Genomic DNA, 71,730 nt, shown 5'->3' with positions numbered 1-71,730 from the left:
TGCTTTCAATTTAACCAATCAAATGTGATTTGCTTTGAGTGTGTGTTTACAAATGAGCACATGAATGAGGAGGTGATGTAGCACATTGTAACCCTACTGTGGACAACACATGTTGTTCAACACACAATCCGTACACACACAAACAATTTGGCAAATTAACTTTTAAGACCAAAGTGGCTTCAGTGTTTCACAGGCTCTGAACAGCTTATCTGAGCTTAGCTTTAGCGTACACAGTATGCTGGCATTTATTTAGGCTAGTTTTCAAAAGGCAACTTTGGGGTTGTGTGTTCTCTAAGCTGTGTCAACAGCTGACAAAAGGGGGGAGATTACACGCAGACTGACGCTCAAAGCTGTTATTTATAGGAAGTAGTGGAACAGAAGAGACTGGCTCGGACCTGCTCGTTTATCTTTAATTCAGGTGGGCGATGAAAGACCATCAGCTAACCCGACCTGAAGCTTGGCATGAACTGTCACCCTCACATCATTCATCACCAGGTGTCTGTTTCAGTATCCATTCCAGCCGTAGATGGACACACGCTGAGACACAGACACACAGACACACAGGCACGCACCCACACACACAGGCATGCATGCACGCACGCACGCACGCACACACGCACACACGCACACAGCAGACGGGATCAATGAAGCTTGGTGTCTGTGAGGCGTATCACCACGACACTCACAGACACTCTCTCTCTCTCACTCTCAGACATTCACACAGAGTGGTTTTCACGTAAGTAAGGACAGCCAGACAGCCGTTTGAATATTACATGGGGCTGGAAGGCAACACTTTCAGGGAGGTTCTATAGGTTATTTGACTCAAGAGGAGTGTTTAGTTGGGCAAGAAAGCAATTGCCAGTGTCCTGGAGCATACAGTTTATTAACTCATAAACTGAAGCAAAAGTGTAATTTCTTGCAAATTGAAATGAAATAAAAATAAATGGTTGATTATTAAGTACGTAGCATTGAGCATACAAAGACAAACGCAATCACTACCACATTTCATAATTGTCCTTAACAACGATTTGCAGCTTCAGATGGAGGACAGGAAGTGACATAAGGAACATCTCGCAGCTGCACTCGTGTTCGTGTGAGTCGGGAAGAACCAGAGGTTGGAGAAAGATACCGGAAATAAATTCAAAAAATAGGAATAAGGTCGTATTGTTAAAGAAATAATGATTCATCACATGATGATAGCGATTCAGTGTGTAGTGAATTAACTGGTTGTGCAGACCTCGTTGTACACCACAGAGCAAAGCGATCACTTGTATGTGTGCAGCTAGGTTCATACACGACGCTAAGGATGAGCAAAACAACTTTACTAACTTTATTTTCCATAATATATAGCATCGTATCAATAAACCATGAGGCTTGAAACACCAGCAATCTCCTAGAACCACAAAACTAAAGATAAATGTATTTCCAGTGAACACTTCTTGCCTTCCTTTTCATGGTAGCACCACCGGTGTGAATCATCAACATGTTTTCCAAGTCTATGACCAGTCACCATTACGCACCCTTCCCTTTTACTTGGTCAATATGGTTTACATGACCTGGATTTGACCTGCTTCACATGGCCCTTTCAGAGCAGAACCCCCCCATGACTGAACCGAGTGGCCCTCTGTCGCCTGTCCTGAGACAAACCGAAGGACCTGTCTGCTGTGTCTGCGCACGGCGGCCGATCGCCGAGCTAAGGGACTGATTAGTAATTAAACAGAAGCAAAGACGACACCCTGACTCTTCTTCCTGCACACAGACAGACGCACACACACACACACACACACACACACGCACACACACGCACAGACACGCACACACACCGACTCCCAGGTGGTCCGTTTCCTAGTACATAAATGAAATGATTGGCCTCGTAGACACACACACACACACAGATGGAAAGTGTCATTGGAGTGACCGAGGCGTAAGGTACCTTGCTCCGTAGGGCACTCACCCACCTCCTTGGCTCCTTTCCTTCCCTTGACGGAGCAGATGGAGAGGCAGAGGCGTGCTGCACGGGGGATGTCCGGGATGTACATGTCGTAGGTCAGCCACTCGCTCCATCTGAGGGAGAGAGAGAGAGAGAGAGCGAGAATGAGAGAGAGAGAGAGAGAGGGAGACAGAGAGAGAGAGAGAGAGAGAGAGAGAGACAGAGACAGAGACAGAGACAGAGACAGAGACAGAGACAGACAGAGAGAGAGAGAGAGAGAGAGACAGAGACAGAGAGAGAGAGAGGGAGGGAGAGAGAGAGGGAGAGAGAGGAATCTCAGGCAAACTTTTTATTAGCCATTGTGTCATATGGCCGAATGTAATCATTAATAAATAATGCTGAAGGTACAGGCTGGCTGGCCTTGGCAAGTGATTTGTTGCTTCAAAACCAGGGACGAGAAAAATGAATGTTTTTTCCAAGGCCACATACAGAGCGGCCTTATATAAACTCAAGCCTTGCTTCTCTCGGTACTATTAATAACCTCTGTTCATGTCATTTTCTGACGTTTTCAGATGGAGGACAGGCTTGTGCAAGAATCATAGTCAGGTTTCCTTTAGAGAATCGTGCATACATTAGATCATTAAAAAAAACAAAGCCATTCAAAGTTTGGTAACAAAATGGGCTTATTGCTGAAGGGATTGATAGTGATGAAATCATGTTGCGTAGTGAGTATCAATGCCAGCGATAAGCCATATTCCTTTCTCTACTGAGAGGAGTCAAACCAATCAAGGGGGTGATTAGACCACAAGGGGTTGCAGTAAGTAAATGGTTTTGACATCCCTGTTAAGTTAGCATTTTCCGAATCGGAGACTATGGGTGGCAGGCACAATGATAGGGAGCAAACCCAACATGGTGTCTGGAGGAGAGAGGCATTGCCATTGACAGACTGGAGCCGTCCTGCATGGCACTGGTGGAGGGAGGTACCTGGGGTTGGAGCACGGGACTCTCTGTGTGTTGACGTTGTCACACATCTGCTCTCCTCCGTGGTAGATCCCGGTTCTCACGTAGATCTAGTGGACAAATCAAAGAAATGGTCAATGGTGAATGGACTGCATTTCTACAGCGCTTCACTAACCAGTGGCAACTCAAAGCGTTTTACAATTTGGCCTCACATTCACCCATTCATGCACACATTCACACACCGACGGCGGAGTCAGCCACGCAGGGCGACAGCCTTGAGACATTTAAATATATTTTGTTGTGTTGTTTGTTGATGTCCTCTGTAATTCTAATCTATTGAAGCATGGTAGCACAACCAATTTCCAACTCCACTTTTGTATTATTGAATGTCATACTTGGTTGTGTAGCATCTTATCCTAGCTATCTCTGTGATTGTTAGTGCTCGGCACTTGATTCTACGAACATCCTTACTGTACCGACAGGGATATATTGTTGATTCTCATTCTTCTGTCAAATGGACCTATTGTGAGTCGCTTTGGATAAAAGCGTCTGCTAAACGCCCTCTATGTAAATGTAAATGCCCTCTCCTTGTTGTGCCGAGGTCACTGTCAGAAGAGGCCAACACTATCGCCCCAGTCCTGGCAGACTGTGGTTGACCGTGGCCCCCTCCCACCTTGTCGATGTCCCGTATGTTGACGTTGACGTAGGTGGCGCACAGCACCCTGATCCGCAGGGTGCCGTTGATGGTCCACAGCGACTTGGCGGCCAGCTCGCCGTTCATGTAGGCGGTCGCCGTGGAGATGCGGCGGGAGTAGGACGGCATGACAAAGGCGTCCGCGGGCAACTGGCTGTACAGGCTGTCCTTGGCCATGAGCATCAGGTTAGGCATCCGACCAAGCATGATGCAACTGCGGATGTACTGGAAGGAGCGAGGGGAAGGGGGGAGGGGGGGGAAGGAAGGAAGGGAGGAAGGAAGGGAGGACGGGAGAAAGACAGAAAGAGGAGGACGGGGTATGGAGGACGATGAGGTAGACAGTGTGTGTCTCACATGTCCGCGTGGATGAGAGTCATCTAATCCACGGGAACTCTTTGGGCCTCGTCCAATGAGGTCATTTAGCTGCCACGGCACAGGGACCCCGTCGCTGTGGCCCGGAGCTTTCTCTCTCTTCCAGTGAAACACTTCAACTGCGAGGCTACCCAGTCCCACGTCTCTCAGCAAGTGTGTGTGTGTGTGTGTGTGTGTGTGTGTGTGTGTGTGTGTGTGTGTGTGTGTGTGTGCAAACTGTTTATGTTTGTGAGTGATTGAGTGAAGGAGTGTGTGGTTGTGTACAATGTGTGTGTATAAGTGTGTGTGTGGTTGTTACAATGTGTGTGAATGTATGTGTGTATGTATGTACTGCGTGTGTGTGCGTGTCTGTGCGTGTGCACTGTGTGTAAATGTGTGTGCAATGTATGTAAATGTGTGTGTGTGTGTCTGTGTGCGCGTGTGTGCGTGTGCACTGGTTGTAAATGTCTGTGTGTGTGTGCACTGTATGTAAATGTGGTGTGTGTGTGTGTGTGTGTGTTTGTGTGTGTGTGTGTGTGTGTGTGTGTGTGTGCACTGTATGTAAATGGTTGTGCGTGCATGTGTGTGCGTGTACCTTGTACTGGCTGATGGGGTACTTCTCCAGCAGGTACTCGTCACAGCCACAGACCTTCAGGATGTACTTGCCCTGGTACTCCTGGACACACATCTTCAGCTGCTCGGGGGACAGCCGCATGCTGCGCGTCTTCTTACGGATGGCCTCCGCGATCACCTGGAGACGGACAACGCTCGCTTTACTGCGCTCACAACTACAGGCCGCGCAAACGCTCTGTACGACACAGCACAGAACAAGGAAACTGATTCAAAACCATTAACACCTTGAAACACATCAGCGCCATACAGTGGAAAAGAAAAAGGAGAATACAATAATACACTATAAATCAAACATAATTGATCAATACGGTAATACCAGCAAGGCAGTGTAGACGAAATGCCAAGTACAAGATATAAATGTGTCTTATAAAATGCTAATTAAAAGCTCAATTGAAGAGATGGCGCTTATATTAGTTTACTGAGCTTGCTATGCTGATTGGTCAAGGTAATTGGTCAGCCCGTAGCAGGAGGCCTCAGTCTTACTGCGGGCGTACAGGCTGTCAGCGAATCAGGGAGGCAGGCGAGTCCCAGCCCATTCAATCGTAGAAAGAACTGGAGTGGAGGCTCTCTCCTCTTAGTTTTGGCCAAAGTATAACAACAGCGTTTGTGTGAGTTGGAGCCTCTCTATAAACCTCTTGGGGAGGACAGACCTGTTCGGGCACACAGTCATGGTTGATCTTCAGCGTGTACTTCTGCTTGTCGTTGTTGGGGGAAACGATCACCCAGATCACCACGATGATCTGACCTGGAGGGGGTGGGGGGGCCAGGAGACAACAGGAACACCACCACACAGACCCATAATCATGTTCATTTTCCCTGGAGCAAACTGAAATCAAAGGTTCACGTATTATTGGCAATAGCTGTTGCATGACGAGCTAGTTAAAGAAAGGGAGTTGGCACTGCTTTCAAAACTCAGTACCAAGAGCCAAAGCATACTCTGGCGATACTCAAAGCTGTCTCTGGCCCTGCTGGTCTGGCGTTAGACCCCACCAGGGGCCCTTAAGGGGGGCTACCTTTGTCCAGCTTGCTGTGGATGTGTTTGGGCAGCTCCTGTCCGGACTCCACGCTGGGCGGGTAGACGTACAGCGCCCGGCTGTGCGGCCCGCTGACGTCCCGCAGCTCCACCGAGTCCTTGCACACGCTGAGGATGTTCCTCCGGAAGTCCTGCACCTCGGGGTCCTTCACCAGGTCGAACTCACACACCGGCATCCCGATGGCGAAACCTAACCAGCCCACCGCACCCGGCGCACAAAGGAACGGAGCAGGCGTTAAACAAAACGTCTCCATGACGCCGCCGCTCACTCCGACTGAACCACAGAACCTCAGGCTGAGCGTACCGATCTCCCGGTTCAGGATCTTCTCCTCGCGGTTCCCCACGGGCTCGATGACCTTGAGGAAGGGCTGGAAGAGCCGGAGGTCACAGAGCCTGCGCGTCTCATCGTAGAACTCCTCCCTCTCGGCCTCCTGTCGCCGGGGAAACAGGAGAGATGGCACGGCGATAATCACAACAGCACTGCTCAGCGTCTCACAGGCTTCGTCCAGACGTACGTCTGCTGTGATTTTTCTTCAGCTCGCCCCCTGCGTGTGTGGCCTTCCCTCCTCCCTCCTCACCTGTGTGACGCTGACGAAGATGTAGGAGGTCTGCTCCTGCAGGAGGTGGTGGAGGGGGTACTTCCGGGCCTCCCTGAACAGCTCGTGTTTGATGGTGATGAGGGTGGCCTCACGCAGGCACTCCAGGGTCAGGAGCATGCCGTTGGGCAGCAGGCAGTCCACCAGGATCCTGCAGAGACACGGCAGTCTGCACACTCACAGTAACCACTAGTGGGACAAGGAGATCAATACCAGGAATACAGGTCGGATCGTTTTCGTACTTCTCAGGATCAAAAAAAACATTGAATACTGCTGCAGTGCAGACAGACAGTCGCTAAAGTCGTCGGGCATCGGCAGAATTTCCTGTCTTTGGTTAATAAAGTACCTATCTTATCTTAGATCTCACTTTCACTTTTCAGTTAAATAAAATATTTTTTTAAAAGGAATATGCATTTCTCTCGTTTATTAGCATCATAAGTATGAGTAATTTGCATTAACACGGTTAATCTGTCACAGAATTTCTAACCGATATCCTGTTCAGCCGAGTCAGCAAGCAGGCATCCTAATTACTTATTTATAGCGATGACGCATATTCATCACCATGTTAATTCAATGGTTGTTCTTACGTGATTACTGCATTGCTAATCACCGTCAGTGTTTTACTCCTCACAAGAGCTTTTCAACTATTCTTCGGCCTGACATTTAGACTTGAGCTCAGACAGAAGAAACGGTACTGTGGAGACCGCCAATCAACATCGGCATGTTTAAAGCAATGCCTTCAACATGCGGTGAATCAGCTCAAACTGCGTTGACGCAGCAGCACATGAGGAGACGGGACGGTTGACCACATGAGACGATCGGCCGGGGGGGGGGGGGGGTACCTACCTGGGGGGCATAAGGTGGATGCCCCAGAGCTCCCCAGAGGACGGCCTGGGAGGCATGTTCCCCGGCTCTGCCCCAGCTCACTCCCTCAGCACCCACCGGCTCCAACCGGGACACCCACCGGCTCCAACCGGGACACCGACCGGCTCCAACCGGGACACCCACCGGCTCCAACCGGGACACCCACCGGCTCCAACCGGGACACCCACCGGCTCCAACCGGGACACCCACCGGCTCCAACCGGGACACCGACCAGCTCCAACCGGGACACCCACCGGCTCCAACCGGGACACCCACCGGCTCCAACCCGGGACACCCTGCCCTGGGAGACAATAGGGGATGTTATGAGCCCTACAGCTCAAACTATTTCACAGAAGGGGGCACAGGTAGGAGACTAAACTAGTGAAGATGTGTCTTCTCCCTGTGCCCTGGTCCATAAAGAGGCTGACCCTTGTCGGTGTGAGTATGTTGGTGTAAGGCAGTGGTATTCACTATTTTTTTCAGGAGAGCCGCACTGACAGGACGACATCAACAGGAGAGCCATTTTTACCTCAAAGTATCAAAAGCTATAAATCCAGTCATAAATAAGTATGCCTGCTTAATAATATGTCCTCCCTGAAGCAGTGTTTCCCACAGAATTTTGTGAAACTGTGGAGGGAACCCGGTCCTTAGCGGGGTCCGGGGGCATGCTCCCCCGGAAGAAAATTTGGTACCTTTTAACCTGGAATGCATCAATCTGGTGCACTTTGAGAGGAAAATTAAGACTTGTGTGACTGTGTGCTATTTTCTGGAATAATGTGGAGACACTGGGTAACATAACATGGAAGCTATTGAAGAATAAGTTTATAAGAATAAGTCTATCCAAAGAGCACATTCTCTCTTGTTATGCAGGAAAACCGCCAATCTGGCAACCCCGCTGTCAGCGTAGAGCCGAGCAAGTTTAAAAATATTTTCTAGACAAGGCTATATTTCCACCTTTTAATGCCGCTGTTGATTTATTTTTTAAATAATTGTTTGTATTGTTTTTTTTAAATATCTGTATTCACTGCATGATCATATCACTGTATATTTTTACCGCCATGCGAGCCGCAAATAGAGGCTTGGCGAGTCGCATGTGGCTTGCGAGCCGCGCAATGAGTAATGCTGGTGTAGGGGGTGTCTTTACCAAGCCCCTGTGATGTGTTGGCTGGGGCTCGCCTTTACCATGTTAGACCAGGGCCTTTGGACAGACAGAGGTACAGACAGACGGTCTGTCTCACTCGTATCGCTCACTCTCTCTCCCTCCATGCTCTCTCACTGCTCTCTCCAAGCCTGTACCTGTTCTTGTTAGACCAGGGCCTTCGGACAGACAGAGGTACAGACAGACTGTCTGTCTGTCCCACTCGTATCTCTCACTCTCTCTCCCTCCATGCTCTCTCGCTGCTCTCTCCCAGCCTGTACCTGACACCCCGTGCCTCACACTCCGGTGTCCTCCGCTGCCTATCGATGCCCCACGATGAAACAAAGTCCATCAGAGGAAGACGTCACGAGCTGAACCAAACGGGAGGACACAGAAGCCACCAAGACGGAGCAGAGCATTAAACATTCATCCGCTGACACCGACCGGCACAGCGTGTGGTGGATGGAGGTGGAACCTACCGGAGCACATTCTCTCTCTCGCTGAGCAGTATTGTCCTATTCCCAGTTCAGGGCAACTGGCGGACGACTAGACCGCATCTCTAATCAACGTACTATTACACTGCCTTCCCGGTCTTGGCAGAATATACCCCCCTCATTAGCATTCACAATAGTTCCTAGAAGCAGACTTCATGGTCCAGAGCAATGCACAGGGCTGAGCTTATTGGCCAGAGACCTCCTGGTGTTGATCAGCAGCAGATGACTTAACCTCCTCTCAGGATATCAGAGTTCCAGGGACTCTGGGACCACAAGTGGAAAAATGAAATCCCCCCAACACTGATGACTCCTTTGTTTATATTGCTATATAGTTCTATACTCTTTTTGCATTATGACATGTCTCATCTGACTGCCTTGGCACTAGACTTGACCTGTTAATTGAACTGTACTTTTGGCATGTACAGAGGGTTAACAACACTCAGCTAATCACTCAAGTGTTAAGACGCACAATAACTTCAATGACAAATTAATGTATTAATGCATTTAAACCTTAATTTGGTTTAAATACAATAATACCGCCAAACAGACTAAAAACACATGCCAATCTCACAAACATTGCTGGTTGTCTGTAGTTAACCTTATGATAACTATTGTAAACAAGTCACATAGTCCTACTGTGAGTTAATGAAATTGGTAATTGTGTGTGTCTTATTGACTAAGTACTGTAAATGAGCTAGAATTACAGTCATTATTTAAAGACATCAAATGATTGGTTTGCATGATTGCAGATTTTCAGGTCTCTGTGTGACGACAAATGTGGCAAAGAAAGTGCTCAGAAGACTGTTGTGGCGTCATCAGCGACCCTGATCAGCCAGCCACAAAGGGACAGAGGAAGCTTCCTCACAACACAGGATGTGAGGAAGTGGAAAACACTGGCCTGGACACGTGCGCTTTGAATGTAGAAAAAGCACGGCTGAATAATACTAAGAGAGGCCAACAGTAATAAGAGCTCAACCACAGGGTTTGTTTATGCAATTTGTGGTGCCATTAGGGAGTATAAAAGGTTGTTTACTTCATCCGTTACACAAATGAAAAGCCAAGCAATGTATAGGCTAAATCTATCCCCTCTCAATGGGGAAACTGTACACTGATGATAACAATAGGATGCGTACCTCAGAGAAGGGCTCTCCTACTCTGTAGATGTGGCAGTCCCACCCTTCATGTTTCAGTCCATGTGCTGTAAATGAGAATGCGTTATTAGGGAGAGAATTCCACTATTTCAATCTAAACAACATTTAGTATTTGGTCTTCCAGTGTGTAATCCACCACTGGGGAGAGAACCGGTGAGATATATAGTCCAAAGATTGATCCCTTACTGTTCCGAAGCTTTGAAACCTCATCAAGAAGAACGTAAAGAAATCGATGCCCACACATGAAGAAATGTTTTGGCATAATAGGTCAGTCAGCTGTATCACAGCTGTCTGACCAGTCTCAAATCAGAAGAACACACACTCTAGCCCTGACGTTTTTCACCATGCGCATCTACAGCAGGTATTACTGCAGCAGCCCATTCAACACTGCTACATTTTTATATCCAAGAAATCTAAATAAATTAATGCAATATCATGTTCGAGCACCATTGAAGTTAACGTAAGTTGCCGAATTTATATGATTTTGAATGATTTATATAATTTGTCAAAAATAAATCCATTAACAGTAATAGGCTTACAGTAAAAACTGTTTACATGCTGGTATGATTGCATAAATACCAAGTTCACAACATACAATTGCTAAGAAAACAAATGACAGTGTTTATTAAATACTTGGTTTGTCGTGCGTGCATTAGCCTTTTACCGTAATACCAGCAATAAACGCGACCGTGTAAACGCGGCAGCATTCACCGCACTGGTTTGCTTTTAATACCAGTAAAACCAGACTGCAGAACCAGTCTGCACAGTTAAGCAAAGAGTTGACAACTAGTTATCAGCCAGCTTGTTTATGAAACGTCCAAACGTTAGATTGTAAACGTAGTCATGGTTCAAAACAGCAGACAGAGCGCATACGTAATGAAGAACCATTGGTCGTATCCTAGCAAAGAGAACTTGACAAAGTATACTTTGTAAAAAGGTTAGTTATGACTAACCTTTTGAAGCCAGGCTTCACTGGTGAGGAGATGAGGATCTATAGGAGCTGTTCGGGTCTTAACGCCCGGCGGCCAGAGCCGTGGTGTGGGAGCGACTCTCTCCGTACCAGACAGTGGATGACGGAACCAGGGTTCCGCATCGACCACTGCTCATCCCGAGAGAACGAACCCGATCTATAAGACTGCACATGTGTCCGCTATGATGATAAGATGTTTTGATTCGCAATGCTGCGAGAAAAATGTCTTCACGCGATAGAGCCACGCTTTCTTGGCACGGAGCAGATGATGGGGATGTGTGTATTTGTGTGTGTGTGTGTGTGTGTGTGTGTGTGTGTGTGTGTGTGTGTATGCGTGCGTGCATGTGTCTTTTATGTGGGCTTAAATCAATTGTTTAAGTGTGTGTGTGTGTGTGTGTGTGTGTGTGTGTGTGTGTGTGTGTGTGTGTGTGTGTGCGTGTGTGTGTGTGTGCTCATCACCATCCATTTTGATTATGCTTTGATGTGTACCTATTACAATTGAATCTAACTTAGTGACCCATCACCCATATCGCAGCAAACGGTTGCGATACGCTTTACCAGTAAAGTTATTGATTTAATAATGAGTAAGGAAGAAGTTTAAGGAGGATTTCCTCCCTACACTAGATTATATTTCCAATGTTTTGAAGTTAAGTTTAGTTAGATTCGTTTAAATGCATTGTGTTTTATGACCCACGATTACTTAGTTACTTTAAGAAGCCCTCCGCCCTCCAGATGTGTGGTATGTTTCTAAATGTGCGGACTATTCAACTCATTAAGCCTGACGTATAACATTCAAGAACAAGTGTCATAATTGCCACCCATGCAAATGCAACCGTGCGATCGGAAGCGGACTGTACCAACCCGAATAAGGGAGTCCCGAAAATAACATCTATCCATTTATCCACCAGTGCTCCATTATTTTAGCGAAAGCTGTTTCGTAAAGCCCTTATTCCCCAACGATATAACGTCGTGGGTTCTAGTAATAAGAGAGAGAACATCGACATTACTGTACGTTATCACTCTTCCTCTCTGCACTTGAGAACACCCCTCTGATACGGAGCGATCAGACAACGTAGGATGCTGATGGTTCGGACCTGCTGGCTGCTGCCGCTCCGTTTGGGCGAGAAGTTAAGCACGGGGATGATGGCGCTGCACATGAAGAACAGAGAGGCATCCTACTACCAAAGTGCACCATTCTGCAGACATTTCAGCTTCGCTGACACGGGCCATTACCTCGCTCGCTTCCCAGGTAAGGAGGGCTTTTGTTTCCTGTAAGGAGCCACAGTCTTTGAACAATCATATTCGCTAATGTGGGTAAAAAAAAAGGCATCAGAATGAAAATCTATCCGCTAAAACGCACTGTTTAAACCGGCTTTATTGTATTTGCTGTCCTCTTTCTTAGTGTGCTGTGGTGATGAGCCCCTGGCCACTCTCATAAGTATATTCCTGGCACCTCCAGGGATAGAAATCAAGATCTTGTCGCACAATTGTCAGCATCTTCTCGGAAGAGATCGGCTGTAGATGGGCGCAGGAGTCCCCAGGATGCTTAGGGTTTGGCTGGATTTTGAACTGATCGGTAGTTTAGATACTAATTCAGAAAAAAAAAACCCCATATCCTGATAAATGCGCTTTTCTCTGTTCTTTCTTGGTCTATACGCTATTTGGTCAACTTTGCACTATTGCGTTTCCTCTAGTCTGTCTTCCCAGCTGATGGTGACATATGCTGATGTGACACTGTGTGGGTGTGTGTGTTCATGACGCCTCAAACATGAGCCATGCTTTCAGGCTTTTAGCGTGATAACACAACAAATTATATCAATATGGATTTGACAGATTATAACAGTTTGCCCCGTGTGGCACACATTTCAGTATGGTCAATTATATGTTGTCCAACAATACACGCGGGCCATTGACAAATGTGCTAAAGTGCCTGCCTAATGCCCTAAATGCAAATGTAAATGCCAAGTTGTTTGCAGGATAAATGATATTTCAGTAGACTAACAGTGAAAGAACTTGGTCTGTCCATTTGTTTTCAGGCAAATATATTCAGCAATATTTTAAGGGCATAAGCAATGTCTTCATGGACCACAATATTATTTAGCTCAAGAGTATGAAACTTTCTCAGAGCCAGCAAGATCCAACATTTTACACCCATTTCAGGTGTCCCTGCTCATATGCGGGGCAAAAGTGTGATGTTCAGAAACGATGTACCCAGGCCGTTGAACGTATATATATTCTCCCGGCGCCCAGTGGTGCAGATGGAATCGGTACGGGATTCATGTAAGGCTTCACATCACTTCATAATTGATGTGGCCCCGCACAACTCGGGAAACGGTGAAGAAAATGAACACTTGGCCTATTTATAACTGGAGTCTCTGTAGAGGAGATGACCGACTCCAGGATGGAAGCTTTGTCTCAATGCGTTGGACCAACAGCAGTGGTGATGGTGGGCACTAAAAATAGACAAAGATTAAACATAAACAAAAGCGACAGGATTTTATGAATTGGTAGTTTGAAGGGGAGAATTGTCACGAGTATCTAGAGAAACACACAACACACGTGTATTTATTTGACAGGATATTCTGGCATTTGCCGTCCTTCTTTAGCGACTCATGCTGTATACATGTGGAAGGCAAGGGATAGTGTGTGTGTGTGTGTGTGTGTGTGTGTGTGTGTGTGCGTGTGTGTGTGCATTGCTTTGTTGATGTAATATCGAGTGAGGATAATTTCAGCTGTTGGTGAGGAGTTATTATAGTGAGTTATTACATATGATATAAATGATGTTACATCACAATGTCCTTTAATAAGGGTGCATACATTAGTGGCTCATTAGTGTTTTCTGTTGCAGAAAAAAAAGAAAAAACACTCGCCCACCCCCCACCCCCTATTTATCACCGTCCTCCACACACACACACACACACACACACACACACACACACACACACACGCGCACACACACATACACACACACACACTCAAGCACTCACGCACACGCACACACACACACACTCACGCACACACACACACACACACAGACACACACACACTCACGCACACACACACACACACACACACACAAACACACACACACACACACACACACACGCACACACAAGGTAAAAGCACTAATGACTGTTGGGACGAGCAGAGTGTCTAACACGTTCCTCCACACAGGTAGACACCAGGTATAGATAGATACAGTCACATAGACACCAGGTATAGAGAGATACAGTCACCTAGAGAGCAGGTATAGATCACTCCAGAACATTCGCTCTTCTGTGTGGATCCAGACTGACCTGCCCCCTGTGCCCGGGGGCGCCTCGCTGCCGTACGGGACAGAGATTCTCAGCCCCTCACACCCCTCGGGGGAAAAGCCCAGCCTGGGATTAGCTGCTGGACGGAACAGCATCGCACATGAAGTAGCTCACATAATTGGCCCTTAGCGTCCATCGTGTGAGAGGCTCCGGGGTCCACCGGGAGAGAGCCTTCCTCACTGAAGAGAGGTTTGGGTTTTGTTTATGTTTTTCGGTAAATTGCATCAGTTGTGTTTTGTCGCTCTCTCGATGCCCCTGAGAAATTGCTCCCAGAATATTGGAGGCCAGACCGTATTAAAATGGTTATTAAGAATTGACTCTATTCTAGTCATCTAAAGCCAGTAGAGAACAGTGGAGTTTTCTAGATAGAAGTCATTCGTGAGCATGGGACTACAGGACAGGTGAACTGCAGACGTTAGGGTGTGACCATAGACTATATTAAGAGAACAGCCTCAGCACCTTGAGGCTTAGTCGAAGCACTCTAAGGCTAAGTCTGTACCCCCTTTCCAGTGGATATGGTAACATCGTTCTCATGTCATTGTTTCAGCGGTATCGTGTTCTATTTTCCATTATCTTGAACAGAACTCATTTTAGAACAGAACCAATTTCCCCCATGAGTAATACACTGAATCTCAGTCTGGGGCCGAGCGGTTTAACTTTTGTGTTGCGTCTGTTTCCTACCGCTGCGTCAGCCGGCCATCAATCAGCTTCTGTTGGTGCTAATGGTGGGATGTTGAAGACAGGCTATAACCCTGAGTAGGGTCGCTTACGTAGGCACGTGCGCGGTACTTGGCACGACGCACTAGACATGACGGAGTGGGCGAAGTGTCTATTTTTAACTTTCATTTTCAATTCAAATATCACGCATACCTTTCGAGTCCTTGAATCCCAGGCAATAGAAAGTACTATATCAAGTAGCTAGGGTGTACCATCAGAGCTATACTGGTCCACTCCTGAAGCTAGAAGTCACCTTCTGGCTCGCCCCGCAGTCTTCCGCCCAGCATACCTTTCTCCTGAGAGGTCATGAGGTCAGGGGACAGACAAACGGACAGACTGTGTGGCTGAGGGCTACACAAGACATGACACGTGGAGACAGACAGCCAGACAGAGAGGCTTTGCATAGAGATGGATGGACAGATCGAAAGCTTAGCAGTCGGAAAAACAAACATTAAGGGGTGTTATTTCGGGTTCATGAATCATCGCTGTCGGGTGTCCAATAAAGCGCCTGATAGAAGCTTCCAGCACAGTGAGCTTTGACACAGCTGCTGGCATAGCAATAGCTAATGATGTTCGGGGAATAAATGTGGTTGCACACACTCAAGAGACACACGAACATACCACACACAAAAACACAGACACACAAACACACACAAACAGCAAAACTCATTTTCATGGAAGCATAATTATTCACTGACAACTCTCCCTCAAAATGTCCTTAATAATCCATATTTGCTGTTTCATACATACACCGTACACACACACATAAAAGCACCAACACACACACACACACACAAACACACATACACACAAATGGACGCAAACGCACAAACAAACGTACGACAACAACACTGTTAATGTACAATCTGCCCAGCCAAGCCATTCCACTTCAGGCTCTGATCGTACATGAATAGACGCATAAATAGACGATGAATAGACCCGACCCTTATCCTCACAGCCAACGTTGTGTGTGTGTGTGTGTGTAGAAACATCAGAGTGGTTGTATGTGTGTGTGTATGTGTTTGTGCGATGCGTGTGTTTGTGTGTGTAGTCCACCGTATGCATGGCTGCAGCAGAAGCCTCTCCTGATGCCCGTTGGAGGCTGAAGCTCTTGTGTTCCTCGGGATGGCTCTAGCCCCTCGTCCTCTCTCCGTTGTGCGCCCCTCCGGCCCTGGGCTCTCAGCCGACGCCAGCCCCACTCTCTGATCTCATCACGCACTGTTCGCTCTCTATGTCCATTTCTGTGGGTTCTCGCATTAATGTCGTTATCTATGATTCATTCTGTATCCCTTATGTTTGTCCATTATCTTCTCTTCGTTTTTTTACATTGCATTCACACATTTTAATATACTGTGAAGTACTGGCACTGGGTCCCTTTATAATTTATACTGTTTGCCCTGTTTGTTCTGTTAGTCCTTACTTTAGCTGTCCTTACTTTTATCTATTTTTAGCACGGCTTTGTATTTTCATTGTATTGTATTTTATCCTGTGTCTTCCAATGCTGCTGGGCTGTGACAAACAAATCTCTTCTCCGGGAGATTAATAAATATCTATCCATCTATCCATCCATCTATCCATCCATCCATCCATCCATCCATCCATCCATCCATCCATCCATCCATCCATCCATCCATCCATCCATCCATCCATCCATCTATCTATATCGATCTATAATTTCGGAGAAATAAAAATGTATCCATAATTATGGTAATGATGGATTGGGAAGTCTACTATAATAATGCAGCTACAGTGTAAAGGACAAATCCGGTGTAAAATGGATCTGGGATATGTTTAGTATGATAACGAGTTGGAATGTTTGTTTGGGAGCAAAAAAGCGTGCATAGACACATTCTTAAGTTGGCTGTTTTTAGCCGATTCTTCCAAAAGGCTATAAAATTGGAACGATGGGGGCATTTGTTATGGTAAAAACTGAATCGCTATTTTAAACCACTTAAAAGGCTAGAAGTAGCCCGACACTAGTATAATAAGGGTCTTAACAGATAAAACAAGGCATTGATAACTTTGTAAGTGTACAGATTTATTAAAAAGGACATTTAATACACACAATACCATCAGTAGTTCACCCGTCGACGCCATCTTGTTTTTAAGACCCGATAAGTAGATTGGCGAACACAGAGATTGCCTGTTGCTAACGGATGTCAATCTATCTATCGAGTCTTAAAAACAAGATGGCGTCGACGGGTGATCTACTGATGTTATTGTGTGTAGAAAATGTCCTTTCTAATAAACGATCTGTACACTTACAAAGTTATCAATGCTACGTTAATAGTGATTCAGTTTTTTACCATAACGCATGCCCCTATCGTTCCAAGTTCATAGCGTTTTGATAGAATCGGCTAAAAACGGCCAACTGAAGAATGCGTCTACATGCGGTCTTTGTGCTCCGAAACGAAACATTCCAACTCGTTGTCATACCGAGCATATCCCAGATCCATTTTGCGCCGGATTTTTCCTTTAAGTTAAGTTCAAGTCTCTTCGGGATGACGGGTGCTTTCTTTGTGTTGCGGGGGAGCCTCCACTGAGCAGCCTGCCCTCTCTCCCCTGAGTCCCCGCAGGCCCAGAGGGCATCATGAAGCCCCCCCTCGCTCTCTTCAGCGCCCCCCAACAGCCCTTCCACCACATGGAGGCCCTGCACCAGCTGGGGCCCCCGCCCATGGCCCCCGTTCCGGCCCTGGGAGCCCCGACGCTGATGACCAGTCAGACGCTGGGCCCCCCGCCGATGGCCTCGGTGCACACTCTGAGGCCCCCGCTCATCACCCGGGTGCACAACATGGGCCCCCCTCCCATGGGGCCCCCGCCGATGGCCCACGCCCTGGTGCACCCCCCCATGGACCACATGCACGTGTTGAGGACTCCACCGCTCGACCTCTCACAGACTATGGGCCCCCCCCCAGGGAGTCCTGCACACGCACTCGGGCCCCCGCCTCTAGGGGCCCCCAGGGGCGGCCGGTTCACGCTTCCCCCGGGCGCCATGTCCTCCCCCCCGCCCCCGGCCCCGGACCCTTCCCAGCTGCCCCCCCGGCTCCACGGACCGCCGCCCTGCCTGCACCCCCTCCCGGCGCTGGTCCCCTGCCCCCCCCCCCCGGGCCCCCTGCCGGGGCCCCCGCCGGGGCATGCGGCACCCACCAGCGAACACCTCCCGGAGGAGGGCTCTCCGCTGGGCATGGACGACCCCGACGGGGGCCTGGAGGAGTTGTGCAAACCGCTGTACTGTAAGCTCTGCAACGTGACGCTCAACTCGGCACAGCAGGCCCACGCCCACTACCAGGTCGGTTAAAGGTCTCCTATTATACTCCCTTTCTGCTCTTCATTTCTTATTAATGACTCCTACAGAGCGACCTCACACGAATCACAGCACAAAAAACAATGTCGATTTTTCGGGAAACTCTTCCTCTCATCCGGGGCGCTTTCAGCGTTCTCTGTCGACACTCGGCTTCGTCCTCCTCCGGCCCCTCGCCCCCCTCCTGCCAACCCCGCTCCGTTGTGATTGGTTACCTTCCGGAAGAGCGTGTTGCAGCGTGACCATACGTGGAAAATCCGGATTGTTCTACGTAGATAAATCCTGGAAATTTAAACAAGTGAAAGGCGACCGGCGTCCCTAGTGTTTAGCGCTCTGCACAGCCACCGCAGACGTTCAGCAGGGAATACTCTAAATGCATGCACGTCATTATTTGACACTTTAGTATGGTTAAACATGACTATAAATCATTATAACAACGTTTTTAGGTCATAAAAGTCGAAAAAGCATAATAGGTGCTCTTTAAGTTAAGTTAAGTTAAGCGATGGTTTCAGACTGTTACTAAGGGCAGACATTACCATGTCGGAAAAGTTAGCGTTCTGGAATTGCTAAACTGGTATTTTTTGTTTTCATGAAATGATGATAAATGTTGGGTTTATTTATCAAGCGTATAAATTTTGCATTCAAGTACAGTATATATTTAATTGACAAGAACAATACAGTGGTGTACCCTCTTACTAACCCTAGTCAGTACTAACCTTAGTCATTAAGTGGGTCACTAACCCTAGTTACTAACCCTAACCCTAAACCTCCTCCCACAAATGTCTCTACTCACATCCAGGGAAAGAATCACAGCAAGAAGTTGAGGAACTTCTACGCAGGCAGCCAGCAGCCGCCTGGGGCCCGGGTCCTCGAGGTGCTGGAGCCGGGGGGCCCCGCCCCCCTCGGCTCGGGGCCCGGCGACGGAGACGCGGGCCGACAGGTGAGGTCGACCCCTCACACATGCATGTGTTCTGGGAGGTGACGCACCCACCAGGGCCGCGACTGATGAGTGTGCACGTGTGTGATTTGGTGTCCCCTGTCGGGGTCAAATGAACGAGATGGATCAGATAAAATAACACGTGTCATCCAGTACCTCCATGTATTAACATTTTGGTCCTGGAGTAATGTAGATATTTTATCATTGAGGTTATTGTTCTTAGCAGCAGTACGACATGTATACTATTTATTAATTGAACCAACAACCTTTGATCAAGTTCAGAAAGTGAGTTCACCTTTCTTAAACTCTGCTCTTAAGAGCGACAGGAAAAGTCGACACACAAGTTAATAAATATTATTCAGACATACGCCAAAAAACGTCCTCTGATTTCATATGAACATATCAGCCCCCATCCCCTCCTCCCAGCTCCCTGCTCCTAACCTAACGGTGTGTGTCCGCGCCCGCAGCCACTGTACAAGGGTGCCACGCGGGTCATCCTGGCCACAGAGAACGACTACTGTAAGCTGTGTGACGCCTCCTTCAGCTCGCTGGCCGTGGCTCAGGCGCACTACCACGGGAAGAACCACGCCAAGAAGCTGCGCCTCGCCGAGGCCCAGCAGAACTCCTGCAACACGTGGGTGCTGCACAGGGACACGGTTCAGACGGGAATCCACTAGGGCTGAACGATTTGGGGGAATAGTCAAATTGTTTTTGTTGGATTGTTTCTACCAATATTTTGCTGTTGTGATTTAGTATGCGTTTTATTTTATTTTAAAGTTCCATATGTTCTGTATTAATTACTTTTTTTTCTACGCAGCCTTTGCGATTTGCATATTGCGTTCTATTGCATCGCGATGTCGCTTTGTATTCGATTAATCGTTCAGCCCTAGAATGAGCTTAAGGGAGCTCAGACTACTGCTGCGGCGGTAGCAGTGGCTTTAGAAATGAGACCCGTTTGGTCTTGTTGACTGAGGTAGCCCCACAGAGCCAGACCGTATCAGCTCTCCTTGTTGGGTCTGGAGACCCTGCAGGGTCAGCCGTGTTCGTGGAAAGGCGTCGGCAGTCATTTTGACTTTGCAGCCGATTGGGTTGGCTTCGGCACGCCAATAACGTTCACATTTAACTAATTCCTGAAACAGCGTCTACCGGTGTTTGCTATGTTACTCGCTGCAGTTTGCCGATTGGCCGACTGAATGTTGTTCTGGTTCCAGACTTTTATCTGGAGGCAGAAGCGGAGTTGAGCCTCTGAGAATATGGCTGGCTTGGCAAGGCCATGGCTGAGGTATAAACTGCAAGAACAGAATCCAATAGAACAGAATACAATGTTAAAACTGTTTGTCAAAAACAAGGCTAGAAAACGGTGACTCACTGGAAATGTGATTGCCGCTGAGTTTTGTACTCTCGCTCTATATGAAACATGTAGTGCTCAGGTGGCAGCTGTGACCGCCGGTTCTCTGTTCTTGAGCCAAAGGGGCATCAGACCGCTAAGCTTAGCCAAACCCAGCTGGAAGCGACCGTAGTTCCTATATCGGCCTCTAGGGGCTCCTCGTTGGTCGCAAGCCACATTATTTGCCAACGGGAAGAAATGTTTATCTAATTCAGATTAAAAAGCCAATCAATCGTCAGAATCTCAGTGGATATTTCATCTCCATATTATATATTGTGCAGGGTCCTGTTTGACATTTTTATTTTATTACACCGTTGTTTGGCCGTAGACTAGCGCTAGTCGGCCATTCAAGTCCCGCCCTCAACAGATCAATTGTCACTGCTTGTGGCAGGTGTCTCAAACACTATCTTTGCCCTCCAGTAGAACACGTAGGGCGGGCACATCTTCGCCCCCAGACAGCCTTGTGTAAACCGACGTGTGACATCACTGACGTAACGTCTGTGATGTCACACGTTTTTTTTGTCATACAGTCTTTGGTTTTACTCAATATGGGAAATCGGTTTGACGGTGTGATCGTCTGTCGCAGGGACGGGAGCGAGGCGCCTCCCAGGAGACACAGGAAGGACAGCAGTGAGTACCGACTGATGAAGAACCGCCGCCTGGCCCAGGTGCTGCCGTTAGTGCCAGGTAGACATCACACCGTCCAATCACAGGGCAACCAAGGACAGGAAAAGCCCACTCTTTATCTGGATCCAGCCTTTGTGTGAACAGCTGTAGAAAGCAGATGCTGTAATACTAGGTGTGCTATATGGGCGTGTGTTACGGAATGTCATAAACATCTCATGTAAAATAAAGAATTGATTAGTAAAATATGTAATAAATTGATAATAGTTAAAATACATAAATCAATTGATTAGAATGGAGTTGTCTTACGTCATTAGATAGCATATACATATTTCAAAGTCTAAATACAATATATATGTTGTCATGTGTCCATCATTTCATCTTTCCATACTGTCAGTCCATCTTTAACGTACAGTTTAGCATATTTTACAAAACCTTTACACAGCGAGGGTCACTCAGTCGATTCCGTTTGTGAAGTTGGAGCTCTAAATTGATCCGTCTGCGAGCAGAAGAACCAGTAGACCAGGCTGGCCGCAGCTGGTTCTGCTGTTTCATCCTCTGTTATTATGTCAGGGCAGTGGACTCATCATAGGCAGGATGACAGACATACAGACAGACATACAGACAGACATACTGACAGACATACTGACAGCCACGACACTGATACGGAGAAAGAGAGTCAGCTGCTGATTATTTGTGGCAAACTCAAGGAATTGACTCGCGGTGTGTGTGTGTGTGTGTGTTTCTGTCTGTCTGTCTGTCTGTCTGTCTGTCTGTCTGTCTGTGTGTCTTTCCATGTGTGTGTGTGTGTGTGTGTGTGTGTGTTTGTTTGTCTGTGTCTGTGTGATTGACAGTGTGAAAATTGATACAGTAACTAATGTGAAATCTCAACCACATACCGATAATATGATCTTGGGCACATTTATTTATATCCACACTCACATACTGTAGTTGTATGTCACTTGAACAATTTAGAAAAGTGCTTGACACTCATACTGTAATCCCAACACACACACACATAAATGTGCTTACAAAAGAGAAAAGGGTTGCACAAATAATTGAGGTTTAGTTAGCTATAATGCAAATCTGTTTAGTGTCTTTTGCAGTGCATTCGTACGTTTCATTATAACTAGTTACAGAGTGTTATTTTGGACTGGAGTTGAATCTCGTCTAATGCTTATGTCGTTTAACAACTATAGGCTTGTTATTGCGTGAAGGCAAATTCCCTTTCTGCAAATGTTCCCCACTTCTACTTCTTCTACTACTACTCACTAAACGTGTAATTCACCACCGAAGACTAGCACATTACAAGATCTCTACTTCCCTCAATTGGCTCTATCGAAACATAATCATCAACAAAGATATTGAGAAATGAATCCATCTCCATCCCTCCCCCCTCTCCCTCCCTCCCCAGGGCCGTACTACAACCCGCGGCCCCGGCAGCGTATCCCCCGGGACCTGGCCATGTGCGTAACGCCCAGCGGTCAGTTCTACTGCTCCATGTGCAACAGCGGCGCGGAGCAGGAGAACGAGTTCCGGCTGCACCTGGAGAGCAAGCAGCACAAGGCCAAGGTGTCGGAGCTCAGGTACCGCAACGAGATGGAGAACCTGGGCTACAGCTGATGGATGGGGGGGGGGCTGAGGTACCGCAACGAGATGGAGAACCTGGGCTACAGCTGATGGGGGGGGAACAGAGCGTCATTAGGTGGGAAGGAGATAGGGGACAGGAGAAGAGGAGGAAGAAGATGATTGATGATGGAGATTGGAAGAAGAAGACGTTAAACACAATGGGAAGAGTTCGATGTAAGCATGTGTTTGTGTGTGTGTGTGGCTGTGTGTGTGTGTGTGTGTGTGTGTGTGTGTGTGTGTGTGTGTGTGTGTGTGTGTGCGTGTGTGGGTGTGCGTGTGTGTGTGTTTGTGGGAGGAATAGGAACGGGTGCAAGGGAACCTGAAACGTTTCACGTGGCGTTTCATCGACTTTTCCCCCGAGAGAAACAGACTGAGACCAAAGACAAAGGAGAGCCGGCCGTCACACTGCAGGGAGTTCCACAGCCTATGTCTCATCAAAGGAGAAAGAGTATAAATGTTATCACCACAGAGAGCTGAGCCGGATATTTTTGGGGACTCTTTCATGTCCTCGTAGGTGAATGAGTTTGTACTTCTAACGGTATCGGACTGCCAGTGCTCCAGGTAACCATCAGAGTAAATGAGGCTAGGCTAGTAATACACAAAACACACCAATTCATCTTATTTATAAATTAATATGAAAGCACAAACATTTATTGTTTTTATATATATATATATATGTATATATATATATGAATGTGAGTGTGTAACATAACTTGTTAGACCGTTGGGAGTTGCTGATGAACTGATTCTAGTAAGTGAGAGCATTTACAGGTTATTGGCACTATCCAGCATCAAGAGTTTTTCGGGAAAAAAAATAATTTCTCTTCAATTTCAATATTTTCTTGTGTTCAATTAATTTATGTATATCAAAAAAAAGTATTCACATAGATCTATGTAATATAATATATGCTCCTGATGCTTTAGTTCATGTTATGCTGACAATGTAAAAAAAGAAACATTTTATTTGAGTGAGTGCGGATGTGTGTGTGTGTGTGTTTGCGTCTGGTTTTGCTTGCCATTAGAGAATTGTATATTGTTACTGGGTTCAAATCTTTTCTTCTAGTACTTCAGGAAACACAGTCTTTAAGTGGCCATTGGCACTCTGGTCTGTGTCTATGAGTGCAGCACTATGTGCTGTCCAGTCCCGAGGCGTGTGGAGGTCTAAAGCCATACCTAGATGAACGGTGTACCGTGCCTTTGACAATGACTGCTCTCTATGAAGTGTTGCAGCGTTGACAGAGATGACAAAGACTGGGCCGGGGTATATTTAGCCTGTTTTAAAATATCAACTAGGTCTATTAGTATTATGGATTCTTTTTTCTATGCTTCGGTGGTAGCAGCTACGTTGAAAAGCCTGAAGCAGCTGCTTCAAATGTCTCCTTATCACCACCCCCGTGAAACCGTATCCCACCATCAGCAACTGTAGCTTATTTTGCTCTCAAACGTTGTCCACATTGACTGAATATGCCTTCCTCCCCACAAAAACAATGTTCTCATTCCAAATAATAGAATCCATTGTAAAATACCCCCTAGTTCCTCGTAGCTGAATGGACGATGTGTTGAGTGGTAGCTTTGTGGTAAATGTGTTCATTTATAGACAAATTTCCATGTGTCAGTTCACCTGAACAATCTCCTGTGTCGTTAACAGACCAGAAGGATAATTAACATTACCATTTGTATAGTTCCTCCTCAAACCAAATCATTTTTTTGTCCAAAGGAGAGCATTAAACATCGCTTTATTGCTACCCTGCCTGAACACTCGTTCGACATACATTGTTTAGTTCATTTACATTCATGTGTTTCTCAGGTCTGCAATGCACAACATCCACATGCCATTGCATCACACACACAGGGAGCTCAACACACGTTGGAATAATCAGGTCAGTTGCAGTGTGCTTGTGTTTTGAACCAAATGCACCACTTTCTCTTAACTCGCCTATTGGGGTTGGTGTAGTTGGCGGCATCTGTTCATGAGTATCCCCAGGAGGACGCACACACACAAACACTAGACACACACACACACAAATACACTCCACACACACACAAATACACACGAGACAGCCAGGCACACATGCATGCGCACACGCACAAACACACACATAAACAAACATACACACAATCAAAAGTGCAGCGCACTCCAGGCACACATGAGGGCCCTGTAGGAAACAGCCAGTGTGCTTTTACTGAGTGTGTTAGAGAGAGAGAGCACGCACACACCGTTAAAGAATAGTTTAATCAGCAAATAACAACCAGGGGCCAATAAAGTAACACACGGGGAAACCGAAAAATAAAAGAAAGTAATGGGATTTCCGTAATGATCACCGCTTCTCCTGTGGGGAGAGCGGTGTTCTGAGTTTGTTCAGTCCTCCTGTCGCCAGAGAACAGACGTTAGACCAGACGTTAGAGGATGTATACCCTTTATGATATCCTGCACCTTCTTTCTGAATGCTATTAATACCAGATGGATGGATAGGGCCTGGATATGAAATATTGTACCTTTACACCAACATCATCAAGACCACTACAAAGGCAGAGTTCTTGTTTTGGTCTAAGCGTGTGTATTCATGGAAATTAATGTTTTTTTCTCTGATCTGACTAAAGGTTGAAATGGGTCAAATGTCCTTGTGTATTTCTTGTTTTTTGTATGTTCTCTTACGATAATTTAATCTGATTTTACAGTTTTGTCCCATGTTTATTGCAGTTTTTCCAACAGTTTCTTATATGTTAAATGATAATGTAACATTGGCTCAAATCGTTCCGTAATACATGTACTACTGAATATTTTTACACCATATGACATTTGTGATTTATTTTAGGCATGAAAAATATAAATATTTGGATAATATCTCTTTATACATAATACACTGTATAGACAAGGAGGAGCAACAAGGGATGCTGCAGAATGAAGATTACTTTAGTTTGGATGGTCTGCTTAAAGATCGGTTTAAATGTTCAATGGCCACAGTACAGTTGAGCATGTTGTCATGTTTTTATGTTTTCAAAGATACAAACATTTATGATGAGATGACTCTCCCGCATATTGTTTGATTACAAAATGAATGCTCTGATGCAATTTGAGATTTACATTCACATTTTTGTATTTTTTTTTTTCTCAAACAATATTGTATGCAGCACCTTTATGTTAACAAAGGAAAGACACTGAATGCTGATGGACGCTATATCTGATTGACACTGTGTATTTATTCTTGCATTGTACTGTTCAACAAAACTGACCATAGTGGATGGACACCGAAATACACTGACAGAAAACCTGCGCCAAAAGATGTGAGAAAACCAATTTGCTTAACATCCCCTCCCTCAAGTACTGATTATTTATTGATAATATCAAACTGACTATACTATACCTGACACATCACCATCCACCAACCCCAACAGGACGACCTACAGACCATATGAACAGACCTAATGAACTGACCTAATTCACCACTCCATCGTCAAATTGCCAGAAGTCTTGAAGATTCTAGCCCGGCCCACTAACCTACACTCTACAAAGACCCCAGCGCACACACACACACACACACACACACACACACACACACTCAGTGCCTCTGAACAATGTTGCCAATAGAACTGAATGGATGTATGGCTGACTGATTTTGTGTGTGTTTGACAGTTGAATAAACAGATGATGATGATAATTACATAAGGGTTGGCTTGGTGTCTGCTGAGGTGAATACTGCAAAGTGCACCTCATTGTCTGTCCTGGCGCACTGAACACCATACACCCGGCAGATGGGCAAACACGCTGTGTCCTGTGGTTAGCAGTGGATCAGCGGGTAGACGGGCCGTACAGTGGCAGGCAGGCTGCTAGTGGAAGGCTTCAGCACAGCGGGGCGGTCATTTAGTAATGCAATGTTATGAAATCCCTGTGAACTGAACGATTGTTCCGTTTTTCTAAATCTTAAAAGTGCTAGCTCCCCAAAGCCTTTGCACTGCAACAGTCAATCAAATTAAGTCCATTTTTTTGTATCCAACCTCATCCCAACCCTTGTCTCAAAGGTGTGCTTCAGGCTTAATGAGGAAATAGACAACACCTCTTAAACTAATTAAAGAACCGGTCATGCAATGACCCCATTAAGCCTGAGGGAAGGAGGCACTTCACAGGGAGTTCATCCATGATGTCTGAGGAAAAATGTTATACTTTTTGGTATTAAACCCAAAATATCGACCCATCCAAAAATGCATCATACACCTTTAGGTAAACTATTGAATAAAGATTGTTGTTGGGAAAACAGCAGCAGTAACCATAGAGAGAAGAATATTGATAACAAAAATAATAACGTTTGTAATTCCAAAATGATACGTAGCATGCTCATATGTCTTGGCTCGCCGCTCACGCGGTGACATTACATTCTGGCCCAGGGTCCAAACACACCCCAGCCTGTTCTAAGAGCCGCCCTTGTGAAGGTCTAGGCGGGTGTAAGGCCAGGAGAGCAGATGTCCAGACCTTTAGAAGGAAGCGTTGACCCCTGTATGAAAAATTGGGTTTCCTTGGGGACGTGAAACACAAACGACAACAAGCACACATGTACCCAAACAGAGGGCGATCGAGAGACGGAGATAGAGTGTCAGGAAGACAAACAGACAGACAGATGAACGAGGGATGGACTCATTTGTTGGCCAAACAAACAGACAAACTCGACAGCTGTTCATTCATAGTGGTTATCGCTATTGATGTGCAAAGAGCCTTTTGTTAGGATCAGTGTTGAGACAAATAACTGCTTGCCATGGCCTTCGGTTGAAGGTAAAAAGAGAGGAAACTGATCGGCAAAATAGAAATGGTAGAACCACCCCATGCCCTTTCAAAAGCATCGGAAATGTTTGCATTGTCCACTGCTGCTGTCAATCCAGAACAATTCAGCTCCAAGCGATATTGACAAGCATGCAAAATGGACATGAAACACAGACCCAAATAGCAATGAATTATTAGAGAAGGAGTCTTGCTTGAACCATAGAATTGGTGTTTATCATAAACATTCTGGCATGATAGACTTGAGCTAAGTTCTGACAAATTCCTCCATTTGTCAGCCTTTGCCTATACCCTCGGGTTTACTTCCCTCTGCTGGTGGTTAGAGGACATGACATGACAGAGAACAAGGAGCAAATTCACAACAGACATATTTTGTTCATTTTTAGCATTCCTTTATTACGTTATGAATATCAATTTGTTAAACATGTCTAATAATCATCCAAAATGCATTCAGATCTTGCCAATCCTTTATCTAACTTACTTAAAGGTGCAACACATACAGTTTAAAACATAAAAAAATTAAAGAATTACAATTAACAACAGTATCTGAAGAAATGACAGTTTGGACGTCATGTGAAATATGACGTCCAAACTGACGTCCAAATATGAATATATATTGTGTTGCAGAGATGTTTAGTACAACTTAAAAATATGGGTAAAATAGTTAGTGAATAGTAAAACAGTTTTCTAATGGTCTAGTTATAATTTACTAAGGGGTTCATGTTAACAAAGATATTAATGTATACATTATTTAATAGATTGATCACATTGTAAACCCTAACCCGCCAACTCTTACTCTAACCCTGACTCCTATGCTAAAGATAATATATACATATATTAATATATTATAATACATATATACTATACAATAATGCTTATTACTGCATTAACCAATCTTGATGAATTGTTAATAAACCATAAGTTAAATTTGGACTAATGGTTAGTTGATCGTTAGTTCATGCTTATAACTGCATTAACTTATGTTAATTAATGGTTAATTAATGTACCATTAATGTAAAGTGTCCTGGGAATTCCTGAACAAAGTCAATCATAAACTGACCAAACTGGGTAGCAGAAATAGTCATCCAAACTTATAACAATTAAGTTCATAAATTTGGGTAATAACGGTACAGTAACATACAAACAATAAAATATAACATACAATAATCGAAGGCCCAGATGGGAGTTCCCGCTGCGTCCCTCCACGAGGCCGAAGCTGAAGTCTGACGCCTTGTCGAGGACTTCTTACACCGTGGCACAGGTCTCAGAAATGGCCTCAAAAATCAGCTGTGCTCCACACATGTGTGATGGAAAAATCCATCGTGTTGTTTCCCCTTCATCATGCAAGCTCTGTCTCCTATTCCTTGCGTTGTCTAGCCACTCTACCTGTTCCTAGTGTTATCTTTGACCCTCGACCACCCCGAGGATGTCAGCGAAAAGGCATAATCAACAAATGGCAGTTAAAATAGTTATGATTTTCCCATTACAATTGTTACAGATATTTACTTGAGTTAGCAGCTAGGCCAGCTAGCACCCCAGCTAGCACCCCAGCTTGCCCGTAACGTGTTGTAAAACTACACGATGAGAAAGATGGCGTAGACTAATCTCTCGTCAATGGTGGCCAAGAAAATTATAGAAATAGAAGCAAAACAAGAGTTCACCGCTGAATAAAGGAAAGAAGTTTGAGGCTGAACTGCTAAATGATGACTGTTAATGCTAACGTTGGCTATGTAGCAATAGATTCTAACAGTATCTACCTGTAGAAAGTAAGGGACAGTGTTAATGTTGGCTAAGGTACTACGTACTTGTTGATCGGCAGATTTTCCCATAAGAAATGCCGCTGACAGACGGCACAATGCATATGGTTGCATCCACCATTTTTCTGTATCAACAAAAAAGGAAACAGAATTATCATATTATTGCAAGTGTTGTGCTTCATCTTACACTTAAATTCATAGCAATGAAAAATACAGTTGTTCAGAGAGAGAGAGAGAGAGAGAGAGATTTACAGAGAAACAGTGAGAGCCAGAGAGAGACAATGAGAGCGAGAGAGAGACAGTGAGAGCGAGAAAGAGCGAGAGAAAGAGAGAGAGAGAGAGAGAGAGAGAGACAGCGTGTTAGTTGTGCAGTGTAGGTCTGTAAGCTGTTAAAATAAGAAATAGACGCGATGCTGAGTTGTTAAAAAAGGCAGAAATAAGTGTGTGATGATGCAAGTAAGAGACTGCGTTTACCCGTCATCGAATCCAGACTCGATCAGCAGACGGTCGTAGCGGCGAGAGAGAGACAGTGAGAGCGAGCAAGAGTGAGTGAGTGAGTGAGTGAGTGAGTGCGAGAAAGAGAGAGAGAGAGAGAGAATAGAGAGAGAGAAAGAGAGAGAGAGACTTGCCCACTCTCCATCAGCTAACTGGTGTGGAGACAGACAGATAAACACATGCACTGCAGCCTGGGTGAAACTCACCTGTATTGTGGCCTTGCAGTAAGGGCAGTTTTTGGTCTCGTTGTTGACGTACCAGCCTCCGTTGAGGTAATTCGACATGGTGGTATTCAGGATCCGGGTGCCGTAGCGCTGCTCCAACAGCTTCTTCCTCTGTGCGCTGCCACTGCAGTAGTCCTCCCAGAGCGCCATCATACCCTCTGAGAGACCGGGGGGGGGGGGAGCGGTCGAACCAGGGGAGCAAAGACATAACAACAAACTGTTCTGAAAAGAGTTGACCTTGGAAAACCTGTTTTAGTTCCACAAACCATGTGCCAACTAAACATCTAAGGACAATAAAAACAACTTCATCTCCAAACCTCCATCACAAACCCTGACCCTTTCCCCAGGGACGGAGCACGTCGTATCTAATGAACACCACGTCTGTCCACCTGCTATCTCACGCAGGTGGACAGACAGTGCATGCAGCGACAGGCGATTATTTTTATTATTATTTAATATAACTTCATTTACAAGGAGATGCTTTTATCCCATCAGAGAACCTTCAGATTGAAGCAAAACACCCTAGATAGTGCAACATATTTACTATCATCTCTCTCTCTCTCTCTCCCTCCCCCCCTCTGTCTCTCACTCTCTCTCTCTTCCCCCCTCCCTCCCTCTCTCTCTCTCTCTCTCTCCCTCCCCACTCTGTCTCTCGCTCTCTCTCTTCGCCCCTCCCTCCCTCTCTCTCTCTCTCTCCCTCCCCACTCTGTCTCTCGCTCTCTCTCTTCCCCCCTCCCTCCCTCCCTCTCTCTCTCTCCCCCTCTCTCTCTCCCCCATCTCTCCCCTCCCTCCCTCTCTCTCTCTCTCCCTCTCTTCCCCCCCTCCCTCTCTCCTCCCTCCATCTCCCTCTCTCCCTCCCTCCCTGCCTCTCTCTCCCTCTCTCTCTCTCCCTCTCTCTCCCCCCCTCCCTCTCTCTCTCCCCCGTCTCTCCCCTCCCTCCCTCTCTCTCTCTCTCCCTCTCTCTCTCTCCCCCCCCCCCCCCCCTCCCTCTCTCTCTCTCGCTCTCCCTCTCACCCAGAGAGTGTGGTATGTCTATGCAGTCCCGTTCCTCGTTGGCTGTCCTCCTGGGGGGGCCGGCCGCCGGACAGGGCCCCATCCCATGGTAGCTCTGTCTGCAGGCCACGCAGAAGGCGAAGCTGCACACGGAGCACTGGGCCACGTCGCTGCCGGGCTCCACGATCACCGCGCTGGCGCAGGACACCCGCGGGCAGTACACCACGTCTGGGGGGGGCAAAAGATAAGATAAGAAAACTTTATTGTCTGTCACAAGTGACAGAAATGCGTCTTTGACAGGGCAGGTTCAATTGACACAAAGTAAATAAGTGCAAAGGGATGATTGGAGTCGGATATGATGCATACGTGTGACTGTTCAGTTTGGTGAGGGCAGTGGGGATAAAATATATTTTGTACAGAGGGTCAGAGAAAGAGTGTGTATTAAGGGTGTATCTTTAATTTATCTGTTTATACGAGATACTGTAATTTTATAATATCGCACATTTTACTTTTTAAAGTACTTTTATAGTATAACATTTGATATGCATAGATATTTTGTATTTAACGGTTTATACTTATATATTATTATAATATTTACCTTACCTTTTTACTTTTTATTTTATAACGCTGTTTATTTTATTGTCCACCTGCTTTGGCAATGCAAATGTATATTTTTTCATGCCAATAAAGCTTTTTTGAATTGAATTGAACTGAACTGAAATCGAATTGAAAGAGAGCTCAGAGAAGGGGCAATGTGCAGGAAGGACGTGGGTCTCTAAGATGTTAAAGTCTGAACTAGCCTAGTCGCTTGTCGTAGTTCTTAGTTTTAACTTTGCTTGGTTTGAACAAACATAACAGAGTAGACACGCTGCGGATAAGGTTGTTGAAAAAAAAAAAAAAACATCAATAAGCGCGTGACGACGCGACCAGGTTTACCCGTCATCGAGTCCAGAGTGTTCTGGAACAGGAGACGTTCGTAGCGGTAGAAGAGTTCGTCTCCCACGAGCCTCCTCACCTGCAGAGCAGTGGGAGGGGAGCAGGGTGGAAGAGGGTTTGGGTGAAAAAGTACAAAATGACAACCAATGAGCAGACACTTTAATCCTGTAACAAACGTAAAAACATCCTCCGGTGTAACTCTGGGGAGCAGACCTGTGCCGGAGTGGGCGTGGCCTTGCAGCGGGGCTGTGGGCAGGTGACGCCGCGCACGTTACCCTCGGCGACCAGGCCGGTGCAGTACTGGGCCAGGCAGGGCTCGCAGTGCACGTGCTCGCAGTCCCTGAGCTGCATGCACTTGGCGCCCAGCACGGGCGCCAGACACACGCCGCAGTCCTGCACGCTCTCCGCGAACCGCCGCTGCCTCTGGGCGGCGTCGTGGAGCAGGAGGACGGACAGCAGAGTCTGGGAGGAGGAGGGGGCCCGGGCAGCCGCAGCGGCCGGAGGGGTGGAGGAGGAGGAGGAGGAGGAGGAGGAGGAACAGGGACGGCCGCAGGCCTCGGGATCAGAGGCGCCGGGGGGATGGGCCGCCGCCCCACGTGAGCTGCCGTCTGGTTTTGAGGTGCTTTGGTTTGAGGCGGGAACGCCGTCTGTACTCTCTGAGCTGAGAGGTGCGGTGTCATCAACATCAACATCATCAGGACTGTTCGAAGTCCGAGCGGTCGTACCGCCCCCGTCAGAGGGTTCCTCCTCATCGGGGAGATTATCTATTAGGGGAAAATCCTTTAGGGCTGGAGCGAGGTCAGCGTCTCTGGTGTCTCTGGGAAACGCGGCCCGGTCGGAACGGTCGCTGCCGGGGTTCGGAACAGGGGAGGTTACATCCTCAGAACAGGGAGGGCTGTTTACATTATAGGGAAGCACCAGCAAAGAGTTGACGTTTAGGATGCTCAGGGTGTCTTCTTTGAGGAACTGCACCCAGGAAAAGAGCACAACAGTGCCGCCGGATGCTTGGTACAGACCAGCGAGCTGAGCGTCCAACGCACAAACCTGAGGGAGAGAGAGGAAGAGATTTGGGGGAAAATTCAGCGATGCGAATGATGACATTATTCCTGAAAATGTAATTTATTACAGGATTAAAAAAAATAAAACACCAAAACAAACAGATAAAACTTCACATTAAATGTACTTATATGTATTTAAATAAATATAAATCTATTTGTAAGATCGCTTGAAAACCTGTGCGTCGGTCAGCCAGCTGCAGCTGAGAGCGAACTTCGGGGCGCTGGAGGATGGATACTCCTCCGGCAGCTCGAACCTGAGAGTCAGTGGTGGAAGCGACGAGACTCCGTAATAAACGAAGGCATCGCCTGGATAACAATGCAGAAACTTAAATCATTACTTCCGTAGTGGAAATGGAGGAGGTGACGATTCATTTTACAAACTAGTGAGGGACCTCCTAAGGGCTGGTTTAAATCTAGTGTCAATTATACAGTCTATGGTGTATTAAAAAGGGTTTTAAACTAAAGAAAGGTGGGTTTGTTTACCGTCTTTGACAGCTACAAAGAAGTCCTGCGGCACCTCAACGGACACGCGCAGCTCCCCCGCGGCGGGCGCGCGCGTCCCGTCCGCCGCCCGCACGAATACCTCGGGGCCGAAGATGCTTTCCAGAGCCAGCAGCTCATCCTCCTGAGCGTCCAGGTTTTCATTCATACCACTCCGTTTGAACACTGGTTCAAAACGGAAACCCAATAAATCGACTTGTTCGATGTGTACGCGATGATCTCAATGGTTCGCCTTTTATGTGTTGACATGAACGGCATCCTGTTGTCGGTGCTGCTGTGCGTTGATCCAAACTATCTGTGCCATATAGTCTCCCAGTTTCCTGTATTTATTGCTAAGCACCGGGCCCCACCTCTTTTCTGATGCAAACTGAACTTTGTCACAGCAAGCTCTGCTGTTTTGCTGTCAGACAGGCCCGTGCCGACCACGCCTGTGTTCGTCACGTGGGGTAGGCTTGTTCGGCCTACTGTAGGACACGTGAATGAAACCTTTACAATCAATACACCTTTTGAAAATGAGTACGATCGTGTAACAAAAGCAGAAGAGTTTAGCCGACCTTACAACTAATCTATTCAGGCATTCGGCATTATTTAGTGGTTTTAATCTACTATGCATATTAAGCACACACAAAGAAACGTTCTGAGGACAAGCTCAGCCAAGGAAACCAAACTACAGTCGACTTTCACTTTTTAATAAGAAACATTTTGTTACCAGGATTTAAATCATTTAAAAGTAATGTACAATAATGCAAAAATGTATATTAAAGCAGAAAATAGACCTATATTTCTGTAAAAACAAAAAACACATTCATATTAAGAGCAGAGGACCTCACCAAACAAAAACTAAATTTTGAAAAACCGAATTACCCTGTTAATCATCAACACAGATAATTTGGTTACTCCATGATGAACATCTCCTTCATTTGATCTTTTGAATGCCAACATTATTTTAAATGTTTCACTGTGAAAAAAACGTTTTACTTTGGTAAAGCAAAGGAGCCATGAGGCCCCGACCGCGGCCATAGTGTCACTTCCCTCCACCCCACAGACCTCCATCCCTTCCAGATGTCAACTCTCAGACCGCGGCCCTTTCTCGTGACCCAATAAAATAATCATATCTGGCTTTGGCAAAGCTTTTCCCACTGCCTCTGCAGTGCCGTGGGAGTTAAAGATAATAGAAGAATCTGTATTTATAATACAAAGGCTTATCTTTTCCTAGTTCTAGAAGTAAAATCGAAAAAGCATTAATTGTTGATTTTATAATTTGTTATAAAGAGTCAAACAGATCGGAAGTACAATCATTTGATGGGCCGGTAATAATAAGACCGCCCCTCTCAGACTATGGACAGACCAGAGCAGACAGCTGAAGCAAGCGGGCTTGAACTTGTACTGGAATTGGAAGACCCTGGCCGTTTTATGATTGAAAGGATTGTTTTGGTAAAAAAAAGAGAGTTAGAAAGGGTTAATAACATTACTAGTAATGCATGTTTTCATCTGTTTTCTGAGCAATTAATCAATAAAACTCTTCGAATCTCTAATCATTAACACAGGCTGACAAATACTGACACCTGAGCCTTTTTGAAATTAATGAATGACTTATATCACTTGGGTAATTGTGTGTGACGGACTGTACGTTAGTGTGCTGTTGCGCACTAGTTTGTGGACAGGTTATTTTAGTTTATAGTATTCTGGTATTCTGAGTCTTCTTGTGAAAAAAAGCCCCATGGTTCCTGATGTAAGGCGCTTTATAAGTCGAGTTTGTGATCATTATATTGATGCGTGTACCTTGGTGCCGGTCTGCGGATGTGTTCAGAGCTGACACAGGCTCACAGAGGACCCAGAGGCACACGGCGTGAAGCCAAAGCCGGGGTACAGCCGCTCGGTGAATCTGGACTGAAAGGTGTAGATGTGTCTCCGCACGCCGGAGGACACTCTGTAGAAGGACAGCGTGCCGGCGTGCCAGTCCAGGAACACCCCCACCCTCTCCGAGCCCGAGCTTGTCTTCAGCGCTGGCGGTGGTGGGACGAACACCAGCGTTCCCTTCTGGTTGTTGGCGGCCGTGTAGTGGTCCGGGGAGCAGTACAGGCTCCAGGACTCTTCGTTCCCTCCCAGGCAGCACTCCAGGCTCTCCCCCTTCCTGGTGATGCCCTTGTAGGTGACGCCGACGGAGACCAGCCCCGTCCACTCCACCTCCCAGTAGCAGCGGCCGTTCAGGCCCTCCCGGCAGAGCACCTGCCGGCTGTAGTCGAAGCGGTCGGCGTGGCGGGCACAGCGCTGCCTGTCGTTCACCAGGGTCACCCCTCGGCCGTCGGCAGACAGACACAGCCTCCGGTGCGCAGACTTCTGCTCCAGGGTCAGCTCACAGGCATCTGGTGGGGGAGACAAGACGGCCACATGCTGGTTTTTTTGGGGGCGGGGATAACCCTGATTGGTTAGGTCATTTAAAGAGATTTGGTGAAGACAAATGGCTTCTGCCATCATCTGGATTAGGGATGGAATGAGAGGGCACCCGGCGTTTAGATAAACTAGATACTGTAGTTACTTACACTTGAGCAGACCAGGCTTAAGCCGCTGCTCTCCACTGTGCTCCACACTGGGAGGGGAGGGGGGACAAAGTCAGAAAACATGGGACATTGATAAACATAATCGTTGAAGAAGTGCAAACATTCATCCACAATTCACCGATGGCCTCTTCTTACCCGAGTGTGTGCAGTCTCCAGCTTGGGTCCTCCAGGCCAGCAGAGAGCAGCGTAGCTCCGGAGTCCCCTGGGTGATTGTAGCTCAGGTCCATCTCTCTCAGATGGGAGGGGTTGGAGCTCAGAGCCGAGGCCAGAGAAGCACAGCCCTCCTGGGTGACCAGGCAGCCGGACAACCTGCACAGCCAGACACCGCCGACAAACAAAAGACAATGTCATTGGAACGCGTTTACATACATGTCAATAATGCACCACATGTCAATAACGTAGCCTGCGCTGATTTTGTGCATTCACAGGTGTAAAACTGACCTCAGAGTTTCCAGTTTACAATGGGAACTCTCCAGTCCGGCACAGAGCAGCTTCACTCCCGAGTCCCTCAGGTTATTGGTGCTCAGGTCCAGCTCCTTCAGACTACAGGCTTCTGAGCTCAGGACTGTGGCGAGAACTTCACAGGACGCCTCCGACAGATTACAGCTCTTCAACCTGTACAAATGAAACCATTAGTATATTCAGTTAGATTTTATATTTATTTTACATTTGCCCCAATTGTTTTACATAAGCATATGAAACAGAAAAACAGACAGCAAGTTAAAAGCGTGTACTTTGAGCCTTTAGGTCTAACTCTAGGAGTATACAGCATCAGCTAAGTCGTGAGACAGAGTTGTTCCTTTTTTTTTTTTTTTAGAACTTGAGAAACAAATTCTCTTCCGTGATTTAGGAGAAGATTTAAATAATTAAAAAAGTTACAGAAGTTTCCAGACATGGACATGAGCTTGATTCAAGACTGATGATTATGACTGAAATAGCAGTCTACAAGTTGTTTATTAAAACAAATGTGTGGACATGCAGAGAAATATCATTGGGAATAATGTAAATTGTTCATTTGTTAGGATGTTGCAAATGACAGGTTGTCACATGGTTTATGATTTGTGTAAAACCTACCTCAGGGTCTCCAGTTTACAGTGAGCGCTCCTGAGGCCGGGAGACAGCAGCTTCACCCCGGCGTCCTGCAGGTCGTTGGCGCTGAGGTCCAGCTCTCTCAGACTGAAGGAGACGGAGCTCAGGACGGAGGAGAGGGCCTCACAGCAGCCCTCCGACAGGTTACAGCCGTTTAGGCTTCAAACAAGGACACACACACACACACACACACACACACTTTGAAATATTGATCACAGAGTTGAGTGAGTGAATTACGTTAAACATTCACATTTGTTTTGATTATAAATATATTCAGTCGTTTCCCCGAGGACTTATTCCATTAGCAGTGCTGAGGTGTGTGAGGTGCACTGTAGTGATATAGGTATTAAAGGGGACATACTATACCACCAGGTGTGAGTGTGATTAGCCATCACTAGCCGTTTTTGAAAATGTGCAGCTTCTGACAACACAGGTGGGCGTGTCCACCTAGATGTGTGCTGGATAGATCAGTCTTACCAGCCTACCCAGTGGACTGTAGCAAACGTTGCTCATCTATCCGTCACACATCTAGGTGGACACGGCCACGTGTGATGTCAGAAGCTGTACATTTTCAAACGGCTTGTAATGGCTAACCACACTCACACCTGATGTTATAAAATGTCTTGAGTAACGATTATAAATGTGTTACTACTTAAATGTTCCGCTCACTTACAGAGATATTTTTGAGGCTTTGACTATCGGCAGCAGTCTCCGCAGAGTGTCCTCTGAGGCAGTGTACTTCTTGAGGTCAAACAGGGCCAGATCCATCTCTGAAGACAGTATAAGGAAGATCAGTGCGGACCACTGGGCAGGGGCCAGGGTCTCCCTGGAGAGCCAGGCTCTGAGATACTGCTGCATCTCCACCACCAGCATCGGGTCGTTCATCTCCCGCAGGAAGTGGAACAGCTTGACGATGTTCTCCGGAGGCACGTTCTCTCGGATCCTCTTGTGGACGTAGTGGATGGTGTTCTGATTGGTCATCGAGGTGGTCTGCTTCACCACGCCTCTGAGAAGCGTCTGGTTGGACTGCACCGAGAGGCCCAGCACAAAGCGCACGAACGAGTCCAGGTGTCCGTTATCACACATCAAGGCCTGGTCGATGGCGCTCTGGTAGATGAGGCGCACGTCGGGGAGCTGTCCCCGCACCATCGTGGGCTGGGTCAACGACAGCAGATTGACTCCCGTGTTGATGAAGGCAGCGAACACGTAGACCGCAGCCAGGAACTCCTGGAGGCTCAGATGGCCAAAGGTGAACACTTCGTCGTGGTAGAGCTCCCGCTCCTCTTTAAAGATGTGGTTGAAGATTCCTGGGTACATCTGAGCCTCTTTGATATCCACACCAAACTCCTGCAGGTCTTCTTCGTAGAAGATCATGATGCCTTTGTTCACCTGGTCAAACGCCAGCTTTCCCAAGGCCATAATGAGCTTCCTGATTTTGGTATTCCAGTTTGGATCTGCCCGAAGCTTAGCGTGATTCTTTGCGTTACCCGGCAGACAGTGAGACGCCAGGTAGTGGATGTACATTTCAGTCACGTTCTTGGGCATTGTGTAACTCGGGGCGGTTGCGATGGCATGCTCCAGAACAGTGCCGGTGATCCAGCAGAAGGACGGGACACAACACATGTTGTACAGACTTTGCGATGTCTTGATAATGGTGAGCATTTTGCTGGCTAGCCGCTTCTTTTTGAACCTGCTCCTGAAGTACTCTTCCTTCTGTTGGTCGGTGAAGCCTCTCATCTCCGTCACCATGTCCACGTGCTCTGGAGGGATCAGGTTGATCACCGCCGCTGCCGGCTGTGTGGTTATCCAGATACGAGCGGAGGGAAGCAGGTTTCCTTGGATGAGGTTGGTCAGCACCGCGTCCACCGAGACCGTTTGGTTGACGTCTGTACAGATCTCATTGTTCTTAAAATCCAGGGAGAGCCGGCACTCGTCCAGACCGTCCAGGATGAACACGACTCTGTACTTGTCAAAGTTGTCCACTTCAGCTTTTTTCGTGACGTAAAATGAGTGATGAAGAAGTTCCACTAGGCTGGACTTCCTGTCTCTGAGCAAACTTAGTTCTTTGAACGAGAAAGGAAACACGAAATGTACATTCTGATTGGCTGTCCCGTCGGCCCATTCCATGATGAACTTGTGTATGAAAACAGTTTTACCGATGCCAGAGACTCCCGTGGTCAACATTGTTCTGATCGGTTGATCTTTTCCTGGTAAGGGTATAAAGATCTCGGAACATTCCAAGGTGAATCCTTCAATGGCTCTGATATCTGGTGCGTGGTTGAGATCCCCACTGCTCTCTGACACATAGAGTGGATTGTAAATGATTGGATGTCTTTGTTTAAAAAAGGATGCAAACAGAGAGTGGGACTTGGCCTTCAGACTAGATTTGAGATTACGTTGGCAAGAAACAGCGAGGGTTTCTGTATGGAAAAACAAACAGAGAAGAAGACATCATTAGTAAAAATATATATCTCCCCTTTCTGTTAGGATCAACATTGGTGAATGGAAACGCATTCATATTACGTCATGGTTCTAATTCCATCTGAAATAGGGGGTTTGCTGGGGGGGATGATGGGGGGGGGAACATAAGAATCTTACTGCTGTGAACGTTCTCAGCGATCTCGTCCTGGTTCATGTTCCTGAGGAAGCCCAGGGCCAGCTTCACCACTTCGTCTCTGGCGCCCCGCGTCAGGTCGCTGTCCTCGCTGTCGGACTCTTCTTCGGGCTCTTCGCGGGGCTCCTCGCCGCCCTCTGGCGCGTTGACCCCCATGAACTTCCCCATCTTGTGCAGCTCCTTCATCACAAAAGAGATGATCTGCCCCTTGCGTTGCTAGACAAAAATAACAGTGATGACCCAAGAACTTTTAATGTCCTGATTAGAATTATAGATTAGAACGTTTGTGTTAATGCTATGCATCATCTATGGATATATACTTCCTGTCTATTCTGCTTTCATTAATACATCATTCATAAGATCCCCAAACCCTCAGTGTCTCTTCTGATACATCGTAGGTCAGATGTCTGCTTTGCGCTGCGACCCACCTCAAACATGGCCTCCATGGCTTGCTGCCGCTCCGACTCCGACTGCTCGGGGAGCGCGACCTCCGACCCCTCCTGGAGGGGTCTGTGGATGGAGCAGAGGGACTTTAGAGACAAACACACTGGGGGCGGCGACTCTTTGTAGAAACACGAGCTACTGGACCACTGTACTGCCATGGATGGGTAAATGGACTGCATCTAATATAGCGCATTTTTGTAACCACAGGCCACCCAAAGCGCTTTACAATAGTGCCTCACAATCACATTCATGCAAACATTCAGACACCGACGGCGGCGTCAGCCACGCAAGGCGACAGCCAACGTCTGGAGCAGTTAGGGTCAGGTGCCTTGCCCAGGTACACCTCGACACTCAGCTAGGAGGAGCTGGGGGTCGAACCAGCAACCTTGCGGTTACCAGCCGACCCGAGTAGTAGTACTAGTTGACACGATGCTGGGAGAGAGAGGCCGTCTCGTACCGGTTGTTGTTGCAGGGACAGCCATCCTCAGAGAGTGTGGGCGGATCCATGGAGGAGTTGCTTGCCATGACTGCGCGTCTCAACCCAGGTCAGGTTCAAGCGGCGGCACCTAATGAACTCCGGGAAGAACAATTCTCATGTTCAATCGTTTTGACGTCAACCTCCGGCTCACGTTCAACAAAGAATGGAAGCCAGCAATGTGTTTTCAAATGGTAGTGTGCCGACAAAATATTATTTTTATAACAACGTGGTCCTCCTAAGAGGCTGCCAAGAGACGGTAGACAACCTGCAGTGAGGAATCGTTACGCTGTAGTGATTGTGTGAAGTGATTGTGTAGTGAAGTGATTGTGTTTCATCAATGTTAGAAATAAATGCCATATCTGTAACACGACAATCATTGCATTTCTAGTGGCTGTATACGAGTGCGGTCAACACATACATCTTTGTAATAACACGAATACAGGACAAAAAGCTATAATCAGAGGGGAATCATAATGAGGTAACAACTGAAAACTTAAGCATTAGTGCTATAAGACATGCATGACACTTTTTAAAATTCTGTGTTAAGTGATTTTTTATGGTAGTAAACTGAACAAATACGTCATGATTTACCATCAGAAAAGCATTAAAAAACGTTGTTTTTGTTGCTGGGAGATATATAAGTGTTCTCTGCCTCGAAAAGGGAAATATTATAGGCCAGAGTTGTTTGTCATTACTTAGAACTAGGGTTCACCAGCTAGTTAAGGCGTGGTAACATGCACGTCCAGTGGATGGCTAAGACACTCAGGCCAAAACTTCGTTCTCATCAGCAGCCTGATTCCGTCTAGCTTGTCAAACCTTAAGTGTGGCTGTGCCCCAACGAACCATATATGTCTGCTGTGCTCATTGGCCGGTTTTAATAACCCTGAGTTGAGGAACGAAGTACAGGTACACACTTTGCATGCTCCATATAACAGATGGCCTCAAAGGTTAGATGTTATCTAGGATGGCTCATCATCCTCACTCTCTCAAAAGTTTCGCAGCACCTGGGCAGGGTAATTTAGTGTCGCTGGAGTAAGGAAATGGTCATATTCTGGGCATAGTTAGAGGCGGCTCTTCTCATTGAGCTGCATGTAGTATTGACTTCGTACGAGTTAGTTTGTCGACTAGTTAGTTGGTTGGTAGTTAGTAGTGGACGAGAGGACGACGCAGTTGGACTCCAGTATGCGGAAATACGGAGACCCTTCCTCGTCGATCACATCCTGCTGCTCTACGTGCTAAAACAACTCCGTGTTCTCTTTAAAACCGACAGGAACTACAAAGTGACACCGTTTAAAATACCAGGGCCACACCACATAAAGCCTGATAACAGTTCTAGTTTGACGGGTTTCTGACTCCACCGACAGCCTGTACGTAGCCTACCGAATCCTATACAATACGATACAATACAATCCGTAATACACAAACTAACTTCTACAGTGGCTGTATTACGTGAAGTGGGGGCTACCTGGATGATTCCGTGGGGTGAAATAAGGCCACTTCCTACCGTCCGACAAAAGTAAAACGAAAGTATCGTGCTCCGACTCGTCAACCTGTGCTAAACAAGGAGTCAAAAAAAGGAGAGGGAGAGCTGTTCTTTTGGCCCCGCCCCCTCTGCCCTCATCCAATGATTGCGAACGGTGTCTCCCTCCCTCTCTTCATTATTACCCTGTTGTGCCAACCAGTTTATCGAGCGTCAGTGTTGCCAGATTGGGCCAGATTGGGCGGGAAATAAGTCCCAATCTGGCAACGTTGTCCACTGTCTCTTCCTAGTTAAAAGTTGTAGTGAGATCCCTTCTTTAATAGGTCCATGGAGAAGCCACAGCCACTGGCCCCTACTTAATTTATGACAATCAGTTTGCATGTGGACATATATATCACTTTATGAAATTAATAATAAAGGCAACTCAGAAAAAACCTACAAAGTCTATAAAGCCTACACATTTTTATCATACTGTAAAAAATATTATTGTTGTTTCCAGTGCCAAAAATACATTTTCGTTTAGAAAAGAGAACTAAATCTGATTCCACCGCGCTTCATCCTCCAGGCCCGGGGGGGCGCTGATGAACCTATGTACGGGAGAGGAAACAACAACAAAATAAGACGGGCAGAGTCGTCTCTGCATCAAGATCACAATCGAAATGTCATGTTGGAGGGCTGACCGACCAAGCCTTAATAAAAACGACTGAATACAAGTCATAGTAACTCAGTTCAACGGCTGTGTGACAATGTTGACCTGTTCCTTGATTAGCCTTTATATTAGTTATGCCATTTCACTCTAAACTCCTGCTTACAAACGGTGTACCAGCAGGGCCATGTAGGTGTTGCACTACCAGCTCCTTGTTAACATCGTGGTTAATGAGCCATCAGTAGGATATGCTCATGTTCAGCATAATGATAAACATGTTGATATCTTGTGACCCCTTGGGTCAGTTTACATTCGAGTTTCTTTCATAATTCTGTCTCCGATAATATTTCTGTTGAGTGAATTGTACACATTGTAATGTTTAATCTTTCACTTTCCATTAACCTGTGAAGCTTTGGGCTACCAGTAGGAGGCGGTAATCGTCCACAAACGAGTTAAATCAGTGAATGAACGGGCTAAAACACATCCCAAAATAAATTCCTGGTATTTCTCACCTTATCAAGCTTAATGTAATTATACTGTCTATGAGGGTATATTACTATGAGTATGTATGCCTTTATTCAGCAGAATAATAACATGTATAGCTGTTCATGGACCGGCTTCATTATGTGCTGTATTGAGGTGATGTATCCTAGCATCTATGGAGCAGCAACAGTCTGCACAGCTGCTGAAAGCCAGAACGTTCACATACCAATCACACCTCTGACAGCGGCCAAGGAGGAGGGAGGAGGAGGAGAGTAGGAGGGAGGAGGAGGAGGAGGAGAAGGAGGGGGAGGAGAGGAGGAGGAAGAGGCTGGTGAGGGAGGGAGGTGAAGGAGGATGCTGAGGAGGAGGAGGAGGAGGAGGAGGAGGAGGAGGAGGAGGAGGAGGAGGAGTAGGAGGAGGAAGAGGATGAGGAGGAGGAGGGAGACACGGAGCATGAGTGCAGGAATTCCACTCTTTCTCTGAGTGCGCATCTCTCCTCTGTCCCTCTGCAACACGCACGCTCACATATTCACACTGTCTGTTGCTAAGCAACTGCAAAATAAAGCGGCAGGCTTGGAAGAAGCCATGCATGGGGAAGGAGGGAGAGGATGAGCAGGACCAGGGGAGAGTAAAACACAAAGGCAGCACTGGGGAGGAGGGAGGGACAGGGAGTGATGGCATTATGTGATCCACAAGTGTTTATTTTGCCTTTACACACAATCACGCCGGGGCTGTGCCGGTAACCACTTCTGACTTCTGTGCCCCCGCCTTGCAACCAATCAGCGATGGCTAGGGGGGCGGGATTTGGTGGTTTCCACGGTTGCCTGAGTGATTGACGGCCGGGCTCCTGCGGTGGAGCGCGCAGCAGTGTGTCACTGGTGCTGCCGCTAGCCTGGGAGGTTGTTCACTGAGACGGAAACGTCTAGGAGAGGGGAGAACAGAACATGCCCACATGTGAGTTAATGGGGCAGACGATCTAAATCAGCAGCTCCTTCGCCTCATCTTCACTCCTTCCTGACAACTGATGGAATGGAAGGAGCTGGCTGAAGGGAAGGAAGGAAGCAGGACAAGGAATTGGACAGCGCAAGCCTCTCACCACTTTCTCCTGGCTGGGGTTACTTGTTCTTCCCCAGCAGTGAATCTGGGGATACATATACCAAGTCAAACACAGGTGAGTGACTGTGTGTGTGTGTGTGTGTGTGTGTGTGTGTGTGTGTGTGTGTGTGTGTGTGTGTGTGTGTGTGTGTGTGTGTGTGTGTGTGTGTGTGTGTGTGTGTGACAGAGTATCTGAGAGTATTAGGGAGAGAGAGCGGACCGAGAGACGAAACTGTTGTCAAGGTACCGGTACAGACTGGGTATTACACAATCAAATCGATATCATGTATGATACTGCTGTGCATTATAGCTTTAAAGGCTAAACAGACTTTGGACTCCTGGCCAGTGACAGCTATATATGTAGAAACATGCAGAACTACCTCTGGAATTGTAACTAATTGCTTGTCATCACGTCAGTCAATACAGAACTATATGTTTGAGGCTGGCTGTGGGCGACTGGTATTCCACTCCAGGCTTTTCTGCATAGGTGGGGGCAGTATATTTATTATATAATGTAGCCTCTATTCTCCAGTATGAGGGCTAGAACATCGTGCTGTCTCACCGATGCAGGGCTGTTATGTCAACTTCATCTCTATCTGGAGGAGTCTCTCTGGGGCTGTTAGTTACATTTCTTAATATTGATGGTCAATTATGAGGAACTTGACTTGAATAATTTAATCAGTTTATTTGTCCATGTATCCTTGTGGAATTAAATGTACAATTATTTAAAAAATTCTGTTGCATGTCAAGAGAGGGTCATCTTAGCCCTTAAGGGAACAGGGAAGGTAAAAACTGTGAGTATTATACTTGGATAGAAGATGGGGGATTCACTCTGAGGTAGGGTGTAGATTATAGCCTTCAGACTGACCTACTTCTACACTCATGTGAGGGGAAAGCCTGCTTGTTAACTTAAAACAAAAAGCCATACATTTACCTGAATGTAACTTGACTGTAACCATTTGAACTTTAACCATCATCATCAAATCCTTAAGAGAACCATTCCTCACATGCAGGGGATTGTACACCAGAAAAGTCCATCTTGTTGTACAGTTTAGTCCCCAATTTGTGTACATTTATTGAATATGTGATTCAATGAGTTAGTAGCACTGATTAGTATCCTACTACTGCCAAGCAGTGGCTATGTTATTGCTACTGGCAATGTCACAGCATGGGTTTAGTTATTCCTGCAGTGCCTGCATGCCCCCCTCAGTACATCTGAAACAAGGAACAGGTTTGGTCAATCACTGGACAGCCAATCAGCATGTAGAGATGGATAAACTTCATCGTCTTCGTCTTCATTTGGGCCTTAGAAAAGTTTCAGTTTTAACTGGGTAAAACTGTTCTGGTTTCTCTTTAGAAATATATAAATATAAAAAAAATATATATATTTACGTTTGTAGAAGATGGTACTGGTAGAGGAGATTATGTTCATCATCATCTGACATGGCTACATTACAGTGTTGATTTTTCAGCCTGGAGATTTTGTTCTCTCTGCGTAGGAGGAAACATCTCACCTTACTGCTGTCCCTGCATATATTAAACATGGGAATCAATATCTGCTTTATGAGACATTTCAAAGCTAATTCTCAGCTTCTCTGAACCGTACTATGCAAAGCAGGGGAGCATCCAAGCAAATGAGCAGAGAGACATAACAAATCCGTATTATCTGGCTATTCAAATACAAATACCTTACACACGATACAATTCTCTCTCTCACACACACACACACACACACACACATACAATGAACCTCACCAGTATTGCTCTGTGCTACCAGTTCTCCTCTTTAGTCATCAAGTCTCAAGTCTCAAGCCAAACATAATTGAAGGCTTGCCCCATGCTCTCGGGAGGTACTCACTCTCTTCTCTGTATCAAGGTGTTTTTTTTTTTTACTGCTCTTCAACATTTTCATCATCAATCAAATGCTTTTATTTTCCAAAACATTGTTAACATCCCTATTTATGCAGAATAGTTGCAAGTTAAATGATATGACATCTACTTTTCATAGCTAACCATAGGGCTGCCGTCACAATACAGGACATTCGGTTTAGCCGGTGAATGTTTTGCTGTGGGACCTTGCTGCTGAGTGCCTGATCTGGCTTAGCCACAGCTTTGGGAACTGCAATAAAAGCACAGTATATAACATGTGATAACCTTCAAACCGCCAATTAGTGGACCCCAAAGAATCTGTGGACCACTCCTGGGTTGTCCCCCCCCACTCGAGGATCCTGAGCCACCAGTTCCAATAGGCCAGTCAGGCCAGTGAGCCACCAGTTCCAATAGGCCAGTCAGGCCAGTGAGCCACCAGTTCCAATAGGCCAGTCAGGCCAGTGAGCCACCAGTTCCAATAGGCCAGTCAGGCCAGTGAGCCACCAGTTCCAATAGGCCAGTCAGGCCAGTGAGCCACCAGTTCCAATAGGCCAGTCAGGCCAGTGAGCCACCAGTTCCAATAGGCCAGTCAGGCCAGTGAGCCACCAGTTCCAATAGGCCAGTCAGGCCAGTGAGCCACCAGTTCCAATAGGCCAGTCAGGCCAGTGAGCCACCAGTTCCAATAGGCCAGTCAGGCCAGTGAGCAGAGAATCCTTCTTCTCGTGTGGGAGTTAGGGTACCTTTCTTTCTGTAGGACAAAACTATTTAGCCTTTTGAATATTGTTCATCGTTGCTTATTCAAGGGGCTTAAATATCAGCAAGTGAATTCTTGATTTCTCTAGCCCATGTCCGGTCAGCTCTGACTATTTTTCCGCTTCAATCAAAGGTCTTGGACATTTGTTTTTATCCTCTTAGCTTTGAAGATTGATGAGTGGAAAGATGAAGTCAGGGACTGTTTCTTTGCAGAGTTGGCATATCCGTGGAGGACACAGAAAGATGCCTGAATAAAGCAGATCAAATGAATGTAGGTCCTGAAAAAACTAGGACACAGCCTATATTCAGAGGCATGCCCAGTGCAGCAGCCACAGACAGAACCGACAGACAGACAGACAGACAGACAGACAGGTGCGCTTGAGTAAATAATCTTTGGAAATGATGGAATGGGATGTATCTACCTTTTTGTGAACGTGTGTTTGTATGTGTGTGTGTGTGTTTTCTCTGTTATGTCAAAACAATTACATCTTCTGAATATCATTCATCCTTGCTTTATTTCCCGGATGTGATTCTTGATTGGCTGTCTAACTATCAATGACTGCCAGTGGTGTTTGTTTGTGTGTGTGTGTCTCTGTGTGTGTGTAACTTTTTATCTGTCTATGTATAGTTACTGTATGGTTGTGTCACCCACAGTTGTATTGTGAAACCATAGAAATTAGAGGAGAAAAAGATGGATAAGAGATGCAGTTTCAAATGTGGACAGAAATGCTGATGAAAACAAATGCTTTACCGAACTAGACGGCCTTCCATAGACCGGTGTCAAATAAAATGCAAGGTGTCACACTGTGAAAGACGGCGGGTTCATTTTGCTTTCATACAAAATGAACATCTAAAAATAACCTCAACATGTAGAGCGGGGAGTGTATTTTGGATGCATGAAAAGCCCCACATGATCCGGAGTGAGGTGACCATTTATCAGGGGAGCGAAGACAGAAGCGTTGCTTTGGGAATAGCGTGTGGCGGTCCTAGGCTTTGACGGAACAAAGAGTAGGCCCAGCCTTAAGCCGGAGGGCTGTCCGACATCAGCCGCGTGCGTCCCAACTCTCAGTCAAATGCTTCCCGTCAGAATGCGTCCTGTACACCTAACTGCCTAACTGCTTCTGTATTGATGCTGTCCAACCACGTATTGTACTGAGGCTGCTGAGGTAAGCCAACTCTTCCTGATAGAGCTTCTCCTTTCTGAAACCTTCCTGTACGGTCCTGTCTGAATTCTTTCTGTTAGAGCTTATCCTCTCTGAACTCTTCCTGTCCAAACCTTTACTGTTAGAGGTATTTCAGTCCCTCCAGAAAAATGCGGCGTTTTTTGTGATTGTTGCGGCCAAAAATCCTTGATTATGCGGCCCGTTTTCTTAAAAAATGCGATGAAATATGCGGCATATTTATGCAATTTTATGCGATGAAATTGCGGGAACTTACAAATCTTGCGGGAACTTGCGAAAAATGCAGCTTTTCGATGACGTTCGCGTCGCGTAATTACGTCACTTCATAATGTTCCCATGGTAACAGGGGAAAAATGCTGCTCTTGTGTGAAGTAAACGCAACATTTTTCAACTTTCTGCTAAGATATATATGACTTTTTTGCAACGAAAATGCGGGGATTATGAAATCATGCAAGCCCCGCATATTTTGCGCGGAAATCTGCAATTTATGCGGTGAAAGTGCGGCATATTTGAAAAAATGCGGCCCCCGCATGCATATGCGGACTTTGGCTGATTATGCGTTGAATTAGAGGGACTGGTAATTTTCTGGAGGGACTGGTATTTGTGTCGTGACTGTCCAAACTCTTCATGTAAGAGAACCTTCCTGTCCAAACTCTTCCTGTTAGATTCCTTCCTCTCCAAACTCTTCCTGTTAGAGGTCTTCCTTGAGGTCTTCTTGTAGTGTCTTTGTCCAAACTCTTCCTGTTAGAACTTGTCCAGTACTGATGTGTCAGAACTCATTGTCTAGTGACAGTGAGAACAGAGTATCCCAGCTGTATTGCAATAAGTGGTACAGACTGTTTTGGACAAGTTTGGGAAATGAATCAGCATATTTTATTAATATAACCCAAACATCCAGTGGGTTTACAGGTGTGGCTGTGAGGTGGACATCATATTTCCCTTCTATACGAAGTTGAAAACTAGATGTTAGGTTATCTGTAGAGACTTGTGGTAAACTGGATCATTCCTTATAACAATGATAAACTCCCTCATAATAAATGCATTCAAATTGACTTTGAATTATTATAATACTCAGATGAGAGATGATAGTGATACAACTATGATATAATGATTATTTTTTATTTTTTTATTATTATTTTTTTTAATTTGAATCCTGAGTTAATTGCGTATGTGTCTTGTGAGAGAGTTGAATGTTTAAAATAATTAATAAATTAATTCAATGAATTTAGTTGATTTACTATGTATATTGATTTGTATTTAATTAAGACCTCCCACAGGACTTGCTATTCGATTTATTTGTTTGCTTAACCTTATTTAAGATGTTGAGATAAGGACTTCCACTCAATCAATATCAAACCAACACAATAACCTAATCAATGACAAAAACTTGAAACAAGTCGTTTCAAGAGGCTCAGCTGAAGAACATCATTCCTTTTCTCTAATCCTCCGTAGTAAGTGCTTGGAGATAATGCAAAGCTGCAATGCTGAATCTTGAACTGGTGACGGAATTATGAAATAGAATTGTGATGCCTAAATAATAGACTGCTACTAGCATCTTTCTCCACATCATAGTTTTCTGCAGCTCTGCAGGGTAACCATAGCACCAGAGTGAAAAGTCAGCCCACACACTCACTCACTCTCTATATTTCTTCTTTTCTCTCTCTCTCTCTCTCTCTCTCTTTCTTTCTCTCTCTCTCTCTCTCTCTCTCTCTCTCTCTCTCTCTCTCTCTCTCTCTCTCTCTCTCTCTCTCTCTCTCTCTCTCTCTCTCCTGCCAGCCAGTGTCTCCTGCCTACAATCTGTGTCCCTAAACAGCATTATCATTTCTCAGCTGTTTTAATCTTCTTTGTGTTTCTGTGTGCGTTTGTTAAATTGTGTGATGAACGCATAGGCATTCACATTGTGTAGATGCATTTGTCCAGTCTGAGTACGTATCACTGTGTGTGGGTGGATATTGAAGCTGAATAGTCATGTTTAGAAGAGCACATCTGCATATTCATAGCATGTACACACACACAAACATACGCACACACTCACACAGACACACACACACACACACACACAAACACAAAACATACGCACACACACTAACTTGCTCGCAGTGGAGAGTGGGATGAAAGTACAGCCTCACAGATCCTCTCCAATCAGAATCAGGCTGCATTGTCCAAATATGCTCACAATAAAAGGTGTTCCTTTCATTTTTTTCAAAATGCTCAAATGCGCACGCAACATTTACTGTAAAAATGTTGGCTAATAGAAAACAGGAAGGATCAGTTGGATGCTGTTACTAGCTGGTAAAACTGATATGATTTAGCTTATAAATATGTTCTTAAACTTTAAACCATCACCTTACTTAAACAATTCCCTCTCTAAACCATAGCACTGCGCTTCACTAAAGCACCATAGTTTATACGCACCCTGACCCACCACATAGTACAGGACTATGGTGATGTAATGTAAAGTATGTTACCTAACTCATGGATGTATGAAGATGTAACACCACCTCAGTGGAACCTTATCATGCTGGCTCTGCGTCTTGCTGCCGCTCCTCCTCCTCCTCCTCCTCCTCCTCCTCCTCCTCTTCCTCCTCCTCCTCCTCCTCCTCCTCCTCTGCTAGGCCCCCCTGACCCTCTGCCCACTCCTCCCCTGTCGACCACTGAAACAATGTCATGGACTTCATCAAGAGGAGACACCACCTTATCCCCTCACCTCCATATGTAAAGCTGTCACAAATACAAAACTAAAGAAATCTGTGTTTGGGGTCTACAATAATATAATGTCATGCAACGGACATGGTTCAATGTATTTATTTAGCAAAAGTGTATGCATGGGGTGGCGACGACAGCGTCTTTGGTTGTCGTATGTTGAATTGTAGGGGGGGGGAAGTGTGGACGCCCACCTGGCAACACATCACCATTGTGTGTGTGTGTGTGTGTGTGCGTGCGCGCGCGTGCGTGCGTGTGTGTGTTCATGCATTTTGGGAGGATCCTAGCAGTCCTAACTTCCCTCTTCTATCCCTCTGTCCTCATGCTTTCTAACTCTCAAGTCAAGTGTCAACATTTGGTTTGTGATAGTGGAGCTCATCAATAATGTCACTTCCATTCAGAAACATGCGAGTTGGTACCCGTGAGGGAGACAGATAGTTCAAATCCCTTTTCACTTGGGGAAAGAACACAAGGGGAGGAAAAGATGATCACAGAGCAGGAAACAATGAGACAACTGTGTTTCTGTGTTGTCCGGTGCTTTCTATTGGCAGACCATTTCATCGGCTAACACGACTGAAGCTGCCATGTTTCGGGCGTTTAATCTCAACTTCAACCGATCCGTTTAATTGAAACAGCATTGTTGGATCCACAGGAGTCTGCTCTATAGCACACCAACACACACACATTCACATACCACACATGCGCACATTCACACACAACCACACTAAGATACCAGCCAAATCACCTGTAGGCTATTGGGACAGAATGTAGTCAACATTGCTTCTAGAAGGATTCAATTAGGTCAGGACAGCCCTTACTGTACAAGCAGGCAGTTCAGCAGCTTAACAATATCACACAATACACCTGCCGCCACAATTACTGCCATTTACATTTCTCTGCTTCTCATCTTGGCAGGTGGCTAAAAGAACACACACAAGTGAGAGTAGTCCTATGGTTTCACTAAATCTGGTCTGCATGACACCGGAGGACAGCCTTATCAGCATTCAGCCGTCGCACACACAGACAGGACACTGACAGGACACTGACAGGACAGTGCCATGCAGTGCTTCTCTAATGTAGTGCTGCCTGTGAACGCTTGTGCCAGTGTTTCTGTGTTTCAATTCATCGCCAGGTGGAGCCCTGGTTCCAGGGCTGGAAGCTGTGTCTGTACGTGTGTGTGTGTGTGTGTGTGTGTGTGTGTGTATGCGTGTGCGTGTGTGTGAAAAAGAGGGAGCCAGTGTGAAGGTGTGACGTGAAGACATTATGTAAGGCGCAGAGCTCTTCAAAGGAATTGAGTGTACCGTTCTATCTATGGTTTCCTTACGTGTTCCAATTCAATAAAAAGGACAATGAATGCATTACCTCATTGTCATATCTTTATCACCATGGAAACCATGACATATAGTCATTGCCAGTCATTGTGCAACGAAGATCCATACATGCATAGGTTCACACACACTCTCTTACACACACACACCCACACACACGCACGCACACACACGCACACACACACACACACACACATACACCCACACAGACACACACACACACATACACACACATACACATACACTCTTACACACATACACACACACATAAAAATGTACACACACGCACACACACACACACAGGGGATTGGTGACTAAAGAAATTGACCAAACTTCCTCTCTTTCCTCCCTCTGTCTCACACTCATTCTCCTCCACACTCAGCTCATTAGTTTCCATGGTAACAAGTGTTGCCGGGCTGGTTGTCAGGCAGCCCACTCAGCAAGCAGGGCTCTGAACACACACACACACACACACACACACCTACACTCCTACACACACACACACACACACACACCTACACACACACACACACACACACACACACACACACACACCTACACTCCTACACACCTACACACATACACACACACACACACACACCTTCATTCATTCATTCACACACAAAGAAACATAAACTTAAAACAGCATTTACTTAATTTATGGGCACAGTTATGTGAAGGTGTGCAATGTATTGAACAAAAAGTCAGAACAAAAAAGGTAGAAGTCAAAGCCGCATTTTCCAAATACTAAGAGTTAATTTAAATAATAATCGTGTTCGTTGATCACAGCCATCGTGTGCTCTCAGGTTTTTGTGTGTTAAAGCAAAGAGCAACACAGTGTGTGTGTGCGTGCGTGCGTGCGTGCGTGTGTGTATGTTCAACCACTCTGACTCAAGTGAGCCATTCAATAGCAATGTCGTGTATTGAAATACTTTTTCCATATTGTTTTTTTTTTCAGATTGATAGGTATTTACAAGCATTAGTAATGAACTGATACACTATCAAGCACACACACACACACACACACACACACACACACACACACACACACACACACACACACACACACACACACACACACACACACACACACACACACGCACACACACACAACACAAAGTATTTTAGTTGGAGCATAAGGATATCAACCCACCCAATGCTCTGCAGAGACAAAGGCAAGACAAGAAGCAGAAATACCAAAGTAGGTTAGAGCAAAGCATTCTGGGAGAACAGGATACCCCTGGGCTTCTTTGCGAAGGCTCTCGCTCTACATCTCTTTCTTTCTATCTTCTGTTTTGTCTCAGTTACTTTCAATGCTTTCATGCTTTTTTACGTCCTGCATGTCGCCACTTAAAGGCTTTCAACTTTTTGTTTGCTTTTGTCTTTCTATACACTACCCTCCTTTATGTTTCTATGTGTAATGTTTTCCATTGCTAGTGTTACTAAGCTATGAACTATTTTTAGTTGTTTCTCCCTAGTTTTATCTCTGGGATTATTTATTCTCCTTCAACCCTGCCTCGAAAGGCCAATTTGTGATTTTTACTTTGGCGCCCTCTGGTGTAAGAAAAGTCCAGTGCTTCGCTTCACCCTCGATTGTTTCAAGCTCAATATTCTTTGCATTTGTTTATGGGGATGGTAAAGGCCAGTATCAATGTTCAAGCTTTTCAAACATTTTCGCAGATAAGTGCTTTGGTTGAGATTACGTGCCGTACAAGGCTATAATTCACAAGTGTGTAATTCCAAGTTCCAAGTTTGTTCAACAATTACATTAAAAGACGCTTCCTAAACGAGGCTGACAGCTACTAAAACCAACCACTTCATGATATTTGCACACAATCCTGGTGAAAGACATGGGGACTGTATTGAGGACTAGGACTGTGTTCAGGGCTAGGCCTGTACTGAGGGCTATGGCCACCTCGTGCTGTGTCGACCTCTGACACTATAATCATATGATGACAAGAAGGTTGGTTTAAAGACAATCTTTATTCAAGATCTCTGTATCTTCTTGGGTACTGGGCACCATGGGGACTGTGTAGTAGTGGGAGGGAGAGGGACAAACACATTTAATAGGACTGGTGGCGTGCGGAGAGAATGCCAGGCTGGCTTCGTGGCACACATGTTGCCCGGGGCAACGGCAAACGAGCTAAGATGCTAGCTGTTCTCATTACAGTTGCCTGGATGACGTCCAATGCTGTGTTCTTCTGCCTCTGACCTGAGGCCACTGAGAATCACCACACATGATCTGGGGGGGGGGGGGGGGGGGGGGGACGTTAGCTAGATTTAGCCATGCACTGCGATGCACACACACACACACGTACTCATAAGAATCTCAGCCTTCTGGTTCTGTGGTTCTATCGCTCTGGTGTAGTGGACACATGTCAATAGACCTCTGAAGAATAAGTCCCGCCCCCGAGGCATAACAAACGTAAAGCTGCTTCACGTGTTGAACTACACACTTTTCCATCTAGTCTACGTTTACATGATGACGGTCTGAACAGACGACGCAAAAGTGGCGTCGCGTCTTCACTTTTTATTCCGCGCTTAGACGAGCGTTTTCGGGAGGAAATCTGCATGCATACGGTGACGCTAAAGTGTGTGGATTTCGATTGGGTATGCATGTCAGGCAGCGATGTGGTGCTGTGATACACCATCACACAACACCGCCATGTCTGAGCGCATGCGTAGAACCTTCCTTCTTCTCTTATCTGCGCCGCGAAAACCAAAACATAATTACAGATCATTTTCTGTTCAGTAATACTATCTGTACATATCCTGTACATTTCGTGGAAAGACTCCTGTAAGTTTATTAAAGCTGCCAGAGCAGCTTTAATAAACTTTAATAAATTTTGACGGTCCGACGCATGGAAATAATACAACATGTTTTTTTGGTATTTCCCTGTACTGGCGCTGTATGTGACGTCAACGCGTACGCGACGTGAGCAGATCTGAGCAGAGTTTTGTGTCTTGGCAGTGTAGACGGAAACGCTACGGCGGAGCGTATTCAAGTTTTCCACTCTGGAGGGCGGTTTCAGATTTTTGCGTTTTTAAGCCCCAAAAAACGCCGTCACCGTCTACACGAAAGTCACTTCCGATAAAATATTTTGTCAATTTTACCCGCAAGCGTCCTCGTGTAAACGGGACTGGGCTGGGTTTTTGGATTGTCGGTGCCGTTAAAGTAGTAAACGATTGTGAATGCTACTTTAACGGCACCGACAATCCAAAACTACAGTGGAAACTAGATGGAAAAAGTGTGTAGTTCAAAACGTGACGCAGCTTTTACTCCTTCGCCACTTACAGAGTTTGTTATGTACGATCATTCTAAAACCCCATGTTATTATGCATAGACATTTGACCGAGGGAACCGGGAGTCTCGGAGGCTGGACTTATTCTTCATAGGTCAATAGAGTGGGAAGGAGATAGAGGAGACGGGTCAGAGGTCAGCAAGTGAGGAGAGAACGGGATATAGGAGGAAGAGAACGTTGTGGAGGAGAAGGGAGGAGACAGAAGACAGGAGGGAGAGGAGGGAGTCAGAGGGTGAGAGAAGGGGGAGAGGAGGGAGTCAGAGGGGGAGAGGAGGGATGAGTTCCAGGGCCTGAGGCACTCTCCATACACCACACAGACTCTCTCTCTCTCTCTCTCTCTCTCTCTCTCTCTCTCTCTCTCTCTCTCTCTCTCTCTCTCTCTCTCTCTCTCTCTCTCTCTCTCTCTCTCTCTCTCACACACTCCCTCACTATCACACTCTTTCCCTCCACCTCCCTTCCTCATCCCACTTTCTCATTCTTTCACTCCATGGATCTCATTAGCCAATAAGAAAAGGCAATTACAACTCACTACACAGCTTTTCCTTTTTGCACATGTTGTATGTGTTTGTTTGTATGTGAATCGGAATTCGAGTGATGCGTGTGACCCTCTCTGTTAAATCCTTGTGTTTCTCTCTCTCCCTCTCCTCTCTCTCGCTCCCTCTCCCTCTCCCTCCCTCTCTCTCTCTCCCTCTCTCCCTCTCTCTCTCTCTCTCTCTCCCTCCCTCTCTCTCTCTCTCCTCTCTCTTGCTCCCTCTCTCTCTCTCTCTCTCTCTCGTCCCAGAAAAGGGCAGACCACAGGGAGTTGTGCTCCACTTTCACTCTCTTATTAATTCATCCCTCTCTCCTTCTCTCTGTGCTCTCTGCCGGGGTAGACTGGGTGTTGGAGAGACGGAGGGTGGGTGGGGGGGGGGAAAGTGTCAGGAAGATTGGATGATAGAGTTTGGTCCCACCTCTCTGCTAACCTTACTTGATATAATACACATCTACACATCACATCTATCGTAACCATGTTTAAGTGTAAACTCTTCTTTCTCCACTTGAGATTGTGTAACATTACACCTGGCTTTAAGGAGAAGGTCAGCAAGTTGGGGGAACCAGCCACTGAATGCTAGGGCTATCCAAACGAAAATAATCCAGCCCTCCCTCAGGCCTCCTCGAGGGCGGGTTGCAGGGAAGGCAGGTAGACGGACAGGTGAGCCATCAAATCATCTCATTCGGATAGAATTTAGTTGATTGTAAGGATGTATAACAGGCCTGCGACCACCTCCACAGGTACCAGTGTGGGCGAGTGTGTGTGTGGGTGACGGCTGGTTTAAGCAATGCACACCTGTTGCACATGAGTCATCAGTGTGCTCAGGTTAAACCAGCCGTCACCACACACACTCAGGGAGAGATCTCCACGATGGCAACGACACCAGGCCATGTACCGTTTCCACCAAACCGTTTACAATAAACCGGACTCAACCGACCTGCGTGCTTAGTGTGGAGGAGCCCAGCAGAAGTCACCGAGGTGGGGTTTGGCGACACCCAGGTGGCGTGGGGCACTAGCTTAGCCTTAGCTACAGACGGAATCTGTTTTCGTTAGAGCATTTGATTTATTTATTACTGTCGGGATGTAAAACATTTAAACTAATATGACAAAAAGCACTTCTAAAATAAACAGGACATGTCTGTAGCTGAACCTTTCCTGTCAGGGAGTTTCATCTGTGACTGTTCACTGGAGACCAGAATGGGCCTGTACTAGGCCTGATTCCCTGTAGTTGGCCTGTGTTCAGGGCTTTAGTTGGCCTGTGTTCAGGGCTTTAGTTGGCCTGTGTTCAGGGCTAGGCCTGTGTTCAGTGCTCGGCCTGTGTTGAGGGCTAGGCCTGTGTTGAGGGCTAGGCCTGTGTTGAGCGCTTTAGTTGGCCTGTGTTCAGGGCTAGGCCTGTGTTCGGGGCTGTAGTTGGCCTGTGTTCAGGGCTATAAGCCTGTGTTCAGGGCTAGGCCTGTGTTCAGGGCTAGGAGTACCTCTGATACTATAATCATATGTTTACAAGAAGTTTGGTTTAAAGACTGTCTTTATTCAAGATGTATGTATTTCCTTGGTACAAGTATCAAAAAGAAAAAAGAAGCAAAGATTGACCCTCTTTACTGGCCCATATGATTGAACGGACCACAAATATTCTGCCCTATCCAGTTGCTGTTCACTACTGCTTGCTGGGAGACCCATAATCTAGGAGGCAAGGGGCGGTTGTTTCAAGGCCTAGTCGTCGTTTCATCTTGCAAAGCAGCTTTCACAGCGGAATGCGGTGGAAAACTGACAACCGTGAAATTGCATTGTGGGTATTAGGGGCAAAAAGATTGGTTCTTATGTAAACAAATGATGAAAGCGTAATATATATGGGTGTATATTTAAACATGGATATCAATAAACACACATATAGGTTGAGCTGGTATCCACTCCCTGCGTGGCTGTAATTATACGATTCCGCGCAGACCTTTGTTTCCTCATTCCACACTGACGATGACTCATATTGCGTTGCCATGGCGATGAGTATAAATACTCGTCGGCGGATCATGGGGATGTTATTTGGGATTACTTTGACAGAGAGTTGAGACAGACGTGTAGGCAGACAGACGGGCGGGCGGCGGAACGGCACCGCCTGCATTATCGGGTTCTCTGAACCTAAAGATCGCTTGTTTTTTCCAAATTCTGACAGTTGAGGAGAAATATTGATATTATTACATGGGGATATGGGTATGGGGCAAAGTTTCTCAAAGTCAATTATAGTGTGTGCGTGTGTGTGTGTGCAGAACTGTGTGTGATGGGCCTGATTATTAATTATGCTACAATTGCGTCATTCTGTTTATTTCATTAAATTGTTAATGTGATGATGTCCCTTCTGCCTAACAAGCACCCATTATTTGATAAAACATATTTTAGAGCGGAATAGAAAGAATGACCTGTCTGTGTTTGTTCAGATGTGAACAGATTCACAAGCTGTGTAAGTGCCAGTGTATGAATAGTTCATTGGAAAACTCATACATTAAATATCCACGCGCATAACTAGCTGTTACTGACATTAGATCTTATATTATGTTGGAGATGTTATGTGTAAGGTGTCACTGTTGTATTAGCCATTGTTGTGACTCATTGATGAGTGTTGTTGAGAGTATATCTGGATGTTTTGATGAACAAAAGCATTGATTTTGTAGTTATATCCCGGGGGAGAATGTTTACAGAGAATTTCCACAAACTTGACTATAAACAATAATGAAGGAACCTCTGAACTTCAGGGTTAAAACAATCCACCAATCAGCTGTGTCTCATTCAGGCTGTCAGCCTTCCTATTCCCCTCCCTCCACCCTTTAAAGGCTTTGGTCGGTTTGTAAGACCCCAGGAAAATGTTTGACATTGTCCTTTTTTATTACATCTGACTTTTCATGAGACAGAATATAACAACAAATGAGGAATGCATCTCTATGTTTTTGGCTTCTTCATTTTTGTCTTTGACTTATTATATCGAGTCACCTCAATTTTGTTGGGCAGTTTTTCGTGAACCGCGCTTATATGTGAGTGCGTCTGCTTGTGTTATTTGGTGTTGTGGGAGGGTCTATGATCCTCACAGAGCTGGAAATGGGGTGAATATGAAAGTGACTCAAAGTGTCCCCGCCCCTCTTTTCACATTTCTCTTACCCAGGAACTCTATTGGAGGACTTGGACAGAAGGACTGGCTTTAACCGGCTGAGAGGCAGGCTCCCAGGAACATGGTGCGGAGTTCTCAGTCCAAACGGCCTTGCAGGGCCCAGTGGGCGGAGCTATAGGGAGGCCGAGATGATCTTGGCCAATTGCAGGTCAGCACCCAGGGATACGCTCTCCATCTCTGACCGATCTTCAGGGTGAACTGACCGAGTGCCTCGCACCACCTAGCAGCACACCAACCCCCGTCGTCCAGGTAGAGGGACCACTCAACCAAACACACACTAGTAAACACACACACACACACACACACACACACACAGACACACACACACACACACACACACACACACACACACACACACACACACACACACACACACTCATTGCACTCTTTTCTCTGTCTGATTAATAATGAATGAGATATTGATGGCCTATTAATTACAGCTTTGTGGAAGACCAATATCAGTGGTTACAGATGCATTTATGTCGATCATTGTGAGTGTGTGTTTTTATGTACCTGTGAACTCTTCTGCGTTAAGATCTTTTTTCGGGATTAGAAAATTGCCTGTGTGTGTGTTTGCTTGCTCCTACTGGGCCCCAGTATTCTTTTACAGAGAGGGATGGTGAGAAAGATGTGGAACAAAAGTAGAGAGGTTAGAGTGTAATGATTGTAAGTTAGTAGTGACATTGAGTGTAAAGATGTCCAAAGAGTGGTGAAGGAGATGGAGGGGAGGAGTAGAGACACGAGGAGAGGAGAGAAGTGAAGACTCTGAGGAACAATGCACATCAGATGGGTTTTGTCAGTGGATCTCGGAAGGTGTTCTAATTATCTCCTTGACTGTACATCTGTCTGTGGGAAGAGAGGGAGAGATGGGGAGGGGGGCAGGAAGTAAGGCTGGGAATTGAAAATAAGGAGGGATGGAGCAACAAGAGAAAGCTAGGAAAGAATCCCATCGGCTACTGGGCTGCATTACTGTTTGCATTGCAGACGATTATAGGCAAGTATCAATGGTTTTCGCAACCTCTGTTGGTCTAAATCGAAACTAGAGACAGAGTTAACTTTTGTTAACTCTTTTCTTCCAAAGTTGTACAAGATGTGCCACCGCAGGTACCTGGCCAGATGTTAAACAGCTACATGTTTGTGTCGGCACACTTGCTTCTACAGGTTTTTTTCAGAACCCCCAATTATGAAGAGATGACTGCTTCGTTCAGACTCAAGGCTTAATAGAACACCTTCCTCATTTACCTTGCAAATGACGTTCCTGGAGAATTCTCCTGCCTCAACCACCATCACTAAATCAATAGCAGTTTCCCGCCATGGCTCCCTGTTCTTCCATCTGCTTATCCGTCCGTCGCTCTTTGACACAAAGGCTGTTTGGACCTTCATTTGATTCAATCGTCTCTGCATGAGTGGCTGTGGCGAGCGGTGCCGGTGGTGACTTACAGTGTTTAGATCCATCTGTGGTCGTAATACTGGAGAGAAATTTAATGATATAGCTGCAACCATGGACACGATCAACACACAATCATCTGCACAAAACCCAAGTGTGTGTGTGTGTAATTGTGTGTCCCTCTGTATATTTGAGGTATTGAGCGGGTTGAATTGGTTTATTACCTTAGAAGAACACATTGTCCAGACCACACCATCATTGTTTGTCTATCCATATTTGTTCAAATACACCATCAAGATTTGATAGAATTGTGTGTGTTTGTGTGTGTGTGTGTGTGTGTGTGTGTGCATGAATGTGCGCTTGTGGGTGTACACAGACCCCTGTTAACTCTGCGATCTGCTCTCGATCCTTCTCTTTTCTCTCTCCCTTTTTCCTTGTGCTGTTGCTATGGAAACCAACTGTACTCATCTCTATACAAGCTGAGCCAAGGGGAAAAAAGGGACACACACACACACACACCTAACTTCTTTATCAATGGTGTATTACATCATACCAATGGTGTATTTACATAATTTCTTGCCAATATTAGGAGATGCCAGAGAAAAAGTGAGAATGCTCGCACAAGCTGTTAGTATCAAAACGACTAAAGACACCCAAGGGCATAAAACCATCTAATCTTCACTTATATGTTCAATACGTCAAGCTGTGTCTGTAGTCCGTCTAAATACAGTGTGACATGTCACATGTGGTCATGTCATTTATACCTCTTTATTGATCCTTATCCCCACCGGACTATTCCAAATACTTGTGTGTGTGTGTGTGTGTGTGTGTGTGGATTTGTATGTAAGACTGCACCTTGTGACGGGAATACAACTTGCACCCTGTGTGATGGAGACGTCTCAGTTCCCAACCTCTGCAGTCCCTTCATCCTGATTCTCTCTCTCTCTCTCTCTCTCTCTCTCTCTCTCTCTTCCCCCCCCCCCCCCCCGTATGTCTGTCTGTCTGTCGTCATAAGTTATTATCATTATTCTTATCACCACCAAACCAGAAATGTCTGCTTCAACTTTACAGAGTTCACCGTTAAGAGTCTTGGCTGTAATCCAGTCAGCTCGCTTTCTCACTTCTGGAATATAATTTAGGAAAAGAATAACAACATAGATATTCACGTCTGTTCACTGCTGTTTTCTCCATGTTGGATGATCCCACATCGCTGAAGGTTAGGTAGTTTCATGCTGCCATTTGCCACATTTGTCATTGTGATGCAAAGAGGGCCTCTTTCATGACACGCATGACAGAATATAAGAAGGTTAGCGAGCAGAGAGAGAGCATAAGAGAGAGCACAAGAAGGAGGGATACAAAGAAAGAGAGCGAGAGAGGAGAGAGAGTGAGTGATAGCATTAAAGATGTGTGTATATATATATATATATATATATATATATATAGGAGGGGGAGAGGGACTGAGTGAGTATGAGAGAGAGAGATGCACATTTGTTCTGTACACAAACAGATCACTCGCATGTATTTAAAGATCCCATATTTTGCTTTTTTTAGGCTAAATAATTGCATTTGGGAGTACTACTAGAATAGGTGTATATAAATAGGGTTACCGAAATACCCCTGATTATTCTCACACTGTTCATTTCTGCAAAACCAATTTCAGAATCTTTCAAAAACGTTCTGTTTTGTATCATGTCGCTTTAAGGCCCCCCTCCCGGGTAGCCCAGCCTGCTGCGATTGGTCGAACGCTTTGCATGTGTGTCGTCAAAATTCCCAACCCTGAGAAATTTTAAACATTGCTCCTAGCCAGGAGGCGGGACTTCTGTACTTCAGCACCGCCCGCTGCACAGTCTGACGTCAGACTGTTACGGAAGTAATGTTTAAGACGAGCTGTTTCCCGCTCTTGTTGAGGGGCGTTCTCGGTGGGCGCGAGTACTCCCCCTGACTCAGACTTCTATTTTTCTAGTTTAGCATATAACCGTCTAAAGCAAGGGGGAAGTCGAAAAAGTAATTTTAATGAAAACAGAATATCATTAAAATTGTTAACACGACAAACGCTTCAAATGCCTTTATGGAGGCGGGCATTTGTCCTGGTAGTGCGTCACTGAGCTGTCCACCTACACAGACACCGGCCACTGATTGAGTTCATTATGTAATAATTACTGTATATTCAATCATCTATATTTTAAGAAGTAAGGCTAATAATAGCCGATATTCACGGTCAGATTGATGCAGATGACGTGAATGGACGCGCACATGTCGTTGTTGGTGAGAAGTTTGTTGGTCGAGGCGGTCGCACGTCTGTGGGAAACCCTGAGGTCAAACTAGTCGCTCTCACAGCGCATAGAACATGCAAGATCCACAACTAATCAGCCATCATTGATCCGCATATATTGAATAATATGGCCTGGAGAATCAGGTTAGACTACGCAAAATCTTAGCGGAGGACAGTGAGTATATTTAGGCTGTTATTCAGGTCCTTTTGCCGTCACTTTAACGGCACCACCAACTCATTTATTTTTTTGCATGCAATCTTATTCACTTTACGTTTGACATCAGCATTTTACCCAAAGATCTCTAAAGACTCAAATTATTGCCTGTTTTTTCACCCAATATTCATCTTTCTTTTTTCATGATACAAATATATTAACATGACATAACATAAAACCATCTCCTTCAGGCTTCAGCTCAACACCCATGACCTGACCATGACCTCATGTGGAGGCTGAGTTCACATTGGGGGGGAAAGGGGACGTTTTAATTATTTCCAAACTAAGTGCAGCTTTTAACACCAGAACACCCCATTTTATAAACCAGTTCAAAACGTGGCATCATTCACACTGCATTCAGGTGGTTTATTCTTTCCTTTCCAAGATAAAATATTAAAAAGAAGTTGCCAAGCTTCCTGTGTAGCTGGCTCAGATCATCCTCCACCTCCATCAATATACATGAGTATGAATATGAATGGATGCTCTGCTCACCGCAGAGAGGGACCTGGGTGGGTTCGCACAGCCGGCTCTAAATGATGGAGGAAGTTGAGGATTTATGCCAGCGATCTAACATTAGGCCATTCAGAGATTATTACTTTTACTTGTTCTAGATGGTTTCACCTTTCACAATCAGTAACCAGTGCACTCAATTACACACATATTTAACCATTCATTCATGCATGGTTAATCTATGCATACACATGTTATAATCTCAATACAGCAACACAATATGGGTAAACCTGTCTACTGTTCTTTACATGGTCTGGATGTCTGCCACACACAAAAACAAGGTCAGGACACCAGGCACCGTGCTCATTAACAAAGACGTCCAGCTTGATAGTTACAAGAATTTATATTTGCTCTGACCATCTGGGCCATGAGCAGAGAAGGGAGGGTGTGTGTGTGTGTGTGTGTGTCTGTGTGTGTCTGTGTGTGCGTGTGTACTTGTGTGCAAGTGTGTGTATGTGTACACTTGTGTGTGTGTGTGTAAGAGAGATTGTGTATGTGTGAGAGAGAGAGAGTGTGTGTGTCTGTGTGTGTTGCTCCAAGCTTGCTACAATGCAGTAAACAGATTGGGAAAAGACTGAGCATTTGAGACCCGACAGAGGCTCATGTGCCTGGGGTCTGGGCACTGCCACTTTAAGCTGAAAACTGTGTTTTGGACACAGAAGCAGCATACAGATTCAGCTGCTGTAAAAAGGCGACATGGAGAAAAATAAACATCTTGACATTGTGCACCAGCCAACTGATTATCTTGCATACCATGATGAAAAGCTGATGTAAACTATGTACACGACAATGTCTGCAGCAAGAGCCTATTTGCGTTGGAAGTGTAACTACTCTTTAAGTCAGCTGCTACCTTGTGAAACAGATACACAGATATTCTATGAAGGTGTTTCACTTCTCTAACATGCGGATCTCCTGGGCTGTTGCGTGTGGACTTGAATTCACCATTAGCAGTGAGCTCTGGGAATCTGAATCTTTTTATGCTCGTTGGAAATGCTGCTTGGATGCGTTTGGGGACCACACTGTGTTTGTTTCATATCCCCACTTCTATTTGTGGCCTGCTGTTCCTGTCTCATGTGCAGTGTGTGTGTGCATCACCCTCAGTGGATTCCCCCCCCTTCATTACATCATATTATTATTTTATTAAGGAGTGCTTTATATATAAAAACTTTTTCCTTAGCGTTGTATAGGTAGGTGCTTTCTCTGGTCAGCTTGTTCCACTGATTTCCCAACAGCATTCTAAAGTGGTTAGCGCTTTAGAATGTTGTCTTAATGATTTTGCATGCGAGAACCAGCAGTGGCCACACTTTACTGCACCCCAGTTACCTAGCAACACCCATTCACAAAACGCCATATAAGGCATAATGCAGTATGCTGAACATACTCCTCAGAGTGAAGGAGATAGAGAGATACCATAACTATTACTTCTGGGCTGTAATAGTGTGAGCAGGCTTCATTGTCGACCCAGTGGTGAGGATAATCATTAAGCATGAGCGATTATATTATTTTAGAGAGCAGATTGTATGCCAGAAGATTACATTACCTTATGATCACCATAGCAACCTTGTTGTCAGTAGTCTGACATCAGGAGACCAATTTGCGAATGCGTATTATTCCAGAGCTTTTTGGTTTTCAAGCGGCATTATCTACGGAGGCTACAACAGGCCAAGACGCCGCTAGACCAACATCCAATCACAGCAACAACATGTGTGAGACTTCAGCGGCAGTCATCTTGGTTGTTTAGGAAAAGGCCTCAACGGTGAAGGACACCTTCCATCTCTCAATAATGCTCAAACCACTTTTTGTACGTTGGAAAGATATTATTCTCAATTGGAACTAACACAGAACCATATTACGTTAAGCTTTAATGTTTGTTTTAATTTTCTACACGTGAAACGTAATCGAGTATCTTCCGCCTGCTGAACACAAACAAATCCAAAGTGTGCTTTCTACACTCATATACAGCCTGGCATGGGCTTGGTGGCTGCCTGGGCTCCAGGAACGCAAACAGACGGTCAACTGTCAAATGTGAAATCACTGAAATCAGCATGAATTCAAATGTCAGCCGTCTCACTCCAGCCTCCTCTCTGACCTGTCTCACTCCCTGCTCTCACCCCAGAGTGTTCTCCAGACACACAGGATTGGTTGGATAATTGAATGTCATGCAGCACTTTAATGACTCAGTGACAAAACAAGCTTGGTCTGTTGATTGAGGATGAGTCATGATTATTTTTATGAAGTCTTTTGTGAATTAAGTGGTATTAATGTGGTATTACCGGCACATATGGTGTCCGGTCCACTGTCTTTACTGAGTTCCAATAAGGTTGAGCGTCTTGGTGGTTTGAAGAATCCTTGTGAGTCATTTTATGTTGCGTACCGTAGAAAAAGCTTCCAACTGTGAACTTTATGGTACAGAGAGATGCAGAGACTGGTAAAGTTCGCCCTTTAAGGACCACTGGAGGTGGGCGTGAATTCATTTATATTTGTGATGTTTTAAATGTTGGCCGTACAGCGCAGCCAATCAGTGACTTTTCTGCCCAAATCCACAATAACAGTTGACAAAGTATATGGTAATGGTGGTGGGCGCAATGTTCACCACATGTTTCTATGGCAACCATGGATATTTCCCATTGACAGGCAGAAGACCTTTAGGTAAGACTGCCTGCTGTTCTGCTCTGTTTCTCGTCCATCATAGAGCTATATTCTGACATTATGCAGGAGTTCAGCATGACAGAAATGTCTTTCCAATTGAGTGTATAACAGCGGCCAGTCTGCTCCTCAGACCGGCCTTCTCTCCTCATCCTGTGTATGAATACATTCAGCTCTCCTGCCACTTTCAGAGTATCCTCCCAGGCCCCAAGAGCTCAGTGATGACCTGTATCGGTCCGGGGCGAGGTGCAGCCCTGGACCCTCCTGCTGGGGTTACAGCACAACTTTCTTCAGACTCCGGGATTTGGCCCACCGGGTTTTGTCCCACCTGAAGTCTAGGTGTGCCTCGAGGCCGCAGACCTCTTCCTCATGCCAGAGATCTGATGGCGTTCGACCTAGCGGAGGTGGACCTGCCTTAGAGAGACGGTCCACTCTGTTTTTAGACGGGGATAAAGCCTAAGAGCACTTAGGTTGTGGACCACCTTGAGGCGTAGCAACGCATGGCCTGTAAAGCCCTTTGAGACTGTATCATGAAGGGCTAAACGAATACAACTGATTTGACTCGACTTCAACAGCCCCTCTAGGCATGGACGTGTTGGGGCGTGATTGGGCTGGAATATCATACGAATGTTGTATTAGACCAGCCTGCATACACCGAAGCCAACATCAGATTCAGCTTGTCATAGGATGGGAGTCCCTGCATTTGGGCAGGGACTCTGTTTGATCCTCTTCTCCCGGAGGACCTAAAGATTGTCCTTCTGAAAATGGCAATCGTTTGTTGCAAGTGAAGGTGATAACCATTCCATCAAAGGCATATGCTCCTTGTCTCATGTATAAGCGGGTTGGCAGAATAAAGTGGTGTCAGCCCCTTATGGTTCCATAAGCACTCTCAAGCACTGATATCACTACATAAGGAGGGGGACTTTACCCCATCTATCCTTTTGCATCCCTTGGGCTCTATATCTTTCGGATAGAGTGTGTTGACATATAGTATAGTCAGTTTATTCCTCTGGGATTCCTTTCACTCCACTATCATACTGGTTATTTGATAAACATAGCCCCATAAGGAATAGTTTGCAGTTGCTGTGATAGGGAATGTTTAGGTTAACATAACGGAAGTCTAACAGGTGAGCTAACATGTTATTCCCTCTGCCAAAGGACTTGTGAAGGCCACATCTTTCATCCATTAGCTATTCTCTGTGATTGTACTTGTTTTCGATTGGATTAGATGATCTTACCACCATAACCAAGTAATAGATGTTCAAGGAACCCTGCGTTCATAAAGTAAACGATACCAGGCCTATTTCTATTTACCAAGCATCAGTGGTAGAAAATACGTCTATTTGAGGGAGAGGGGGAGATGTAACGACGAGCAGGAAAACGAAAACACTAATTGCTAAAAGAAAAAGGACTTGAGTTGAAATATGCAAATGAGGCTGTCGATGTGTTTTGGATGTGTTTAATAGAGGAGGTTAAGTGCAGTGCTGCATGCAACCCCAGTTGTGTGAGCATGGTCCTAGTCCACACCTTGTGGGTTCACTGTGTACTCCCATCTATCACTTATTATTCAGAACATTATTCATAACCAGCTGAATTACACAGAACTCTCAATGGATCATTCACCTATATAGCCCTGGCTGGAGGGAGAAGATGTGCGTGCCTGTCTCTGTCCGTGTGTGTGTGTGTGTGTGTGTGTGTGTGTGTGTGTGTGTGCGCACAGGCATTTGATCATTTCTGAATGATCTGTTCCACTGTTCCAAGTAATTTTCCTATAACCAGATATTAGGATGCTACTGACCAGGAGTAGGTGTCCCTCATATTGCCTCTTGGTGCTTGGGACAATGTAACAGGGCTCTGAGAGGCCACAGCCGCAAGAAATAAGTTGCATCCTGCCTTTAGCGCGATTGCTGAATACGATATGAAAAGTAACTGCGGCCATTGGAGAGTCTGCAATGCGAACCCCCTGACCCACCATATCGTCACTATAATTCATATTTGATTCTACTGCCCATGAAATTACTTTTCTGTCACACCACGAAAATGCCATACTGCTTTCTCACTCACACTTAAAAACCTAAGGAACTCTACAGTAAATAGCTTTGCTCTGGTTAGGTCTGATCTGTACACTGGAATCTCCTCCAATTCATGTGAGAAAACTCAAATGTACCGTTAGTTATGTGACGTTTGAACCCAGCAAACCACTGGTAATAAACTGTTACAAATAAATGCCCTTTTCACTTAAGTTGAAAATAATGGACCCAGAACATACAAGGCAATCAAGAACTTTTAAACACCACAACAGGTTGACTTTGTGAACTATTTTGAAGCCCTTGTACATATGAACAAAGACTTCAAAATAGTTCCAAAAGATATTTTGTTTCAGAGCATATTGGCCTCTGTACCTGTTGTGGTGTTTGTTGCTTGGCAACATCAGCTCATTGAACATTTTTACCGCAGCCAACAATTCCTCCAATCATTTCTCTTGTGTTTCCTTCAGATGCCTGCTCTCTCCACTCTAGAGAGAGCAGGCACATTTGCTTCCAAAACATAGGTGTGTGTGTGTGTGTGTGTGTGTGTGTGTGTGTGTGTGTGTGCATCCCTACCAACATTCATTTTGTTCATAGATTTTAAACAATTTAAATAACAAAGTTCCTTCTTCTGAATTAAAATAATATACTTTTGTGCTCACTGTTAGGAACTAGGTTTTTAATGCATAAACATTAAGGTATAATGTTTCCTTAAAGCTAGAAAACCAGTCATTTGACTTACTGTCCATGCCAACCTCTACAAGATTGTATGCCCATAGGCATAGTCATGTTGCCAAATAACAACACTTTGATTCTTTGAAGTTAAAGTGGTTTGACTTAACTGGGATTTCGAACTGTAAGGTCAGAAAGAAATGTAAAAATAAAATGAAAGAGGAGTAAACCACAGTCGAGAGTTAGAATCTGACATGTGTCCGAAACACATATACTCAAAGTCACATACACACACACACACATATAGAAACACTGGCCAACACACACACACACGCACAGGCCCATAGGCACACGTGGACACACACAAACACAAACACATGGGACATAGAGACTGAATTGCAGACATTCAGAACAGATTGTGGACTGTCTTGACTGGATGACTTGCTGACTGGTGGGAAGCTGGTCTGGCTGCTGATTCCAGAACCGTTTCACGACAGACTAGTGGTAATCTCCCCCGATCTGGGAGAAGCCCGGCGCCGCAGTCTGGGTTTAACTGGAGCCTCGTCTCTGCTGCCAGATCAGCCAGATGGCACAAGGATACTCTGTCATTTGCTTTGGAGGAATGACCATGAACTACTCGAGCGCTCTGCACTAGAATACATTATTACACTTCAGAACTTGAACTGCCTTTGAAGGAGGTTAGGGATCGATTTCCATATCTTCAACAATACACTTTTCTGTAAACCAATACACTTTTCACACTTACCTTTAAAATTCCGCTCTGAGAGAAGTGCTTACTTTTATAGCCATGTTTGGATGTAGCCTTGGTCCACGTTTGTGTGTGTGTTGGTCTGTGTGTTAGAACTTGGCATTCACATACACACACACATTCCTATATTCTCAAAGTCCTAAAGTAAAGTTGATCTCGTTTTTTTTCTCTTATTTCTTTATAAATGCTCATGCATGTTCCGCACACGCAATCAGCACAATTTCCCCTCTCTCTCTCGATCTCTCTCTCTTTCCTCGTCTTCCTCCGGTTCTCTCCTCCTCGGCTGCAGGGAGAGATGGTTCAGATGGCGGGGATGGGCATCGCCTTTTGAAAGCGGAATGCATTTGATCCCGGCAGAGATTCAGTCAGGGATTCATCTCCGCATGTGATTCCCGTGCTGTGATGTAGCCTCTGCGTGATTATTGTGTGCAGGGCGAGCTGTCGACCACTGTCTTAATTAATTAATTTCTTTGGAGGAGGAGGAGCAGAAACATATCTTTGGTGGAGGGAAGAAACTGCCTTCCAACGAACGAAGGAATCTGTTGAAGATTTAAATCGAATCGCCTGCAGAATCATTAAGGTCTTAATGAAATGTTCGATGCCACATTACTTAAAATGACTGTATATAGCTGCTTGGATAATATCCTTCGTGCATCATCCTCTGGTATCATTGAACGGGAATGAAGATGCGGTGCATACTGAGTGATCTCACCGCGGGAGAGAGGCACTGTGTGCGGGTGGAAAACGGAACGCTGGTGGTCATTGTTGGCTCTCAACAGTCGAGCGGTTCTTTACAATAGACAGAAAAAAGAAAATCACCCGGTACCGAGGCTACTACGGTTTCTGGGGCAGCCAGGAGGGGATTGTTACCGGAGACCTGCAGAGCACCATAAGGAGCCTGCCAGATGGATCACTATTCTACTTTGCAACGTAAGTGAGCCGCGGACTGCGTTTCATCCTCCCATCGGCGCTACCTTCATGCTCTGTGGTTCCCAGCAGCTTTTAAAAAATCAACAATTTAGAAACATTATTCTATTTAGACAATTACTGAAATAATGTACAGGCCTACGGACGTATCAGTATGCGCAAAAATTGGCGCCAAAGCGTCGGCAGTGATCGACGTTTGACCATGGACAATGGTGGGATACTTTCTCTATGGAAGTGTATTTTTTCTCGCATACTTAAGATGGCAGGGGCGACCATTCAAAAGGCCTATCGAGTGGAGGTGATTAGGAGCCCGCTGGGTGATCAGGAGGCTGCTTCTCCTGAGCCCGCTGGGCTCGGGAGAAGCAAAGTGAGATGATGGGCATACACGCTGTTGTAGCCTATGTAGTGTGTCACTAGACGTTCAAACTCGTTGTGTTAGATCAGCTATGAAGTTATCCTTGCAGATGTCTTCAATAAGATACCTGGGGATGTTCCCAAGCCAACATGGCCCAAGCATGTTCTCACACTCACACCAGGGCACCTGTTAAATCCACCTCACCTCGAGGTATTTCAGCTATTAGTGGAAATCAGCTATTTGTTTTACAGCTTAGAGACATTACATAGCTGTGTTAGGTGTGTTTATGACAGCAGACCTGTTTTGTTATAGTCCATTTGTAACACTATTCGCTGTTAAGAAGGTTGGTTAGGAAAGTTTGCAGACTTTGTGGCCTGATTGCTGCTTGATTTGAGTAGTTCTACTGTCGTCCATACCTTTTATTTGTAGTTCAACAGGACACTGATGGTCTCCCTTGTTTACCCCTATGTCTATAATGGAAGATAAGATAAGTGTTCGTCTTATCTGCCATGACTGATGGGACCAAAGCCTCCAACTCTGTAACAGAGGCCGTTCATACAGTACCTCTATGAGCATCCCCGGTCATAATGCATTCTCCAGTTGTGTCTGTTGGGAACCCTTAGCATCCTGCATGACCATCGATGCATTCACTGTTGTTGTTACCAAAGTGAAACCAGCCCGTCCCGAGTGCAGAGAGCTGTCTCTGCATCACTGATCGAACGACCCTCTCCACGGCCCCTCCAGATCATTCCGTCGCTTCTCACGTTCATGCAGAAGAGTT

General features: G+C 45.7%; 3 protein-coding genes across 5 annotated transcripts in view; all 3 read right to left on the bottom strand.

Moving 5' to 3' along the window:
- LOC307077925 (phosphatidylinositol 4,5-bisphosphate 3-kinase catalytic subunit alpha isoform-like) overlaps positions 1 to 7,099 on the bottom strand; it is a gene marked incomplete at both ends in the record, with an annotated part of 17,227 nt that extends 10,128 nt beyond the window's left edge. The window contains 9 exons of the mRNA XM_079739441.1: positions 1,959 to 2,064; positions 2,915 to 3,000; positions 3,564 to 3,809; positions 4,531 to 4,686; positions 5,219 to 5,313; positions 5,582 to 5,791; positions 5,906 to 6,032; positions 6,180 to 6,348; positions 7,044 to 7,099. Of these exons, the coding sequence (XP_079595567.1) occupies positions 1,959 to 2,064; positions 2,915 to 3,000; positions 3,564 to 3,809; positions 4,531 to 4,686; positions 5,219 to 5,313; positions 5,582 to 5,791; positions 5,906 to 6,032; positions 6,180 to 6,348; positions 7,044 to 7,099 (1,251 nt within the window). The remainder of the gene's footprint in view (positions 1 to 1,958; positions 2,065 to 2,914; positions 3,001 to 3,563; positions 3,810 to 4,530; positions 4,687 to 5,218; positions 5,314 to 5,581; positions 5,792 to 5,905; positions 6,033 to 6,179; positions 6,349 to 7,043) is intronic.
- A 20,891-nt stretch (positions 7,100 to 27,990) lies between these two features.
- On the bottom strand, positions 27,991 to 33,689 carry LOC307078433 (E3 ubiquitin-protein ligase RNF14-like). Its single transcript, XM_079740228.1, has 7 exons — positions 33,441 to 33,689; positions 33,133 to 33,263; positions 32,113 to 32,943; positions 31,900 to 31,978; positions 30,985 to 31,191; positions 29,953 to 30,128; positions 27,991 to 29,376 (listed from the first exon to the last, which is right to left on the bottom strand). Exons 1-7 carry the CDS (start codon positions 33,604 to 33,606, stop codon positions 29,284 to 29,286), a joined length of 1,683 nt encoding a protein of 560 aa, XP_079596354.1. The 5' UTR covers positions 33,607 to 33,689; the 3' UTR covers positions 27,991 to 29,283.
- Positions 33,690 to 34,131: 442 nt separating this feature from the next.
- Positions 34,132 to 42,208, bottom strand: LOC307077979 (protein NLRC3-like). Of its 3 annotated transcripts, none has more exons than XM_079739500.1 (10): positions 42,110 to 42,208; positions 40,624 to 40,732; positions 40,151 to 40,232; positions 39,707 to 39,938; positions 37,782 to 39,528; positions 37,094 to 37,267; positions 36,461 to 36,634; positions 36,155 to 36,328; positions 36,002 to 36,048; positions 34,132 to 35,824 (listed from the first exon to the last, which is right to left on the bottom strand). In XM_079739500.1, exons 2-10 carry the CDS (start codon positions 40,689 to 40,691, stop codon positions 35,265 to 35,267), a joined length of 3,258 nt encoding a protein of 1,085 aa, XP_079595626.1. In that variant the 5' UTR covers positions 40,692 to 40,732; positions 42,110 to 42,208; the 3' UTR covers positions 34,132 to 35,264. The 3 variants fall into 3 exon arrangements, with proteins under 3 accessions (XP_079595626.1, XP_079595628.1, XP_079595627.1); XM_079739502.1 differs by having other exon boundaries at positions 39,707 to 39,902; XM_079739501.1 differs by having other exon boundaries at positions 40,624 to 40,740; positions 42,110 to 42,189.
- Positions 42,209 to 71,730: the final 29,522 nt, after the last annotated feature.

This window comes from Pollachius pollachius (genome assembly GCF_949987615.1).
Source record: "Pollachius pollachius genome assembly, chromosome: 7".
Classification (NCBI taxonomy): Eukaryota; Metazoa; Chordata; class Actinopteri; order Gadiformes; family Gadidae; genus Pollachius; species Pollachius pollachius.
The sequence above is the reverse complement of the archived record's forward strand: the minus strand, read 5'-3'. Positions and strand labels throughout refer to the sequence as shown.

Bases quoted from the DNA above. Each gene is read 5' to 3' on its own strand.
- LOC307078433 (XM_079740228.1), bottom strand. From the start codon at position 33,606: ATGAATGAAAACCTGGACGCTCAGGAGGATGAGCTGCTGGCTCTGGAA. The intron at 32,944-33,132 runs GTTTTCAAGCGA...TCTCTCCCTCAG, and splicing joins GCTGGCTGACCGACGCACAG to GTTTGTGCGTTGGACGCTCA. The intron at 31,192-31,899 runs GTAAACCTGGTC...TGCCCCCCCCAG, and splicing joins CACTCTGGACTCGATGACGG to ACGTGGTGTACTGCCCGCGG.
- LOC307077979 (XM_079739500.1), bottom strand. From the start codon at position 40,691: ATGGCAAGCAACTCCTCCATGGATCCGCCCACACTCTCTGAGGATGGC. The intron at 39,939-40,150 runs GTGGGTCGCAGC...ATTTTTGTCTAG, and splicing joins CCATGGAGGCCATGTTTGAG to CAACGCAAGGGGCAGATCAT. The intron at 36,329-36,460 runs GTCAGTTTTACA...CTGGCTGTGCAG, and splicing joins TGTAAACTGGAAACTCTGAG to GTTGTCCGGCTGCCTGGTCA.